The sequence below is a fragment of the Brienomyrus brachyistius genome, chromosome 2, assembly GCF_023856365.1.
Source record: "Brienomyrus brachyistius isolate T26 chromosome 2, BBRACH_0.4, whole genome shotgun sequence".
Taxonomy (NCBI): Eukaryota; Metazoa; Chordata; class Actinopteri; order Osteoglossiformes; family Mormyridae; genus Brienomyrus; species Brienomyrus brachyistius.
Genome location: NC_064534.1, coordinates 30216594 through 30288682, shown reverse-complemented (window position 1 = coordinate 30288682; position 72089 = coordinate 30216594). Strand labels below are relative to the sequence as shown.

Sequence of the window (72089 nt, the reverse complement as noted above, 5' to 3'; positions counted from 1 at the left end):
CATCTTCGGGCTAGTCGGCCAGGAGGGTGAAGTATGACGAAGTCGATCACCGTGACTATGGAAGTAAGCGTGGGCCTGAGACTGTGCCAGGCAGCGTTTAAAGGTCTTAATTACTCTGACAGGCATCATTCACACAAATCAAATCACCAGCCCTGAGGGTGGCATTAGATTGGCCTAACTCCTTACAGACTTTCAGGAAGCCTTTCCTGCAATATAATCCGGTGCTTAAGCTATTTGCTTGTATAATATGCGAAATACTGGGGGCGACATTATTTTTTCATTATATGAGAAATAATAGAAAACTTCAGTGCGGCAGTGTTATCAGAACAGTAAGCATCAATGTGTAGCATCCATCTGTACATAATAACATGAGAGGAATACAAGTCACATATAGGAAAAAATACTTTTTTCAGGTATTGATTAATAATTGGAAGCCCAGCATGGCAACACTTATATCTAAGTTGACTCTTTGAAAGCTGTATGCTTGTTAGATATTATCTGCCTCCGTTTTACATTGCTTTGGGAAAAAGTGTCTAAAAATATAATGTGAACAACCAACAGCGACTGGCAAAAACAGGTATATTTCGATAAAATAGTATTTATGCATCACACATCCGTGCAATAACATGAGGTGGGTCAGAATTCTTTTACGAATCTCTCTAAGGATCTTATTAACTCCACCTAATTGTTCAGACTGTTCAGAAGATCCAGCGTCTTCGGGCTGCTTGGCCTGTCACAGTCAAATCCCACCCGTGTCCCAGAATTCCTCAACGGCTCGGCCGTCAATACGGGAGCAGCACTGCGGCTGGTGTTGAGCCTCATGAACGCCAGCACCCGAGAGCCGGCAGCCAAGAACGTCCTCATCCTCATCACAGACGCTACTGACAAGCTCAAGACCCCAAAATACAGCACCTCATATATTCATCCATCCCAACTGCAGATCCAAACACAAAGACGTGCAATAGCAGTGATGATCATAATAGTCTGTTGGAGTTACGTACTTCTGGATATTTTACTAGAAAAGTTCAGCTTAATTAATTCAGAAAGGCTCAACATCATGCTCAGTTCAGCCATCTGAACTGACGTCTGTAAAAAGGTTTCACTGAAGCTGAGTAGCGTGACATAGTCTCACACTACAGTTCATAATCGCTGTGTTTATCGTAACAAAAAAGTAACAACAGAAATACTCGCTAAATTATACTGATATAACTGAATCAACTGGGAATAAGATACATGTGAAAGTTGTTCCATTGTTCTACTGATATTCAGGAACATGAATGAAAGGCCCCAGCTACACTCAGGACCTCTTTAAGACGCTCCTATGGAAACACAGCCCTGGGAATCAAATGCTAATACAGTAAAATGTTTGTGGCAGTAATCAGTATTATATTAGTGAGTAAACCTCATCTCCGACTTTCAGGACGCCACAACATGGGCACAAGCCCATAAAACGACCAACACTGCTCCTAAGCTGGATGCTGACTTGGGTGATTGTGGCACCGTCTAGCTTCTACAACAAAATCCCATGCAGCTGCTGGGGGGGGGGGGGTATGCTCACCAAGTTCCACCGGTGATGATGATGACGACTCGTGAATTCCACAGCAGAAGGGATGGGTACCTCGACAGTGAAATTGGAAGGCCGCGCGCCCCAAATAATGTTCAGTCATGCGTTTCCAGAGATCTTCGTGATCGGCATTGGCGGAACCACATAAAGAGACAGCCTGGATACGACAGCATCTCAGAGGGCAGAACTCAGAGCTTTCTACCTCCCAGACTACGACAGGTTGAGCCCGATCGAGGACAAAGGTTACACGTGCCACACAGCAGAGCTTGCACACAGAAGAAGGAACGGTTACAGTAAAAGATCCGTGCAGAGAGTAAACGGTACAGGCGGAGGCAAATGTCAGTTTTAATGTATGACCATTTCCAGCTGCTGATTCGTTTGTAAGTGATGTCTGGATAATCACACGTTTAACAGATCACAGAATATGGATATTGAATCAAATGGAAAACAGATATCATGATTAACCAGTGAGATGGAAATCCATTAAGAATGGAAACCAAGCTTTCTGTTGCACTTGTTGCAGAGGATGCCTGCGGAGTGAGGGGCCACAGAGAGTGAGGGGCCACAGAGAGTGAGGGTTCGAGAAGGTCTTTAGAGGAAGGCACTCAGCAGACCATCAGTGGTCCTGGCAGGCAACGGTGCTCGACAACGCGAATACAGAACTCGGCGCCACGCTTACAGGAACCGGCCCATGCCCATCGAAGAAGAGACTCAACTACAATCAGTGATGTGTGTCGTCAATAAGGAAGCGTGGGACTGGGGGCTGTCGTGGCACAAGCTTGTCGAGTTACATCATTGACTATGCAGTCGATTCCACACACAAATGAAAGGGCGTCAGCTGGGCTGCAGCAGCATGATCCCGCTCAGGCGTGTCCTATAACCGCAGCTTCACCCGGCCTCCTCACCCCCAGAAGCTCCCAGTCCCTGTTTTCCATCTGTCAGCCGTACAGACAGCGGGAATTTTCTAGAACCCTTCGCTGTGAGCAGCTCACAGTTCAATGCTAATTTATTCGGAGAGATGCACTCCGACAAGAGTCACTGCTTTTACGGTTGAATGGCAGCAAAGTCATCAAGCAAACACCTCAACAGAATTATTGCTCCTGAACAGTTTCTTACCAAAAACGTCTCGCTGACTTGTGATTTCAAGTGCCTGTAACCCTGTGCAAGATATCCCCCTTTCTAAAAACCCTGTGGAGAGGACAGTTATTATTGTAACCATTTATAGATCCTAATTAAACTTTTTCTTGCAGAATATTAGTTTGATCTAAGTAGAACATTTAAACTATTGATTATAGCTGTGTAGCGCCATTGATGCTGTCTCTCTGTGATGAATTTTAATTCAAGGTCCTGTTGTGGAAAGTGCTCTTATTCCTTTCTGTGGAATAATATTGGCCTTGCGTGGCCTTATCAGCAAAGAACTGCATCCAATCCCACTTGCACAGGGACGTCGACAGCAAAAGTGCAATAATCCAGGATGCTGTCACCTTCATATGTGGGTGTTTCAGAGAATGACCATCCTGGTGTGGTTTAATAGGCCTGTTTCGTTCCATCAGGGTTTTTTCATTGCGGGCTGGAGCATCACCTCCAGACAGTGGGTGCTGACAGCCGCACACGTGCTAGAACACCCCGGAAAATTCTCTGTACTCACAGGTCAGCTGAGAATAGCTCGCAGGCTACGGCTCGGTCCTGCTAATGTATAAACAGGTCAAACCAAAAACATGAATAGTCCCTAAAGAGCAATCACAACACAGAACAAGGGACAAGTCGCCGGTGGGGATCATGAAAGTCGAAAAATATTTCATACACCAGGATTTCAGTGAGACGCAATTTCGCAGTGATATCGCTTTACTCAGACTGGAGGAGAAGCAGGACTTCAGCAGCAAGATAAGGCAAGACATACAAACACACACACACACACACACACAATTACACTTGTATTTACACTTAGCTATAATTAAATACACATAATCTTACATAGCGACACAAACATGTCAACGTGAGGAATCACACAGATTAATTAAAGTGTCATATAATTACTGTGCGCCTGTGTCTCTCTCAGGTCTGTGTCATTCCCCTGCACGGCTGCTCTCTCTCACATCCTGTCTCTTCCCTCCCAAAACCGGACCTCATGCCGTCTTTATCAAGGTAAGAAGGCGGTCCAGGCCAGGCCCAGCGCTGCCTGTTAGCTTCAATGGGCTGTAAGCTTCAGCAAAGCCCGGGGAGGCTGACCCCAATGCGGTTGGCCAGCCGCACAGCAGCAGCCTAAGCCTGCCTTCGCTCCCGCCGCGCCTCGCAGATCTCATTCTCACCCGCCGCGGCGGCGAGGATCAGCGCACGTGAGCGGTGTCGTGACCGGATGGGGGCTGAATGGTAAAAAAAAAACACATTCTGGAAACCGACTTGAAACATGGAAATATTTTGATAAAGGTGAGGCCAGGGTCATGACTATTGATTCTGGGACTGAATTGGGGGAAAGTGCATGTCTGTATGAGGAAGGCATTAGACAATCAAGGTGACTGAGCGCCTGTCACATGTCACCATGAGGAAATGCCGCTTATCTGGGCCTGAAGCTGGGGCAGAATAGTGTGCAAAGCCAGGGAGGATGCTCAAGAAAAAAAAACGATGGGGGATAATTAAAAATGATTCAGCGATTCTCCAAACAGCCACGGCAGCAGGGCAGGAAGGAGTCGGACGCCATCGAAGTGCCACCAACCGGTGAGAAGTTCTGTGCCAGAGGAGACGATGGCGTGGACACCTGCAAAGGTCTCATGTCCTCACCTCTAGTCTTTCCTCTAGGCTGAACTAGACAGGACACAGACTGCCTGAGTTTGCTCTGCTGGTGGTGGTGGAGGGAGCGAGAGGAGGAGCACACATGCAATAGTGACATCGTGAAAGGTTGCGATGCAAGAAATATGTATAAAATGATTTTAATAAAGATTTCATCATTCTAAATAAGTAACACTGTTTAGGGTGCAGTTTCGGAAAAAAACGCATTAAGAATAACTGATCTATATATGATAAAAAGGAGTTTATCTGATACAGGACTACAGTTTTTCTTAGGCTTTTGTGATGTTGGGATATAAACATGTAACACTCCCCTTAATTGGAGACCAGCAAATGAACATGCAGTGTTATCCATCGTATGAAGGATTCTCGCAGTGAGCATCATTCCCGATTCTTCCTGCCAGCTGATTCCAGCGGCCCATTTGGCATTAAGAGGAGCAGACGTTGGATTCAGGTATGTCGTGGTCACCTCATCGCCTGATCGGGGCTCACATCTCCGCCCTGCCACAGATCGGGATCGTCAGCTGCGGCACATCCAGAGTTTGCCAGAAGGGTACCTTTGGCTTTTACTCCAACGTGGCCAAACTCAGGGAAATCGTGGGCCAGGACATGAGATCCGCCTGAGAGCGCAAGGCCCAGCCCATCCTGCATGCCGTCCCACCCCCTCCCTCTACAGTCCACCCCCCACAGACCACCTGTCAATAACAGATCAATACCAGCCAGCCAGCACCGGCAGCAATATTCATAAATAAAGATGTTCTCACACCATGAATTTATCGAAAAGGTTAAAATAATGCTCATTCTCCTAGCAGTATTTTCTCCAGCCAATAATGATTTCTTCCTCTCTTCTGTTTCTAATTTTCTTTCACGAGTGAATCGCTTGTTTCTCTGCTCATTTTACAGTTTATAATACGAGGTTTTATAGTGAGTAACAACAGAGACGAATGAGAGATGTTAGCGAGGCCCGAGAGCATGTTGGGGAGGGGCACTCGCACCACAGGAACACTCTTCCTGGGGGGGGGGGGGGAGAGAATGGCGATTGACTGACTTAGTAAGATAAACTAATTATCAGCATTGAGGGACAACAGTGTCCATTTATGGGGAAAGTCAGAGGTGGCAACCTTCCTGGGTCCTGCTCCCCCCTCCATGTCTGAACAGCGCCAGACAAACCTTGGAAATGGATTCGAAGCCCAGGGATCCCATGCAGGGACCAGAGTGTGGGGAGGTTCCCAAACATGCCATCTGGAAAGTTCAAATGTCACCGTAGCACCAGGCTGCCCTTAAAAGCCCGTGCTCCAGAGGTGGGGGGGGGTCAGCTGACCCTCCACATTGGAGTGAAGCATCACTCATGAACCCAGCCTCTACGTGTTCAGCCATCTTATGGGCTTCAGCCCTATTGTGATCCTTATATTCCACACTTGGGTGGGTGTTGAGCGTAACAGGGCTGACTGAAAGCACAGACCATTTGAAATGAAAAAGGACCTATATTCTAGTATTGTCTAAATCAGTGTTTCCCAACCCACTACTCCGGGACCCCTGGAAAGTTCACGTTGTTACTGTGAGGGAAAAAAACTGTGGAGTGTCAGGCAGGGAGCTGGGAGGGAACAAAAACATGGATGGCCTGGGGGTCCCCGAGGATCAGGTTGGGGAAGACTGGTCTAAACATGGAGAAGTCTTGTTTTTCCATGACACTCAACACAAGGTTTTCCTTTCCATCCCAATGAGGACCTTACTTACCATAAGGGGCACTCTGGGATTTAATCATTTGGCAATAACCCCTTATCACTAAAACATCTGCAGTTTTACAAGCTATGATAGCATTTTTGGTTAAGAAGAGTTTTTTTTTTTTTTGACTGTCGCTCCCTTAACGGCGGTTGGAGACCAATGAAATTGCCTGTCGGGGCGGGGTAGGATGGGGGGGGGGTGCACAGGGGCAAGTCTACAATTTATGAAAGAAACCAGAACACATGCTAAAAGAATCAGAGAGCAGACAGAGAAGGGGGTTTTCGGGTGGAGGTGTGGAGCCAGGGAGACGTGCTAATAGGTCCCTTAGGGCAGAATCGTGGTTCCAGGTGATGGAGAAATTAGGGAAAATGTGGCACATGCAGCCATATGCTGGAGAAAGCGTCCCATCTAACAGCGGAACAATCGCAATAAAGGAAGAGCGTCTGCGCTCAGCCCCCGAGCCTCTGTGGGTCACTGTCCTGCCAAAACACTGAGTCCCGTCATAAAATAACCCCAAACCACAAAACCCCAAACCCAGCCGCTTTCAGGAAGTTCTCCCAACATGTGAAATTTGTTTTGGCTATTTTGTTTCCCTGTTGTGTTCTGTTGTTTTGGTAGTTCAGCATTTGGATGATTTAGGTGGAATGGCACAATAATAATCAAAAAATGTATTTCCTAATTCAAGTGAAACTAAAGCCACTTTTCCACGAGCCTACCTATTACAATGTATCATTACCTCATACCAGAAACTATGTATTGTGATGAAATGATATAACCGACTGTTACTCAAAGCAACACCTGTAAGGAGGAGGAGAGCTTCAGGCTTGACGTGCAAAGCAGACGATGTAACGTTCACTGCAGGAGATGACAGGAAGCATGAATTACAAAGGAATCTGGGTAATCCAATCCGGGCCTGACCCTTCTGCCCTAGGGCAGGGCCAGCTAAGCTGTCTAACGTATGTCTAACGCTCAGCATATCTTTACCAGATCTCCTTCATCGACCGGCACAAAGCTGCATCCACTAATGGAAAAGGGGTGTCCGTGTTAAGCGGGGGGCAGAGAGGGAATGTGGAATCCTCAGAGGAGACGTCGATGGAGCAGAATAAGCTCCTCCGCGCTTATTTTGGACAGCGCTCTCTGCGTCTTTTACTCCAGTCAGCACCCCCACCCCGCCCACCCATTAACACCCCCCCCACACACACACACACACGCTGGCCCAGTGACAACCACGAGCACGGAGGAGCAATCTCAGCAATCGCTCTGAGGGAGGCGTACCTCAGTGAGGCAGCTATCATTTCACCGGGGGTTAACTTAAGTTCACGGGTCCGGCTGGGAAAATAAAAACGTCGGGAGAGAGGACTGCCAGCACTCGCAGAGGAAGCCTCACCCAGTTACCGTAAATTACACCCGTACGAGCGGCATGGGGGGGATGAAGGTTTGCTGCGAGCCCAATACGTATAAATCAACTTTTACTGTACAGGTGTCAGTGGGCCCCGCAGCCTTGTGGGAGATTATACGGTTGTTATGCTCCCGTGGGAGCGCTCACTCGTCGCTGGGAAGGAATCGCCCAGCCCGGCGCTGGCTTCCGTAGGCCCTTGTGGAAAAAGCAGAGTGGGCCGGCCAGCTAAAAGCAAGCGGGGCTTATAACTAATGCATAAGCAGCAAGTCTCCACGGAGACAGGCAGGCAGGCACAAGCCCCCCTTTCGCCAGTATCAGAAGAGGTGGGGCAGGAGGCACGGCAACGATGAAGGTACTAGAGCCATAACTGCCAGCTTTCAGCTTCTCCCTGGGAGGGGAAGGGCTGTTGAACCATTTTTATAAAGGTATTTAACCTGCTGTTTCTGTGTAAATGAACAGCACGCCGACGAAGAAGAGCAAGTCTGAGGATAGAATGAAAAAGAGTACAAAGTGGACCCCCAGAGCTGCAGGCATGCGTGGAGCATGCCGCAGAATTGCGTCAGACTGCGCAGACAGCACTGATTATTAACGCTCCTGTAGGAATGATGCAACCAGTTTATCGGCGGAGAAACATCGCTGTTGTTCTTATTGTTACTTAAGCGTAGCTGTTTGCCTCGCGCTCTTGTGGTTTGTCACATCAATGTAGGGCAACGACGCCGGCCGATTACTGCTCTCACGCAAACGGAAGCCACGGATGCAAAATGACATGGCCCTCCTCCCCCCAGCGCGCTCAGCTTCCATCTCGTCAAACCCTGGCGACAGTGTCGTCACTGTGCAGGCTGGTACTGTGCAGGCTGTCACTGTGAAGGCTGGCACTGTGTAGGCTGGCACTGTGAAGGCTGGCACTGTGAATGCTGTCACTGTGCAGGCTGTCACTGTGAAGGCTGGCACTGTGCAGGCTGGCACTGTGAATGCTGTCACTGTGCAGGCTGTCACTGTGAAGGCTGGCAGTCGAGTGTTGAGCGGCAGGTGAGCGGGTGAGGGAGCATTCACATTATCATCTTAAACAGAGAGATCAGAGGAAGATGGGTCACAGCGGGAAAGCAGGAAAAAACTCATTAATTCCACGCGGGAAAAAAAAACGAGTTTATAACCCCTATTAGACAACATCTCCGTCTTTTTCAAACAGCAAGGCATCATCTTCCTGTTGGAAACCCAAGATGGTAACCAACCATGCACAGAAACTTTACATGAGAAGATATGTTTTTGCTGTTTTTTATCCCTCAGAATGTGAATAGTGTTTGTGCTGAATGTGAATCATGTATTGATATTAAGAGCTGAGAAACGTGCATCAGCAAGCCTCTCACCACATGTAAATAGTGGCCGTTTGGAGGACCGAGGCAGAGGGCAGAATTTAAAGAGGCCAGAGTCTTAGACGTAGCGATACTCGATCCTCACCGCAGAATCCTACACACGGGCGGTACCACCACCCGGCGAACATGGATCAAACACACCCAGAGCTCCGGCCACTTCCGGGAAACACAATGCTACCACAGCAGTACCTTTCAGGACACTAGGTCCAATTACAGTTTTTATGTCCTCCAGTATGCTACACAGTCTTCGAACTGGGATCCCAGTGAGACCCGATCAAACGCGGCCCCCTTGCGACGAACGAGATGCAGGACGAAAGCTGAGCAGCCGGTGTGGCCACAGCGTTACTCTGGAGAGCCGCCAGACGGTCATGGGTGACGTTACCATGGGGAAAAGAGCTTGTGAGGCATGGAGCCCCCAGCAGTAACATGGGAACACTGAAGGCGCAGCAACGGATTAAAATGCGTGGGAAGCTGGGCGGATGGGGGAAACACATAAAACAGGAGGAAAACACTGCTAAATTTAACAGAGTGCCATTAACGGAAAGGGGAAGCACATGTAAAGATCTCTAGACGTCCAAGACCAGATCAGTCCGAGGGAGAAAGAGCTTTACACAATGATAAAGTTAAATCAATCATTTTAAAAATTTCCATCCATCCATCCATCCATCCATTTTCCAAACCGCGTATCCTACCGGGTCGCGGGGGGTCCGGAGACTATTAAAAAAAAAAATTCAGATAGATAATAGTTATTATTCCATAATAATGCATTATCCTTTTCTGCAGGTGCATGAATTTCATCCAGTTTGTTCAGAAAAGCTCAGCCAGTTGGGAAGTCTGACTTAACTCTGATGGAAAAAGCATAACAGCTTGACAGAAAGCAGTTCAATGTTTATAAGACCCGTACATTGTCCAAACAACATAGAAACCAGCCAAAGAGTGTGAGGCGTACGCCGAAAATGCCACATACCAGCACCAACCAAACGGTGGAAAGCCTGGAAAGAAAACGGCGGCCTCCCTGGACACAAGCCTTTATGGCGGCCAAAGGAAGCCAGAGGCTCTTTAAACATCTGCTTCCTTTCCTGTTTCTCTCTGAATGTCTCCATTTTTTTTTTTTTTTAATTAGGGCGTTTGTAATTCATCTTAGACTCCCCATTGCATCCTTTACCATCACAGGACCTGATGATCCAAACACCATCAGCGGCTAATTTTCAGCAATGCTGGAATAAAAATATTTATTATATATTTTATATATATATATATATATAAAAACAAATAACACCCGAGTTGAACGGTAGCATGAACGGTAGGCCATCACTTGATGTTTGCATAATTTCATGCTTGGCCTTGAGGTCTGTCCACATAAACTGTCCAATCTGAGTGCTTTAATACTGCTCTATAATATTAGAATATGGAAACTACTGATTTGGAGATTCATCATGAACGTTTGAAGAAGGCACTATGCCCATTATGGCACACAGCATCAGCATCACCACGGGGTTCTTCTTGAGAAACGTGACGTCCAGCACGCATCACAAGCCCGGGAGCTGCATGGGGCGTCAGCGCAAGGCATGAATACCGACAACCTGTGCTACGAGGCGCTCTGGGGACCTTGTCACACAACGGGCAATGCTGCCGGCAGATGGTTTTAATAACCGGCAAATGGAACACATCCTAATACGGTGCCCTTGACCGAGAAGGAGATTAATGCAAAACGAAGAGGCGGACATGCTGTACTTAAACCGAAAAGGACTCGTTTTTCATTACCCAACAGGTTAACAAGCTTCTGTGAAATACTGCAAGGATCAGAAAGCCATTCCTTAGCAGTGAAGGACGAAGCGTGCTCTGAACACACCGATAAATGAGTAAAACCATAAAACGCTTTTCTAGTAAACAAGACAGAAAGTCGCTCTCAGCAGCCTTAAGTCCTGATTGCTTCTGACATGCCGCTTCCCAGAGTAGAGACATACTTCTAACGGCAGAAGAAAACGCGAGGTCTCCGAGGCCACATCTCCATCTCTTCAGCCTGTGGAATAGACACTGCAGGTGTTTTATTTAAAGGCTTGTCATCTCTGGCAGCCCGTGTTGACTTCTGCTCACCCCGAATGCTACCTGCAGACTTATCTGAAGGACCCCTTCAACCGTGGCCTGACTGGCACGTTCAGAGGCTGGACCGTCACTCTTCGGCAGTGTACCTACTTGGCAAAAAAAAAGGAAATTTCTTCAGGAAATGTGTCGGCAAAGAAATTTCAGTTGGGATGAGTAAAATCTCGTGAATCAGATCGACAAGCTCCCAGTGGTGTGGTGTGATGTTATGCCCAGATTCCAGAAACCATCAGTAACACATTTAGACCTTTTGGTTTCTGATTTTAATGCTAAAATGTTTTAGACAAAGGGACACAGGAAAATTAAGGCTGAGGACCGACCTTGAAGCAAACCAGGAGAATCACAAGAGGACCAACAGTGCTTAAGGCAGCCAGCATTTTCACAGAGCAGTCAAAGCGAGCCTTTAAGTATAAATGTGCTACAATGAGAAATCTTCAAACATTTTAACTAGTTCAATATAATGAAGAATCTGATATGAAACTCATTGTATTACACACAGTACCTTTTCACCCATTTGATGCTTTAGCCCGATTTTTAATTCAATTTTGAAGCATATTTTATAGAATTTTTCTTCCTGGCTACCCTGACTGGTTTACCAGTCAATTTTGCAACAAATCTCCAAATAACAGAAATAACAAAAACAGGAAAGAAATTAGCCACACAATCAAAACAAAAAAAAAAACGACTTCCAAGTTGACTTATTTTGTGTAACCCGAAATGCTGCAAGGATTTCAGGAACCTGTTCTAATACTGCAGCCTCTTCCTGGCGCTTCTGACCACCGCGACCCAAGAGAGGGCTAAAGAAAAACTCACGGAAGATCCAGGGTCGACAACCGCAACTGTTCCGCTTCCTTTACGGCAGAGGTGAGATGTTTCCCTGCAGCCGAGCCTAAGTATTCTTAACTTGGATGCAGTGAGCACATTTCACCAAGACTGAACTGAGGAACCATTATGTCAGAACTTCATAACTCAAAACCCCATCGCAATTAAACACTCGTGCAAAAGAGCACTTCAAGGATCAAGGTAACACCATAGAGGAATTTAATAAATTTAGACACAGACTAGAAAAAACAGACAAAATGCATTTTGTATTAAAGAAACAATAACAACTAGTAACAGGTTGTTTCGTTCAACTGTAAGCGTACATTTTTTTGTTCTTTTTTTAGTCATAAAATAGTGTCTTAACAATCTATTCAATACCAAAGCAGAACCAGTAGTTCTTACTGAATGACATGTTCCAGAATTGCTACGTACAGTAGAAAACCATAGATGTCTAAACATCATTTAAATGAGTTATGTTATGTATTATGCAGAGGACGGCGGGACCCAGTTATACAGAGCCTGGCACGATACATAGGCTAAGAAATTCTGCTATGATTACACATTCTTACGATTCTGCAAAAGGAAATCTGTAAACTTATGTACAGCTGTTACATGTTAACCTCATGCCCGTTATATGTTAATTAGAACACTTTAGAGATCTGGATGCAGTGGCTTTTCTATGCTTTATCTCATTCTCTTTACTTCAGTGATCCTTCTCCAAATGAGCTCGTTTCATACTGCACCAAAAATAGTGATTTATTGGGGGGGGGGGGGGGGGGGGGGATAAACACAGACCTGGGGGAAACACAGAAGCTCTGATGGGGTCTCCTTTGCTCATCATTCTCCCCCAAATCAGTTGGTCTCAGCCGACTATATCAGAGGTTCTTAGATGGAGTTCAGTCATGAATGCTGAGCATTCAAGACACTGGTACCTTGAAGAGACGTCCTTTAAAGAACTTATTACAATACAAATGCCCCCACCCATCAGATGCTATGCAGACAAGTGACTGTTTTCAGCCTGAATGTATTTCTAAAATATAAATAGCAACACATATTTTTTTTATCAATTCTTTTCTAAAAATCACTTTGGTATTCTACCACTTCCTGCCAAAGTCGGTAAATGTCTTGCACGCATCATTTGGGGGCCACCGCATTTGATCACACCACAAGATGGCCTTCCTTTGTTCGTCGCCGACAAGCGTGTACTCGCAGTGTCATCGTTTCAGGTCACAAATGAGAGCGTTTCGCAGACAGGCAACACGACTCGGTTCACACGGGAATAAAACAATTCACCACAACGAAGAAGTGAGGAGCTCACCGCACTGAGGGCACTGCTGCCTCGATGACTGGAAAGAACGCAGAAATCCATCCTCCATGTGAAAGACACTTTTCTTTTTTTTATTATTACTATTTTTTAATCCTCTTTCTGCTGACTAGGAGTTTAAAGCAAAAAGCCATGAACAGTCTCGTAACTGTTCCGAAATGCACGCCCTCTACAAAAGTCATGTGATGTCGCATAAATAGTCGCATAGGTATCAGAAACGCACACAGACATACGCATGCACGCCCACACATACACTTACAGATGTGTACGTGTTTGTAATCTATACATACCTGTCTGTGCAGCCCAAAAATAATAAAAAAAAATACAAAAAAACTAAATTAAAATAGAAGAGATAGTTGGCAGGGATTGGGGTTAGGATTATACACACCATGTTTAGTATAAAAATCCTTCAAGAGCACCCAAAGACCCTTTGCATCGCGACAACAACATTGAAGATTCGGAGCCAGGGCAGGGTTCACGAGACCGATGGTCGTTTGGGTCTCGTTCCGGGCCACACCGCGGAGGAGCCACACGCATACCAACACCGGCAGCATCATCGGGTGGCACCTGAAGGAGTGGGACAGCAAAAAGCTGGAATCTCGGACTGTTATTAGGTTACTTTGTGCTTCGGTTGGCTGCTGGAGGGTTTCCACGACAACGGCCAGAAGCGACATTCCTCTCCAGACGCATCTTTGCGAGACGACACCGTGTAAGACTAGGTTTGATTTGGAATCCTGTCAGCATCCCGCTGTGGCTTCTGCTCGAAATGGGGCCAGTTTGCGGTTTTACTTGCTCCCCACTGCGGTCTCCGCTCGAAACGGGGTCGTCTTGCGGTTTAACGTGCTCCCCACTGCGGTCTCCGCTCGAAACGGGGCCAGTGTGCGGTTTTACTCGCTCCCCACCGCGGCTTCTGCTCGAAAAGAGGCCGGCTTGCAGTTTACGCTATCCACACTGTAGCTTGCTGAGCCCAGCCGGGTCCCTGTGCTCCTAGAGCCCCTGCAGATGAGTGCAAACAGGCCCCATAACTCTAGATCCTACTACCAAATGCGGAGAAACACCAAAACCAATACGATATACAGCAGTACCAATATGAACAACTTCATCTATAGCAGCAAAAGGCACTGTACATCAGCAGATCCACACATGGGGGTCTTTTAAGCATTCAATACACAGACTGTTCCAGAAAATAAAACGAAAGAAAAAAAAATAACAATGTGCTATTTACAGACAACTGCCAAGGAACATGTTCAGGAAAAAATTTAGAAAACGAGTCCTCTGTAAGACATCTGCAGGAAGTTCCAAGCCTAGAGGAGGTGATGGCCAATCACACGGCTAATCCCCGTCACGTGACACAGGTCCACCTGGAGTGCTGCTTTTGCTGTTTTGCGGCCGCCTCCTTCCGTTTATCTCCCCACAAAGACATGGAGACCAATCAATCCCCTCTCCTCCATTGCAGGCAGAGCAATCAATCTCTGTTCTCCGATCCACACGGGGGGCTAATCGATGCCCGCTCCCCTGTCTGCAGGGAGACCAGTCGATTCCAGAACCCCCCCCTCCCCGCCATCCTCCAAGGTGCCGTCTGGACCCTGTGAAAAGGGAAGGTAATCCGGCTCCGTCTGGCCCAGCTCGCTAAACGTGTCGCCTGCACATGATCTTGCTGTTTTCCTCCACATCTGGGGATGGACGACTCCTGAAAACCTGCAAATTGGAGGAGGAGAGTGATTAGCTACCACTTACAAAACTGACCGAAAGCCACTACGTTCAATGCATCCATCTCCACTAGTTAAACAGTTCTGCCTTCATGCTCTACTACTGGTGGGTCATTACCACCCGAGAGGCAACACCACAGAGCAGAATGTAGCTGAAATGTCCCTCAGACACTGTGACCTGCCGCACACTGATAATGCAGCTTGTATGTGTGTAGTTCCTGTGTAATAACTCAGCACTGCTACGCACAGCAGGGCTCCCAACGCACTCGATGCCTGAGTGTGTGCAGGAAATCAGCGCGTTCGGCGTGACAGTCCGCTGAGCTCCGTCTTTCCAGGTGCCCACGGAAGCATTCATTATCTCCCTACTAATTGTACAAATCTCCAGCCACCATACTGGCAAAGCAGATGTTATTAGAGCAGCGAAATGCTTCACTTACAAAAATACCCTTTCAGTTCACGCTAATCATCTCTTTCCCATTGTTGTACTAGATGTTCGCTGTCACTGTAATTGCTTTAACCTTTATTCAGTTCAAAATTCATTTCATGAAAGTTAAAGAGCAAATGTGAGATTGTTATATATAAATGGATGCGACTGGAAAGATTTTTCAAATGGTAATTTACTTTCTAGAGCTGACTGAATCTTGTAAGCTGTCATGTAAATTTGGGGCTTCGTATGTGGCAAGAAGTTAGCATGTGGTAAACAAGTAGACATCCATCTCTGCCCTCTCCTCTACTATATACTGTTTTTCGGGGCATTTTCTGTGTGCCAGAGAGCATGCATCTGCTTAAGACTCCAACCAGCAACTGAGATTTTGTGGTGTAAAACTGTTTATCTTCCATTACCCTTGGACAACAGTCCTGAGGTAACTTAATATAGACAGAGGCTTGTACAAAGCAAGTTCATATGTGAAACTGGGGGGAAATGATTGACATCTGACTTTCATTCTGTTGGGATGAGACTGAGAAGAAAGAGACATAAATGCAAATGCCCTTGTGTGTGTGTGTGTGTGCGTGTGTGTGTGTGTCTGTGTGTGTGTGTGTGTATGTGTGTGGCACAGGCCCCACTTGCAGACGTACCTTCCCAGTGGGCTGAAGCCTCACACAGATGTCTGCAGTTCCACTGAAACACTCATTTAAAAAAAAAATAATGAAAAGAAACTTCTTTATAAATAAATAGCTTAAAGCCGCTGTACAAAGCCAAAAGGGGTTCGTTTCCAGGCCGAAGGAACCAGCTCTCCTCGCCTCTGAATCAGAGCGTGAAAAATTTGGTATGGCGAGTGACGGGCCCAGGGTAATGTCATGGGGATTGGGGTGGGGGACGTCGTGGGGACCGGTGTATCCGCCAGTAGGTCAGCGCTGAAGGAAAACTTGGGTCTTATAGAAACAAATATAACAAAGTGCTTAGACGGGGCTTTTGTTGTCTTCAGTTGTAACTCCTCCCCCCCCACCCCCCCACCCCCCAGCCCCACCTCCCTGCCTGTCTAATAAATAACTTCATAGACTGTGGCTTTCTTGTCCCCGGAGCCCGTGACGATGTATTTGTCATCGACGGAGATGTCACAGCTCAGCACGGAGGACGACTCCTTGGACTGGAAGGGAGAGAGGAAAATATATCAGTCTCGTGGTGGTGGGGGGGGGGGGCGTCTGTGCTGCATTTGTCCAGACTTCAGCTTTCAAAGAGCCTAAACAGCAACACATGGTGAGAAACCCAATCTCTGTCCAGACAGAGTGAGCGTGTGACCAGCCTGCCAGAAATAAATGATTTAATAGACTATTTTCTTAGTGGTCGCTGGCAAAGCCGGCCCTTTAAATTCAGCACGTTCAAAACGACCCGTGATTCCTGGCAGAGGGGGGAAAGTGGCTTCAAACGAGAGTAAAGCAGAAACACAGATAATCCCAGCCTCCTTCACGGACCCCTCCCTTCCCATCACTCGCGTGCTGCAGTCTACCTCGGACAGAAGGACTCAGCTTAATCTTCTCTCGCCTGCATGCATAGGAGTACTTCTCAGTTCACTTAAGATGGTGGTGATTGTCCCTAAGCGCTGACATCCTGAAGAACGTGGATAAGTATGCTGTACAAGGCACTTCATAATCTTCCTTGAAAAACTTAAGGCAACTTAATCAGAATAATGACTGTCGGAGGTTCACTCGGCCAGCTAAAACGGTTTTGGTAATTATTTAGTTTAAAACTACACAGCCATCCATCACCCAGACCACTCGTCCAGTGTCATTCCATGGAGAGGCATGCAAATTTACCACACACTGAGCTGGGGGTAAAAACCTAACCCCCAGACCTACAAGTATGGGCTACAGTCCTATCCAGTGATTCAATGTGGCACCACTACCTCACCAACTTCCCAGTAAATACCTACACAACTGAATCCAATTAGTTCACTAGGCTGCCTAGTGATGAAAATGAAAAAGGAAACATTAACACACACCAGAGTAGGCAGAGAAGCACATTCTGTTAGCAGCATGCAGTTCCGTAACATGGATCTATAAATGATCATCCTCTTCACTGACACCTAGACTGCATCATGCGCCAGGTTTTTCCTACATGATTAAATGATGTGCCTCTGCTTCTTTTAAGAAAGGGTGATTCTTTTGTTGCTGAAAAGTAACAGGTTTCACTTCTGAACTGTGCCAGTTAGCTACATATAGAAAATCGGAACCGAAAAACCGGCAGGAGATGAGCATGTTCGGAATTTGTTATTTGCATTTAACAGAATTTGTAATAAATAAATCCACTATATAATTATGCATGAAAACAAAATCATGGAAGTGCAGTTATGAAAAATATTAAGAAAAAAAATTAGCTGAAGCAAGACTGCATCCTGTCCTGGGACGCACCATCCCCTTATACAGCCCTGACCCTTAGCTGGGACACACCATCCCCTTATACAGCCCTGACCCTTAGCTGGGACACACTATCCCCTTATACAGCCCTGACCCTTAGCTGGGACACACCAGCCCCTTATACAGCCCTGACCCTTAGCTGGGACACACCAGCCCCTTATACAGCCCTGACCCTTAGCTGGGACACACCAGCCCCTTATACAGCCCTGACCCTTAGCTGGGACACACCAGCCCCTTATACAGCCCTGACCCTTAGCTGGGACACACCAGCCCCTTATACAGCCCTGACCCTTAGCTGGGACACACCAGCCCCTTATACAGCCCTGACCTTTAGCTGGGACAAACCAGCCCCTTATACAGCCCTGACCCTTAGCTGGGACACACCAGCCCCTTATACAGCCCTGACCCTTAGCTGGGACACACCAGCCCCTTATACAGCCCTGACCCTTAGCTGGGACACACCAGCCCCTTATACAGCCCTGACCCTTAGCTGGGACACACCAGCCCCTTATACAGCCCTGACCCTTAGCTGGGACACACCAGCCCCTTATACAGCCCAGACCCTTAGCTGGGACACACCAGCCCCTTATACAGCCCTGACCCTTAGCTGGGACACACCAGCCCCTTATACAGCCCTGACCCTTAGCTGGGACACACCAGCCCCTTATACAGCCCTGACTCTTAGCTGGGACACACCAGCCCCTTATACAGCCCTGACTCTTAGCTGGGACACACTAGCTCCTTGTACAGCATTGACACTTAGCTGGTTCTTACCTGGAATATACTGGCTCCATACACTTAGCATTGACACTTATAGCCATGGTTCTTACCTGGAATATACTGGCTCCATACGGTGTCCTCCAGGCATTAAGGAGGTTGTCCTTCCCAGTGCTAACAAACCATTTACCTGTGAAAAGTCAGACAAAACAGGGATCTCGTTACCCCACAACTCTTCCGCAAGTTAATCGCACATCGGCAAAAAGAGCAGAGCAGGGTCTGCTGGAGAGCTTTCCACTCATGCACAGTAATTATGCCTCTGAGGGAAAAGAACATCATTGTGTTAATATGGAGGAAGAGCAGGATGCAGGCTGGTAGGGATGGAGAAGGCCCACTAGCAGCAAGCAGCACAAAATAAGTGCCCATATCCACATTTATTAGGTTTTTGGAGCGTGAGGATTAAACAGCAGGTTCTTTGGGCATCTGGAGTAGTGACCAGTACCAAGGTCACGCAGCACCCCACACATTAGCGATGTGATAACTTTTATGAGGGATTGGACCCGACATCTGGGTACCTGTCACACAAATCCCATGTGACTTCCCAGGGGTGACCGAATGCAGTCATCTGCATGCCCAACATTCCGGAGCACAAGCCAGCTTCAGATGGGAGCAGATTGGTGTCGAGCAGTCCAGCAAGATTCCCAGAACAGATGCATTACGAGAGTGATGGAGTCTTAGAGGGGGACCATGGTTTGTCACGGCAACAGAGTCTGCCTTTTGTAGGGAGTCGTCCCTATCCAGCGCCCGCCCAAGAGCCACTTGGAGCAGCGGCGAGACCGAAGGGCATCTCCTCTGAGCACAAGGTGCTGATCTCCCTCTAGAATTTGCGATGAACATTAGGGAGCCCATGAAGCGCTTTCTCTTACAGTCAAACAGTGTTTTTGGAGCGGCCCTGCGGTACGTACTGGAGTGTTTCACACCAACTTGCGCGGATTACCGGGAATTACTGTTATCTCTATGGGGAGAAGAGAAGAGGCTAAGCTGCGATTTGCGGAAGCCGCAGCGGCGCTTAGTTCCGACATCGTCCCTACAAACTCTACTCCGACTCCAGCCTTTGATCAGGGGAAATCGGAGCCCCTTGATGGCGGTAAACATCCAGCCTGTGCGACTCATTTACCGATGATAACGAGTTAATCCAATCAACTGCGCGTCAACAGGGCCCTGCCAGCCCCTCAATTACCATTCTTGTCCCCGCACTACCATCGCCATGACAACCACTGGTGTTGTCCCCACCCACCCAATCACCCCCGGGCCAACGGCAGGGTGGCTGGGCCTCACTTAAAGCCTGGTAATGAAGGCATGATACTGAAAACAGCTGGACTGCCTGCCATTCTGCGCAAGCCGCTCAGGACCCATCAAACGTGTCACCGAGTCAAGTCCGCAAAAGTGCCATGGCAACGGAAATGTGCAAGCAATGCCCGAAGCGATGGAAAAAGGCACACTTGTCAGAAAATTTATCGGGTTGTGAAAATAAGCAAATAATTAGACTAGAGTTGCTCTTAAACGACGCATAAGCTAAAATGGCAAGTAACTGTTTTCACTGCCAATCCGTAGTCCAATCACACAAAGACAATGTAACAATAGAGCCGGTGCATTAAACTACCAACCAGAATCCAACTACAGCACGTGGATGAGTCCATTAAGTGAGTTTAGGTAGGTTTTGTTTTTCCGCCAGTTCAGAATCACAGCGTACGGGCTTGTTTTCTTTGAGATATACCTGATTGGGGAGGCTACGATAAGCATTAACCCCACAAAAACAAACTGCAGCCCGCATTCAGGACAGAGAACAGCACCAACTGCACCTCTCATTAAAGCAAGAGCACTTACTGTAAACTGACCATAAGTCAATAATCAACCGTGTTACTCTAGCTGTTTAGGTAAACAAAAACCTTTATGAGGAAGAGTCATGGGATCTTACCACAGTGGGCGAACTTGAGGGACAGCACGCAGCTCTCGTGCAGGTGCAGCTGGTATTTGTCCGGCTTGGTGACGTGCAGGACCTCCACGTTGCTGTTCTCCATGCCCACGGCCAGCCACTCGCCGGTGGGACAGTAGCCCAGGGAGAAGATCTAGAGATGATGCCAGAGTGTGGAGAAAGATGTTAGCAGGACCATGGCAAAATGTGACCAACACAGCATCCAACGTAACCTACTGCGAGGCCATGACTGCATTTCTACAGAAAAAAACCCCCAAGGTGAAAACCCATTGATGAACTAACCAAATACTTAATGTAGAAATCTAGGTTGATCTCTCTACCAAACTCTGACGCAAGGTGCGGGGGGCAGGGCGTGTGAGGGGATGGGGCCCTACCTGGGAGGTGAAGTCGTGCTGCTGGAGCTGCCGGCCCTCCCTCAGGTCCCAGGAGCGCACCGTGTTGTCCAGGCCGCCCGTCCACAGCTTGGTGCCGTCGTTGGAAATGTCGATGCAGCTGGCTCCGTCCGTGTGGCCCTGGAACTGCCTGATTTCACACAAAGAAAATCTTAATGCCGCTTCTCAAGGAAAACCCCTTTGCAATGTACTATAAGATATTAAGGGGATTTTTTTTCCCGGATTTGTAAACAGCAACAGAAAAAAGCAGCAAACTAAAGCTTTTACAGAGAGTAGTAATTTCTCTATTAGTTAACCGCAAATGCAAAAAATTTATTTAGATTTATATTTTAAATTAAACTGCATGTTTACAATATCTGGCCACTGAGGAAGAACCTTGGAAGTTCACAGTTTTGTAAGAAACTGTGCAGAAGTCACCTTGACCTCATGGTGTAAAAATATAGGACATGTCAAAAAGTATTGTGGGCAGGGCCGGAACTTCAGGGGCCCTAGGCAGGCACACAGCCAGAAATAAATGTTGGGGAGGGAGGGCTGGGTGGGTCCCCTCCATATGTTTCAGCAACCAGTTGGGGGGGGGGGGGGGTTGGGTTTTCCTCATAGGTTTTGCCAGCCCTGAGCGTAGGGGGCAGGGGAGGTGTCCGACAGATGCCACAGGAGCCGCTGTGCTCTCACCTGACCAGGGTCTGGTTGTGCAGGTCCCACACGGCGATGTTGCCGTCGCTGCAGCAGGAGAAGCAGACTTTGGAGTCGGGGCTGATGGCCAAGGCGTAGCAGGCGGGCGCCGAGGACGTGAGCTCCGCCTTGATGCGCGGGGTGGGGGCGGCCAGGTCCCAGATGGACAGGGTGCTGGCCTCGCCGCCCACGATCAGGGTGCGGCCGTCGGGAAGGAGTCGGCAGGACCGGATGTAGTTATCCCTGTTCTGTGGAGATGGAAGCCTTTGTCAGTCACTTTCAAGGGGGGGCAGGAGTCCATAGCATTACAGTTATACCTCCTACCCTTAACCCTCTGGAGTCGATGGCATCGTCAGCGATGCTGCATATCTTTCTCGTGTATTTCAGTTCATAACTCGCTGAAATCGTATTGTAGAAACATGAAAAAAAACGCTGACTAAATCCACAATCTGTCTTCATTTCAAAACGTCAATTGTCAGAAGTATTAAAGTTTTTTAAATTAGGTTAAATCGGCTAAAAAGTAAACCATGTCACCTTTCTTTGTTTTACCTGCATCGGGTCATTATTCACATTCGTATCTGCATTCGCATGATAATTAGATGAACAACGCAACGGTGAAACGCGATCCAGATACATCCCCATCAGCACCATAAAAGGGGGGGGGGATGTGGCCAGGTGTGAATGGCCCATTCATACACATGAAAGTTGCTACATATTCAATGCAAGGAGCCCAGAAATAGTGACGAGTCATGTTTTTATTATTCATTTATCAAACTGAATGTCACCATTTACTCGTCTTTATGTAGCCAAGACTTTGGTGATCAGATATCTGGGATCAAAACAAACTGCCAACAATGTTTAATATGTACTTTTATAATGTTTCTGCAAGTGTCCCAAACTGCATTTTGCAATGTCTATACTTTGATGTCAAATTACAAACTTCACATAAATCTGACATGTTTACAAAGTACATAAAAATACAGATCAGCCTAATGCCAAAACAAATATATAAGAAATAATTTGCCATGAATTAAGTTTATGATACCGAATTAAATGTGTGACCATGCCCCAGTCAGTGAGAGTATGTTCCCTACCCCTAGACCCCAGAGAGTTAATGAGCGAATTCAATTAAACCGAATGATGGATTAAATGAACGTCGGCTAAGTATCCAAAAGGAAATGTTTATGCGCACAGACTAATATATAAAAGCCACCATTTATACAGACGCAGGATAATTTATAAAGAAAATGTATACACACACTACACAGTATATAACGAGCATGTAAATAATATTTAATTACACATTTGCACAGTAAGAATTTCAGCCTTAATTATCACTGCAGAGCAAAGACCAAAGGCAAGAAGGTACCAGACGGTTAACCTGCTAATAGACTAGAACAGAGAATACAAAGAGAAGCTGATTAAATATTAAAGTGAACAAGTGGGGCTTGTTTGAACTCAGCCGTGGAATTCATTCGCAAAAGCAAACCTTTTGTCGCCCTGCCGGCTGGGTGCACACAGAGGACGTCGGAAAACGAGTCACAGGTTATTTGTGGGCACCCAAAAACGCACAGTGTCAGCCCTGCACTCAGTCCCCACGGCGATCCTGCGCTGAGCCAAGCCGGCTCTCCTGTCCTGACCTCCGTATGCCTGCTACTTATTATTTTTAACACAAAATCACATGAGGACCTTTAACAAGAAGCACACACCTGGCCCCTAAATCATTCTGTCTGTCTGCCATTCATTCTGAATCACCCACTGAATGCCTGTTAATCGCGGAATGACCCCTCCACCCCCCCCGTTTCCAGCCCCCCCCCGTCATGCAAAGGCGTCCCGCGCTTAAGGCTCTGCCAGGTCAGTGCCAATCAGGGTGCCTTTGTCCCCGCTGCTCCTTTCCCTTGACTCTGCAAGGAACCAGCCCCGGCTCCTGAATGATTATGATCCCTCCACCCCATCATTCACTCCCAGCAGCGAAGAGATGGGGCTGGATATTCAAGAGAGAGTCAAGGTGAGGAAGGGAAAAAACGGCAACGAGAGAAATTAAAAAGTAATAAAGAAAAAACTAGATCCAGCGTGAGTCAATCCAAGGTTTCCCCAAACCGAAAGCAGCCATGAAAAGGTCACCTGACGTCACAGGCGTCACTGATAGGCCATGAGGTCCGCTTTGAAGGGACAGGTGCCTTGCTTTCATCCCTGACTTCCTGCTCCCCTGTCACCCCAAATCACAGCATGGGGGGGTAAACAGGATTCAGCTTTTTTTGAATGCACATCCCAGCCAGCGGGTAGCGCAATGGCCGAGGAACCAGAATCACATGCGAGGCTGCAGGTTCAAATGAGTTACAACGGCTGCTGTATCCCTCACAGAAGGGTGGTCTAAGTCTGAATGGCTTTTCTAAATACTGACAGATATGGACTGAAGGTTGAACGTGCCGTAAGAAGCCCCAGGACGTGCTCTGCGGTGAGGAATCAGAAGGAATCATCCTCCACTCACCAGGCAGTCGAGCTGGGACACGGGGCTCTTGTTGCCAGGGTGACTGATGTCCCAGACCTTGACGCAGCCCTTGCCACCCGTGTAGACGTGCCGGGTGGGGTTGCTGATGGTGACGGCGCACACCACCTCGCCGTGGCTCAGCGTGTTGATCTGCCGGGCGTGCCGTGGGATGCCTGGGCCAATCAGGGCGTCGGGGGGGAAGGGCACGGGCTGCATCTGCCCGTCGGCGCTGACGTGGAAGGAGTAGGCCCTGGGGGGGAGGACGGACAGACTGGTAAGTGTGTTAGTAAGTGTGTATGTATGTGCGTGCGCGTGTGTGTGTGTGAGCAAGTGAAATACCCCTGTTACGGTCGGCCTCCCTCACCCGCAACCTCTGACCTCTGGTAATCCGCTTCATTATTTGAGCCAGTGTAGCACTGTCTGCTAATTCATTAAGAGCATCATTTAAATAATCTGAAGTAACTAATATGAGCCCAGCTCAACACTCGAGCAGATGCCTTAGTGCAGGGATCCCCGCTCAACCATCGGATAAATGCTCCATCCCAGGTCGACCTGAGCGGTCAGGCAATTGGCTGTGCTAATCACCTCCCTGCTGGCAGCAGCTCAGCCTGGGAGCTCGGCTAGCAGCTTAAAGGGAACCTGAGGACCAGCCAGAACCCAAACCATAAACACATGTAGACACACATTTCTATTCATATCTTTGTGGGGACCATCGAATCATTACTATGAGAAAAACCCTAATCCAAACAACGACAATATTAACACCCACCCAGCCCTAACCTTAACCATAAGTAACCAAACAAAATACAAGACTTTTGGAAGTTTTAGTTTTTTTATTGCAGTCACAGACATTTATAGAATTGAGTTTCCCCTTGTGGGGATCGAAAAAATGATCCGTACAATGTCAAAGCATCAGGGTTTTATCACATTGTGGAGACACACAGACACACACAGCACACTTTAATGTAACATATGATCCATAATGGCACAAAAACCTGCAAAATATATTCAAGTATCACTCATTTTATAGACACTTATTCAGCAGAGGGCCAGTCACATTCAAAACTGATCATTTTATTTACTTTTTTAAAAGCTACCTTAAAATTTAATGGAAATAAGTACATATACTTGCAGACCCTCGGCGTACAGCACACATACACATGGACGCACAGACATACATATGGGCACATGCAAATCCACACACGGATATACTCGCACACACATGGACACACGCAAAAACAAACACACACACACACACACACACACACACACACACACACACACACAGCTAGGTACTCCATGCTCGCCAGCCATATTTTCCCAGGATCCCATTCCGGAAACAAGGAGCAGGAGGGGTTACGTACGGTTTTCCGCCTGGGATGCCGGAGAGATTGGGAGGAATGCCGGGAACACGCATGTGATGATGCGGGTCAAAGCCAACCTGTCCAGGACCAAGACCATCAAGAGAGTCGACGTCAGTTTACGGCCTTTTCATTCCGGATAATTCCTCTGCGCTAACCTGAGACAGATGACCAGCGGGGTGCCTTGTGTAGAATTAAAGACCATGTGACCTGTGGTGTGCGCACTAGTGAGTATAGTAGCAAAAAGAACCGTAACGTTTAAAGCATTTGTCGGCCGTGTGGGACTAGTGCCGGTTTTAATCGGACTTTTAGATCAGAGTGTCTGCTGCAGAGCTGCGGCCAGACAACCCTCTGTGACACTGCCAATCCCACAATATATACACCCTTTTTAAAAATCCATTCCAAAAATGATATATTTTATGTATTTGCGTTTGAGATTAGAAACCCAGCTGGCGGGCCAGCTCTGTAAGCACAGGGAGTTTTACGTGCGCCGGGAGAAACATTATCCCAAAGCCTTTCGCCTCCCCTCTGGTGATGGTTTTTGGCCCACAAATGAACCGTGAATTCCGTGGCTGAGCTACAGTGGAGATCTTCTCTTCTGCAAGCCACCCCCCCCCCAGATTTGTCAGTTGGTTTCTTCTGGGATCCGGCTTGGGAAAAGGGGGCATACCATATTTTGAGCCGACCATAGGAAAGGGGTTTAGGTAGTGCTTGTGACTGCAGGGCATGCTTGGTATGATATAGTGCTTGAGGCTGGAATGTTTAAAAAAAATAAATAAAAAAATCTAAGACACGGTGGAGCGTACCATCATCTGCAGTGGGGGGAGGTCTCTGTAACGTACCACTTGTGAGCGGCCATAGGCTGCCGCTGCAGCTGCCGCTGCCGCCGCTGCGCTCATCTGAGGAGAGATGCTGTGGAGGCCGGCGTAGGCGGCCCCCGGGCTGGTCAGGTCCCCATTCATGCCGGCATGGGGCACTATGCCAAAGGGAGCGGGGTAGGGGCAGGGCACAGCCATCGGGGTACGGAGGCCAGGCACTGGGTGAAGGAAAAAGCAGGCCGATGATTAGTGACCTCTGATCTCTGCACAGCAAAGCAGCAGCTGCATTCAGTTTAACAAGTAGGCAGTCTAACTGCATATACATACGTCACAGGGCCCAGGCCCTCAGTGCGTACTTAAGGGGCCCACATACGTCACAGGGCCCAGGCCCTCAGTGCGTACTTAAGGGGCCCACATACGTCACAGGGCCCAGGCCCTCAGTGCGTACTTAAGGGGCCCACATACGTCACAGGGCCCAGGCCCTCAGTGCGTACTTAAGGGGCCCACATACGTCACAGGGCCCAGGCCCTCAGTGCGTACTTAAGGGGCCCACATACGTCACAGGGCCCAGGTCGGGATCTCCCTGCTTCCAGAAGCAGAAGTTACCAGGGGCAACAGTTTCCAAAGTGAGTGCAGAACCACCCCCCCCCCCCCCGGAAATGCAGTTCAGAGGAGGAGCATGATGGCAAGGAGCTTGTGTATGTACGTGCGTATGTGGGGTGTGCATGTGTAAATGTTCATGTGTGCGCATATGTGTGCACAAGGGAGGCTTACCCAGAGGATCTACCCCCGGGGGTTTCCCTGGTAACCCCCTCAGGCCGCTGGCGGAGTTGCTCCCTGGGGTAGTGGCATCAGACCGTGGGGTAGGAGTGCTGGACTTGGACACAGGGGTAGTGGACTTCTCGTTCTGGGGGGGGGAGGGGGGGGATGGACATTAACCATCAGACGAGCAAAACAAGCCACACACCTGAATGTACAACAGGAAGCACAAGTATCGGGGAGATGGCACTAGATATGCAGGTCATGCTCAGAATCACCCAATCAGGATCTCTGTATCATTCGAAGGACCCACCAGGCTGAGCTCTTTGGATTTAGAAGAGGGTGTGCTACTGGAGGAGGCAATGGAGGCGGGACTGATGGGCGCGTCCTTCTTCATCAGCCGACTCTTGTCCAATCCATTTTCCCTGGGGGAGTGGGCAGGACTCCCTCGCGGGGATGCAGGGTCCTGTTCACAGGGGGGTGGACAGGAATCACTTTGCATGACATCATTTGCCGGTGCTCATAGATACGGCCCTCCCCCCCAGTCTGCATGCAGTTGGATGGATGACACTGCATGTTGATATGGTAGCATGAATATGCATGGGCGCCTGTTATCTGGCCACTCTGCCAGGGCAGGTGTTTGCCGCCACATGACACGGAGCCGCAGAGCATCCAACAGGAGGCGCCCTTCGCACCCCGCGCTCCGCCGCCAAGAAGGCATCCTACACCATGCCACTTCCTCTTAGCACCCTGCCTCCCTCATTCACTCACAATTTCTCTCTCTCTGTCTCACATCCACACACTCTCACACTCCGCTTCTCCATTCAGTACAGCCTTCCCCATTTCCCTCCCATATCCCGCCACCAGAGGGGATAATCCCATTCTACCTCATTGGACACGTCCACCACCAGGTTGTCATCGCTCTTCTCCCCGTCGCTGTCCTAAGAATTGCAAAGGGATGGGGTTGGGTGGGGGGGGGGGGGGGGGGGGGGGGAAGGGTTCAATGGATGACTCACCCTTATTTCATGGTGACGCATTCAGTATGTTCACATGGAAGGCGGCGGGTGCAGACTGCGCGGCTTGGCATCTCCATTTCCCTTCTACACCTCGCCCCCAGCCCCACCTCCAGCACAGGCAGCCAGCCAACCCCCCCCCCCCTCCCCAATCTTACATAGCGGGTTGCCAGGTCCTTGTCCTCAGTCTTCTGCTTCTTACTCTCGGATGAGTAGTCAGTGGAGTTGCGGTGCTTCTCCGAAGCTCGGAAGCTGGCCGACGGCGACACAGAGGAGCTCTGCGGGAAGGGGGCCGAGGTCAGTGTCTCCCCAGAAGGCTAGCGCCTACTCGCACATTCCAGCCAGCCGGACAAAGGGACCTTTAAGGCCCTTTCCTAAGAATGCATCGATTTAGGACGACAGCAGCAGAGGAGCTTGGCTGGTCACCCAGGAGGTGCTCTGCTCACCCAGTGCTTGGCTCTACAAATGAGGAAGGCAAAGCCAGCCTCGAGAGAAGCCCACTGCCCCAACCCCCGGCTGAGACAGGATCTTACAGCACTGGCCACGGGGGAGATTAATGTGAGCGATCGTGGAGTACAGAAACCCACCTCTAGTATGAGCATGGCTACCGTGACCACAAACAATATCGTTGAGGAGATTTCAGGGAGAGAGGGACTTATATAGCTGGGGGCCCTGGGTGAACCGGCCCGGCCCAGTGGAGCAGTACCTCAAAGGCCCAGCTTCGGCATACCGTTTGAACGTCTGCTCAGATGGACAGGCCGGACCAGAAAGAAACCCTACTGCTTCAATTTTTGTCCCGCTCTATTCCGGGACAGTGCGTGGACAAGCCGTTCTAAGGCCCAGACCGACAAACTCTTCCCATGTTTCCTCGGTGTGTAATTAAACACCTCAGAGGGCCCAGCCGCTAACTCGATGTGGAAGAATTAGCTGATCACATTAAATGCGACACAGAAGAGCCTCTCAGATGTAATGAGGACAAAGCCACTTGATATGAGCACTGTGTCCTCCTGCGGTCCTCAACAACCTCTAATGCATCCAGCCAGCCAGGAAATCCTACACGGCCCCAGCCAGGGAGTGATGCCCCCCCTCGGCAGGTATTCAGACAGCCCACCGATGCTCCTCCGCCATCGATAACCCGTCACCGATTGGGCAGCCTGGTAGCTGTGACGGCGGGTGGTGCAGCCGGGGCCCCTCTAATGGCCCGGGGGCTCCAGCCTAATAACGGCCCGGGCACCACTCCCCCATCCCCTCGTTACTCCCGTCTTTCTCCTCCGTCTCCGTGCTCCCCCGCGGCTCTGATAGCGGAGGTAATTACTGAGGAGGCTGACAGTGTGTAATTGGGCTGGGAGCCAACAGACGGAGGCTCCAGCTGGGTTCTGGAGCAGTCTGTCGTACGATGTGTGGGGGGGGGGGGGGGAGGGCCAGATTAACTCCAGAAGACATCCCAGGCACACAGAGGAGATCCTGCCCAGCCTGGGAGGAGAGCTCCCCATGTAGAAGGAGGTCCATCCTATGCAGTGAAATCCTCCACTGTAGACCGAACCATTGCACATGAACCCCCCCAAGAAACATAGAGAGAGATGCAGGTATTTTGTCATCCACCAATGCCTGTGCTCCACCTCCCAGCAAGTTAAACAAATAAACATTTTGACTGAAGACTGTAAACTCGCTAAAGGCTCACAGAGACTGACACGACCTGATTCACCCTCTACGAAGGCCAAAATGCACACCTTCAACCGATGAACTCTTACAAAAAACCAAATGTGTCCACGCCTACCGAGTGTCCGGGTGCTGTCATCATGACCAAGTCATTTAGACCGGCTCGAATGTGAGAGGAGACAGGCATGTCCATCAGAAGGACACGGCAGAGCAGGATGCTGCACCCACTGCCAATGCGCAGCACTCCCACCCCCCACCCCCCACCGCAATGAGGCAGATGTGCTGCCAAAAAAAACAGCACAATTCAAACCCTTCACAATGTACGTCCTCCATTAACCTTTCTCAAAGCAATAAACCCGCAAATTAAACCCTCGTGTAAGTCTTTCATTAACGGCAATCTTAATTAATTTAATTGCGTAATGACAGACTCAGGTGCTTCTCGACGACCGAGTCCCTGGAACGCTGCCAGCAGTAGAGCCGGAAGATTCTCCCTGGCGCCTGACCTGTCATTCGGCGTATGACTCTATTTCCCACGTCTCAGGGCTTGTCTTACAGCTCACGTCTATATTGTCCTTGTCTTATATTCTGTCCTAACCTTTACATCTATATTCTCACTGTTCTGTAGCATGCCAGCCACATGCGTGACCATGATCTTATTATACGTTTAAAGTACTATTATCTATGCTGTATTTGCTGGTTGCAAATTAATAGCAATTAGCTGCCTCAGAGTGTGTATGGGTGGGGTCAGACCGTGGTCCAGATATGAAGGGGACAAAAGAGTCTTGGCTTCCAGTCCCCCTGCTGGATGCACCACAGTAACTCTGGCAGGCTACCATGATGCTGACTGAACAAACCCCTATAATCAGATTATGACCACAACCACAAGCCAAGGAACAAGCAGTTGTATCATTTGAGAATTGCCACAGGAAAAAAAGGCAACTCTCTGCTCTCTGGATGAGTTACATTTCATCCATCTTAACACATTGTGAAATGTGGTTAAACGAGAGCTGTGGCTATGTCTGCACCGGATCCCAGCATCGCTGGAGATAAACTGCCGTCGTGTCCGCACCGGATCCCAGCATCGCTGGAGATAAACTGCCGTCGTGTCTGCACCGGATCCCAGCATCGCTCTGAATAAACCACAGTTGTGTCTGCACCGGATCCCAGAATTGCTCTGAATAAACCACAGTTGTGTCTGCACCGGATCCCAGCATTGCTCGAGATAAACTGCCGTCGTGTCTGCACCGGATCCCAGCCTTGCTCTGAATAAACCATAGTTGTGTCTGCACCGGATCCCAGCATTGCTCTGAATAAACCACAGTTGTGTCTGCACCGGATCCCAGCATCGCTGGAGATAAACTGCCGTCGTGTCCGCACCGGATCCCAGCATCGCTGGAGATAAACTGCCGTCGTGTCTGCACCGGATCCCAGCATCGCTCTGAATAAACCACAGTTGTGTCTGCACCGGATCCCAGAATTGCTCTGAATAAACCACAGTTGTGTCTGCACCGGATCCCAGCATTGCTCGAGATAAACTGCCGTCGTGTCTGCACCGGATCCCAGCCTTGCTCTGAATAAACCACAGTTGTGTCTGCACCGGATCCCAGCCTTGCTCTGAATAAACCACAGTTGTGTCTGCACCGGATCCCAGCCTTGCTCTGAATAAACCACAGTTGTGTCTGCACCGGATCCCAGCATTGCTCTGAATAAACCACAGTTGTGTCTGCACCGGATCCCAGCATTGCTCGAGATAAACTGCCGTCGTGTCTGCACCGGATCCCAGCATTGCTCGAGATAAACTGCCGTCGTGTCTGCACCGGATCCCAGCCTTGCTCTGAATAAACCACAGTTGTTTCTGCACCGGATCCCAGCATTGCTCGAGATAAACTGCCGTCATGTCCGCACCGGATCCCAGCCTTGCTCTGGATAAACCACAGTTGTGTCTGCACCAGATCCCAGCCTTGCTCTGAATAAACCACAGTTGTGTCTGCACCGGATCCCAGCCTTGCTCTGAATAAACCACAGTTGTGTCTGCACCGGATCCCAGCATTGCTCTGAATAAACCACAGTTGTGTCTGCACCGGATCCCAGCATTGCTCGAGATAAACTGCCGTCGTGTCTGCACCGGATCCCAGCATTGCTCTGAATAAACCACAGTTGTGTCTGCACCGGATCCCAGCCTTGCTCTGAATAAACCACAGTTGTGTCTGCACCGGATCCCAGCATTGCTCTGAATAAACCACAGTTGTGTCCGCACCGGATCCCAGCATCGCTCGAGATAAACTGCCGTCGTGTCTGCACCGGATCCCAGCATCGCTCGAGATAAACTGCCGTCGTGTCTGCACCGGATCCCAGTCTTGCTCTGAATAAACCACAGTTGTGTCTGCACCGGATCCCAGCATCGCTCGAGATAAACTGCCGTCGTGTCTGCACCGGATCCCAGCATCGCTGGAGATAAACTGCCGTCGTGTCCGCACCGGATCCCAGCATCGCTGGAGATAAACTGCCGTCGTGTCTGCACCGGATCCCAGCATCGCTCTGAATAAACCACAGTTGTGTCTGCACCGGATCCCAGAATTGCTCTGAATAAACCACAGTTGTGTCTGCACCGGATCCCAGCATTGCTCGAGATAAACTGCCGTCGTGTCTGCACCGGATCCCAGCCTTGCTCTGAATAAACCACAGTTGTGTCTGCACCGGATCCCAGCCTTGCTCTGAATAAACCACAGTTGTGTCTGCACCGGATCCCAGCCTTGCTCTGAATAAACCACAGTTGTGTCTGCACCGGATCCCAGAATTGCTCTGAATAAACCACAGTTGTGTCTGCACCGGATCCCAGCATTGCTCGAGATAAACTGCCGTCGTGTCTGCACCGGATCCCAGCCTTGCTCTGAATAAACCACAGTTGTTTCTGCACCGGATCCCAGGCATTGCTCGAGATAAACTGCCGTCATGTCCGCACCGGATCCCAGCCTTGCTCTGGATAAACCACAGTTGTGTCTGCACCGGATCCCAGCCTTGCTCTGAATAAACCACAGTTGTGTCTGCACCGGATCCCAGCCTTGCTCTGAATAAACCACAGTTGTGTCTGCACCGGATCCCAGCATTGCTCTGAATAAACCACAGTTGTGTCTGCACCGGATCCCAGCATTGCTCGAGATAAACTGCCGTCGTGTCTGCACCGGATCCCAGCATTGCTCTGAATAAACCACAGTTGTGTCTGCACCGGATCCCAGCCTTGCTCTGAATAAACCACAGTTGTGTCTGCACCGGATCCCAGCATTGCTCTGAATAAACCACAGTTGTGTCCGCACCGGATCCCAGCATCGCTCGAGATAAACTGCCGTCGTGTCTGCACCGGATCCCAGCATCGCTCGAGATAAACTGCCGGTCGTGTCTGCACCGGATCCAGTCTTGCTCTGAATAAACCACAGTTGTGTCTGCACCGGATCCCAGCATCGCTCGAGATAAACTGCGTCGTGTCTGCACCGGATCCCAGCATCGCTCGAGATAAACTGCCGTCGTGTCTGCACCGGATCCCAGTCTTGCTCTGAATAAACCACAGTTGTGTCTGCACCGGATCCCAGCATCGCTCGAGATAAACTGTCGTGGTGTCCGCACCGGATCCCAGCATCGCTCGAGATAAACTGCCGTCGTGGTCTGCACCGGATCCCAGCCTTGCTCTGAATAAACCACAGTTGTGTCTGCACCGGATCCCAGCATCGCTCGAGATAAACTGTCGTCGTGTCCGCACCAGATTTCGGTACTGCTTGCTATCCCAACTGTTGTATCAGCTCCAGTTAAACTGCTGCCATGCATACGTCTGACGGTACCATGAGGGGAGAAGTGATCCCAGTAGAGATCTGTGCAGTTGGAGTGAATGCCAGCGTTCCAGGATGCAGTCTGGTCCTGGCGGGGACAAGGCAGTTCCCGAGGGGCTCCGAGAGAGACAGGGACATGGTGCAGGACACACACTCACATTCTTGCAATAATGTGGCTTCCCCAGCTCTTATCTGCCAGCAGCCACCCTGAGCGGGTTGCAGAGGGCCATGGGAGCAGCTCTCTGGCTCTGTCTGTGACCCGGCCACTTCTCACACACAGCCATTGGAAGCAATTACTGGCTGGACCCCCCCCACCCCAGGAGAGGCCCCAATCTGATTTACTGTTAATAGCCTCCGACATGCTGCATCAGAGTGGGACCAAGCGCATTAGGACCTCACCACAGGCCACCCTCCCCCTCTGTCCCACTCCTCCTCATCCCTCCATCTCCACAGAAAAGCTGAGGTATCCTCCACATACTCTGAGGACTCGCGATAGCGGCCAAATCCGTCCTGACGCATCATTTGCAGCCAAATGGGGGGGGGGGGGGTTCCTCACATTTCAAGGATGAGGTGCTCCTTTCCCAAAAAAAAGGAAAATATTACCGGCATGACTAGAGATGCCGTACAAAGAACTGAAATTAAAAAACCGCCTTCAGTCAGACTGCATATTCGCACATTCATATTCAGTGTGTTGAAAGTAAGGTCGCAACCCCATCCACATTACAAAGAATCGCTGTCATTTAGTGATCTGACTGCTCAGTATGCGCTATAAGTGTTTCACCAGTGTGTTTGCTAAGCTTTTCATTTGAATTCCCCCCCCATGTATGGACAATTACCTCATATTATTCCTGCTTTTATGTTCAACACAGACAGATTCACATCATAATCTGGCACTTTCTGACCATCACATGACAATGGGAGGCAGGAAAGGTGGAGGGCAGCGAGGAGCCAACCGAGTCAGGAAAGATGACAGAAACCAACAGCACGCCGGGAAGGCTGGGGGGCAGCCGAGAGCGAGCCGGGGAAGGCCGGGGGGCAGCAGACAGGGAGCCGGGAAGGCCGGGGGGGCAGCCGAGAGAGAGCCGGGAAGGCCGGGGGCAGCCGACAGGGGACCCGGGAAGGCCGGGGGGGCAGCCGAGGAGAGAGCCGGGAAGGCCGGGGGGCAGCCGACAGGGACCCGGGAAGGCCGGGGGGCAGCCGACAGGGACCCGGGAAGGCGGGGGCAGCCGACAGTGAGTACAAAGTGCTTCTTTCCCGGTTCTTTTTCGGCCACAGTTTACTTCCAGCCCCTGCATTTCGTTACCAGAGCCGACAGGGTTGACCACAGGTCACAAAGCAGCGCTGTAAATCCATCAGAGACTGCGGCAAATTCCTTTATGGGGGGGGGAAGACGGGCCAGCAGGCGGGGCGGGCCTCAGGCCCACAGCGCCATCCTGCTGCCGCAGGGCTGCTGCATTATCAGGACTCTTTTGTTTGTCCCCATTTGTATCTAATGCTTTTGTCAACAGGCCCACAAAAGGCTGAGCAAACAGGCAAGACCAAACACGGGCTCTGATGGTGCCGGCACTAAATCCCACAATTATCCTCCAGCTGCTCGAACACACACATGCGGCATACGCGGAGCACACGCACACATACACACACGCACATACACATACATACATGCACGCTCACAGAGACCTGTACTCATATCTTTGTGGAGACTCTCCATTCATTTCTATGGGAAAAACCCTAATCCCAACAATGACAACCTTGATCTCTACCCAGCCATAACCAAAATACAAGACATTTAGCATTTTTAGTTTTTTAATTGATCTGGTCCACACAATGTAATGTATATCTGACAAGTCAGCACCTGGAGGTAAGCTAAAACCACCGAAGGCCCCACCCCATGCTGTTCGGCAGGATGTGCATGAGGGGGGGCAAAGCCTTCAAAATGGGCCTGTCCTACACACATGTTGTCAACATGGAATGATCTGGGTCACATGCCCTGTGTGAAAAACTGCGTAACGACCCTAAATCGGGCCAGCATGGAGCCAAGGAAGAGCTGGCTAACCCATGCCCGCTATTTATACTCATCATTAAAGACACTGTCACCATTCACCCCAGACCCCCTTCACCTTGCGCACGGCGCCACCTTCTGTGATGCAGGGCAGGGCACTAAAGTCACCTCCTCACCACCCGCCGCAGCTGTGCCTCCTCCCCCCCCCACCTCGGCCGTCACGGATTGCAGGGATTAAAGGAACACGGAGCCGGGGGCGGAGCAGGGGCATCAGGAGAAGCGGATCTCACAACTCAAAGGTAAACAGATCCCCAGTGATGAGGCGGCGTTTCCGCGGAAACCCCTTCCCGCATTTCCTGGGCATATGAATTACAGGCGGATCGAGCAAATGCCGGTGTGTTTACCATCTGGTGACATTTCAGACTGGGGAGTGTCAGCTGCTAGGACAGACCAGGACCCGCATACTACTGTGAGACACACACACACACACACACACACACACAGTAACAGTTCTGGCCCTCTCTTCTTACCACAATGTAATAAAAATGACTAGACCACCTCACAATCCATCCTGAAATGGTTGCCTCACTTCTCACCCTTAGGCATCCATCCATCCATCCATCCATCACCAGGACCTACAGGGTATGTATCAGTTTATCATACTTCCTCTCCTGCCATATCCCAGACTGCCTTGCTCCACAGGGGTCAGGATGTCATCAACCTCAAGGCTTTACAGTTTCCACCTCCACCTCCCATTACCCAGGTCTGATTCCATTCCTGCTGTTTCTGAGGGCTGGGGCGGGGGGGGGGGGGGGGGGGGGGGCACACTAGCGGCCCATCACTGAACTACAAAAAACATGTTCACAAGGGGAGGGTGGGGGCAGATAGGTGCATGGATAATCATCGTTACACCTCCACCCCCTGCCGTCTCATTATTAATCTCTCCAAAGGTTTGACCTGCTGATGCTCACAGCTACACTCACAAAAACATCTGTCTGAGGTCGTCTTCTGGGAATCCGAGTGCAACGACGGTAGGGGTGAGCTGAGGCGGGGTAGCACACGGGGGTTAGCGAGACCCTCCCCGACGACGTAAACAGACGGCCGATACACATCCACAGCAGAAGGACGAAAGGGACACGGGATCTTAGGCAGGAAAGGCAGCTTCCCAGAGACCCTATGGCAAAGATGGCCGCCGCCTTTATGGGCCGGAGGAGGGAGCAGAGGGGACGAACACGTCCAAATAAGGAACAAAAGCCATTATTTATACATTTATCCTGCACTCCGCTTCTTTTTTTCTTTCCATCGGACCAATAAAACCTGCACTAATGCCCAGATTTAGCAGAAAATTTTCTATTCATTTCCCCGGCTGTAGGAGAGAGTAAGCTAATAACATCCCGGCGAGAGTGCTGTCAAGCTAAATCCCTCGCCCTCTGAAAGTCGGCCGGGATAAATCTCACTTCACTTTTCCATTCCGGCAGCCACTTAGGGCGAGGCCTGGGGGAGCAGGGGCTTATCCCGCTCACGCAATGTCACAGACACGGGCCGGGGCGGGCCAATCAGGGCCCGGGAAATAAGAGGAATAAACTAAAGGGATTAATCCGCAGATGTTCATGCATTTCACATACACCGTGCCCTGTGGTCCGTTGCTAGGGCAACGGGAAGGACCACCAGGCGAGGGCTTTGGCGGTTTTTATGAAGTGCGGCTCTGGGAGCTCGGTCCGAGAAGGGAGCAAGGGAACGGCGCTCTGCGATGCCGAGCCCCCTCCCACCGCCGGCCTGCTTTGCTTTTTACCCTGTGTTTAACCCCCCCGCCCGCCCCCTGGGCCAACCGCAGACGGCATGGTGTGGGAGCCGCTAATTTGCCATTGTGCTGGAGTCGGTTCACACGGAACCCCGACGGAAACTACTCCCCAAAATTCACATTGCTGGGGTTTGGCTGTGAGACCCAGGTGTTTTTTTTTTTAGGGGGGGGGGGGGGGGATTCAAGAGCAACTGCTGGAGGTGGACAAATTTGGGGGGGGGAGGACCAGGGAAAGTAGCGGATGTGGAGAACAACTCCCAGAAATCCTGCCGAAAAAAAATGGTTGCGGTGGGACTGGAATTCAGATGAATGAATAAATAAATAAATGAGTGGGATGGGCTGAATTGCCCCCCCCCCCCCCTCCATAGTGAGACAGCCAAGCTAGCGGGCCAGGCTCCCCAGAAGGGGGTGGGTGGATGCAGCCAAGCATGTTCATTCAGGTCCCAGCGGGGCCACCACTGTCAGGGGCCACCATTGTCAGGGGCCACCATTCGGGCAACCTCACAGTCATCATCATGCCCCCCCCCGGGAATCCCGACCACCACTGCGATTGGAGCGCCACCTCTTTTTGGCGGAACAAAGCCTCTTGCAGCTCCATCACCCCCATTGAGAGTGGGGGGGGGGCACATCCAGTTTGCGTGACTCTGTATTAAAACACGTCTGTATCAGCGTGCCAAGCAGATTGCGGCCACCCCATGCGTGCAGAAACGCGCCGGCATATGTGCCCCCCCCCCCCGCATCATTGGCTGTCGCCAAGCACTTCGAATCTGCTTGTGCATTTTTTCCCCGTGTTGCTTTAATGAAAAGACATTCATCATGTGTTCCTTATGGTCGCATATCTAATCTATTACCCATCTAGACATCCAAAACGCCCCTGAAGCATCAGTAACACATCAGTACAGGAAATTGCATCTTTGGGCAATGGGACATGGCTGGGGGATGGGGGGGGGACAGTGGGGTTACAACATGAAGAGCACGACAGAGTTACGAGAGGCGCAGATCAGGCCCCTCCCAGCACTGGAAGCTCAACCAATCAGGGCAGCTTCTATATTGTGAGAATCATGTGTATGTAGGGGTGAGAGGGCAATCCATTGGCCCCCCAGAATTAAGGGGGAATATTAGAGAACACAGAGGACCTGGGGGGGTTTGAATGGGGGTGTCCGGAGGGGTTTAACTCTGACATCCCCTTATAGCATTTCTATATCCAACCCCTCCCCCAAGACCAAACACCTGCCTAAAAGTGATCTGTCTATGTTAAGGGGGTCAGAAGCAGCCAGTCCAGTCCGATCAGCTTCTAGGACACCTCATGGGGGGGGGGGGGGGTGTGTAAGGCAGTGTGGTTGCATGGCTACCAGCATTCTACCACTCCTGCACGTTATTGGACAGTTTATCGTTTCTGATTTTTGCTTTTGCCATTCAAAAAGGGCCGAGTGTCTGTCTGGGGAGTCGACCGCCTCTTCAGCCACCGCATTAAAAAACTCATTTGATCTCATTCCCACTGCTGACAATTAGACTTTTTTTTCCGCTTTCGTATTTTTTTTTGCACGCTACTGCACAGAACGCAAACGAGTCAGGAAGGAGAGCTGCCCGGCAGCCCCGCTACAATGGGGAAGCTGATGCCACACGAACCGAATTAGAACCGACAGCCGCCGGCTCCATCGCCGAAGGTTATCCAGGCTGCGTTTAATAGGCTGACAAAAATCCCCGTCAAGGATTACAGCACAAGCCGGACGGCTGCGGAGGGAGCAGCAATGAGGCACTCATCTAATAAACCACATGGAAAAACACGAATGTACTCCAAAAATACAAATGACAACAAACACGTGTGCTAAACACAGCAGTGGCTATTATTTAAAATATACAGCTGGTAAATGTATCGTTAAATGCATAATTTGAGGTTTAGCACCAAAAAAAAAAAAAAAAAAGATGTAGACAAGAGTATAAAAACCGGCATACGCTGTAAGGTAGGTAACAGCTGGCAGATCTCATTGGCCAATGAAAGTCAGGGTGCCGTGTGATGGGAGGTGCTCCTCACACAGCGGGATGGAGGAAGAGGACAGCACTGCCCAGTCGCGATGAATTCGCCGCTAAGCAGACGTGCCGCACGCTAAGGTCACCTCTGTAAAGGCGCTACACACAGCTAGCCGTGGACCGAGAAGCGACGAGCAGGGGCCATGCGCCACCCAGCTCCACCCACAGCCAACAGCAGCCAATTAGATTGGTGCTTGTTGTCTCGGATCCACAGCAGGGCTGGGGGCAGTGCGGCGGCAAGGCGGACCTCGGCAGAAAGTTCTGTCTGGTCTTGGGTTTCTGAGAGTTGGGGGGTGGGGATTTGTGCAGAAACCTCAGCCCACAGCACTCTGGCCTGGAGCCAGACACCATGCGCACCACGCTACTGACCGCTGCTTTATAGAGCGGTGGCTGATGAGAGCATGTGACGGACTGGGGGGCACAGTGAGAAGCCAGCGTGCTTAATTTAGAAAACAATCAGATTGCAGTGCCTGCTAATTTGGGGGGAGCGCGGCGGGGGTTGCAGCGACTACGGGAAAATAAAAGAATGCTAATCTGCTCATAATGCGCTAATGAGCAAAGGAGAGAGCAGACCAAATGTTTGCTGCGCATAGACACCGCTTAGGGGAGCAATTAAGCGAAGCCACCCGCCACAGCTCGCCCCCCCCACCCGGGCAGAGAGGTGGGGGGGAACGGGGGACAGAGGCATGCGCACCAGCCCATTAGTCGTCATGACGACAGAAGGAGGGGAAGATGGGGTCGCAGCACGGGCAGGGGCTGGGGGATGGGCGATGGGTTGGCGAGCAGGGACAGGTGTATAAGGCAGGTAAATCAGGCCACACACACCCCACCCCCACCTCACACCCCTAACCCCCCAGGGGCAGAAACACATTTGCCCCGAGAACAAAACACTCTGCGCTATTAATCACCCGGCTGTGTTCCTCACACCATGTGACTTATGTACAAATCAGACCCCTCGGCTGCCATTTTATATTTATTGCTTTTTATTTTTTTTTTTATGTGAGGGAACCCTAATCACCTTCCTTCCCCAGACAGCTCCTGGAGGCGGTGGCCATACTGGGGGGGCCCACAGGTGAAGGTTATCAGGCACCAAGAACGTGAAGCCGGCCCTGGGGGCCAGCTGGAGGTGATGCAGCTCGGTATAACTATCACAAACCACAGGGGAGGGGGGCACACAACCCTCACACGATGACGATTATAACAAGCACGCGTTCCCTTCGCACCGCAGAGTCTGTCACGACAAAAGCATCTAGAAGCAAAAAGAGAGGAATACAGCCACAAAAAAACATGCAGTAAAGGTCACGGTCTTCAGCACCACCAGGCTGCGGCTTCCGCTTCCCCGAGGGGCTACAGGCAAAGGCAGCCGGACAGCTCACCACGGGATTAATTACTGGGCCGCCCACTGGTCACACCCACCCTCCACGCCCTGGGTACTGCCGTTACGGCGCTGCCCCCAGGAGGATTGAGGGAGTGGCCGGTGGGCGGAGACACATGCATAAATCGCAGGCGGAGTCGGCCAGAGCAGCAGCCCGGTAATGGTTTGTTTTTCCGCCGCTCGACCTGGGATTAATCCTCCTCGGTGCGGCTCCTGTGTGCCGGCACTGTAAACAAAGACTCCCACGCCGCCGGATGCGGCTAATTTATCAGGCCTACGAGGCCCGTGGCAGCTCACCCTCCTCTCACTGCAGCCGTTATGTTGGCCGTTTGTTTTTAAACCTCTGAAGCTATTGTTTTCAGCCGCTGTATGACTAATAAGGGGGGGGGGGGGGGGGGCATGTGGCTGGCAGCCAATCACGCATCACGAGACATCGTTAGCGGTGACGTTATATCCGTGCGTCTCTGCCACAGGTCCAATTGTTACTAAAAAGGAATCTGTCTCTAATGGCAGGTAACAGCCATTCACTGATGCAGATTATGATCCAGCTCGATTTCCCGGAGCACTGCAAACAGATGTGACCTCTGACCCATGCAATGGTCAGAGCCGCACATTAGCCCCTCCCATACCCCTGCTGGCCCTCAACACCAATCGCAGATAAACAACCAGGCAGAATGGCCGCCAATGAGGACCAATCAGGTGACAAATCCAGAGGTTCAGTCGACCGTGCACATGGGTGTACATAAACCACGACCTGTTTTCACAAGCTGGGCGGCTATGCGGAAACGAACAGACTCTGTGGGGGGTGGGGGGTGTGTCCCGACGGGCAGGCCACAGCATGTTACTGCCTAGGAACAGGCCGGACAAGACTGCCGTGTTCTCTGAGGCGAACATCTACGGATTCCACACTCAACAAATCACAGCAGTGCACAGCTAACACACCTGACCTCAAAGCGGAGTCTAATTACCCAGAATGCAAATCTCTACAGCAACACAAGATTAGGACAAATGAAGCAGCTGAAAGATAGCGTCCATTTAGGCCATCTAAAACACCAAAAACCACACCAGTACTGTTGCCTAAATGACTACCTCATATTAAGTGTACACACTGGCCGCACTGCCTCTACGGACATGTTAAAAACCTCTGCTCCTCACCACCAGACGACCTCGGAGCCAGGCCTGTGGTCCGCTGTCCGCAGAGGGCCGGAGGCATGTGCTCTCATCCTGGCACGCAGGAGGAGCCAGCCCAGCCAGAGGAGACCTATTAGCAGTCCGGTGTTTTTACATCTGTTAATGCAAGCCTTTCCGGCACGCTTCTGAAAAGGTCATGCCAAATTAAGTGGGGCCGAGCGATCCAGCTGCACCCGCTGGAATCTAATGAGCTGCCAAAGCGTGGAGATGGAGGGCAGCCAGGGCCAGCCTCCGGCAGCCGGCGGCTGGAGGCACCAGCAGGGCTCGTTTAGAATGTGGATGGAGGGGAGGGGCGGGCTCTCTGCCACTACGCACACACACCGGGTTTCTCCGGGGTTCATCCCCCAGCCGCAGGGCGGAGGGCCTCCGGGTTCATCCCCTAACCGCAGGGCGGAGGGCCCTCCGGGTTCATCCCCTACCGCAGGACGGAGGGCCTCCGGGTTCATCCCCTACCGCAGGGCGGAGGGCCTCCGGGTTCATCCCCTGCCGCAGGGCGGAGGGCCTCCGGGTTCATCCCCTGCCGCAGGGCGGAGGGCCTCCGGGTTCATCCCCCTACCGCAGGGCGGAGGGGCCTCCGGGTTCATCCCCCTACCGCAGGGGCGTAGGGCCTCCGGGTTCATCCCCAGCCGCAGGGCGGAGGGTCTCCGGGTTCATCCCCTACCGCAGGGCGGAGGGCCTCCGGGTTCATCCCCTACCGCAGGGTCGGAGGGCCTCCGGGTTCATCCCCTACCGCAGGGCGGAGGGCCTCCGGGTTCATCTCCTACCGCAGGGCGGAGGGCCTCCGGGTTCATCCCTACCAAGGTCCTTTACAAAGGCCTTAATGCCAACAGCATCCCTCAGAGCTCATTCCCTACCCCAATATGCACTGTGCCACTCCCCACTCAAATGAAAACTGCAGTTTTAGGCAGCTGTTCATCTTCATCGAGTACATGACTGCGGAGGATTTCTGAAGCGGCGCCGTGGCCAGAGCCTACAGGAAGATGACTGAACAATTCATCGGGAACATGGACTAAAAACATCTCAAAAACATTTGAAAAAACAAAAAATCCATCCTATCCACCTCCCAACCACTTATCCAGTTACAAGGTTATGGGGGGAAAATGAGCTGAATATATTAAAGAATATACATTCGGTTTCATGTCTATGGGACTTAAGGAAAGTCACTGCCTGATAAAATGAAATGTTTTTATTCCATTCAGAAAAATCAGGAGGATGTGTAAGTTTGATTAAATATTAATCAAAAAAACACACACTTACCTTCACGGAGTCTCTGTCTGTTGGTTGGCAGGGAACGCAGACGAAAATTGAAGATTTTGAAGAGACAAAAAGGGAGAAAAGGAATAAAATTACAGAAATGTCAGAAACAAACAAGAAGCTCTCAGTCACGTACACACACACACCACATTGCGTATGGGGGTGATGTTAGCCCACGTGCTCATTCGGAGCCATCCCGGTATCTCAGCGCCAGGGGCTGGCAGAAAGCAACAGGGGGCCATCCCTCTCGAGCAGTTTGCACTGTTGACAAAGGGTCTAGTGTTTCTCCATTAGAATAAACAACCGAAAACATGAACTGTTTGCAAAGCGGGCCGCTAAACACTGACATTCATCCTTACAAAGACTATCCTCGGCAATTAAATGCTGCGCTAATTAGGGGATTTGCATATGCACCAAGTTTTGTTGACTAGAGAGCAGTTTGTTGTTGTGGGGGTTTTTTTTTTTTTTCTTTCCCAGAGTCGATTGTACCATCTGCACTCCACCATTAATTTGCGTCTTCCTCGTTACGTGATCGATCTCACGCCGGCTGGCTCCCTCTCCTTTGGTTTTTATTTCCGCGGTAATTAACCGCTGAGGCGAGACGGAAGGCTCTACAAAGGCCCCGCTATGCTCCGCACCGCACCAGAATGGCAAATTAGCGTCGCGCGCGCACAACCACACGCACACACACACACGCACATACAGCCGCTTTGATTCTCAATCTGCTTGCTGAGCGACTGGCGAAAGAGCTGAGCTTCTGCCACAAAAACAATGCCGCACACGCACAAAGCGAGGACGCGGGTCCGGGCTGACGCGGGAAAGAGAATCATCTCCAGACGGAGTCATTGTTTCTGTGGCGTGTGGCAGCTACGTATTTCTCATGAACATCTTACGCATTTTTTTTGTTACGATAAACCGAGTTCAAACCAGGCTTCCTCTTGCAGGCAGCCCTGATGGAAGTAGAGGGAGGCGTTCTCTCAGCATCAGGATCTTTGCCCAAGCGCAATGGGTATGACGAGGCCATCGGAAGAAGTTGATGTGAGAGCTATCAAAGACGGGGGGCAGTGGTCGGGCAATGAGAAGTGGCGGACAGCGCGTTAATCTCCAGCTCCGGTCTGTCGAGAACGGCCACTCAAACTCTGACACGAGACCATGGGGAAGAGGTTCACGATACTTGGTGACCTCTGACGCCACATGTACGCTCCCTTCACCCAAAGCTTTTCCCAAAAACAGCTAAAGGGGTCTCACGTAGTGTCAACAAACATCTTGGGTTCTTATCAAAGCCAGGATGAGGAACAGAAAGGAAATGGCAAGAAAGAGGAAGAGCATGAAGACGCAGAACGGAATAGGGAGGAAAGAGAAGGAACATGAAGAAACGGGAAGAAAGAGGGAAGACAGGCGGAACAGGGAGGAACAGAAAGAAAGGGGGAAGGAACAGGAAAAAAACAGGAAGGAATGGGAAGGAAAGAGAAGCAATATACAATAATAGGGAGGCAGGGGAAAGGATAGAGAAGGAACAGGAATGGAATGGAGGAATGGAGAAGGAAGAGGTAGGGGATGGGGGAAGTAGCGGGCTGAAAGGAGTACAAGTAAGAGCCATCACCTCTTTGGTGTTCATTGTCATGGTGTTTCTTCTCATCTTTGATTGGCAGCTGCGGGTGGCCGCTGAGGGCACTGGACAGGGCAAGCAGGCTGGCACTGCCTCCCACGGGCGGGAGGGTGGGCGGCTGTAGGCCAGCGGGGTGGGGGGTGAGGGGCACGGGCAGGGCGTGTCCATGAGAGAGGTGCTGAGCCTGGAGCTGCTGCTGCTGTGAGGGAGAGGGGAGATGTTCAACCAGCACACACACCCACACACACACCACCAGCTCACTCACACAGACACACACACACACACACACACGTTTGCAATTATTGCATTGTGGGGACTCTATTCATTTCTATGGGGAAAAAAACGTAATCCCAGTAATGACGACTTTATCCCCTACCCAGCCCTAATCTTAACCATAAGCAAACAAATAGATTTTTATAAGAAAGTTTCTCCTTGAAGGGACTGAAAAGATGGTCCCCACGACAAAACAACAGGGTTTCATCACACTGTGCGGGACCCTAAAAACAAACGGCAATTTACACGAGGCAAAGAATGTTTTTCTAGAGACATTTTCACACGTGGACTCTAGACATTGGGCGTGTCTCAAAATGCGTACTTGACAATACTTGTGTTCTCACTTACATCATCGTCCATTTCCAAATACCAGTCCCAATACTAACAGAAGGTCATGAGGACGGCAAAAATTCTCTAACGTCATTCTTGCTACACCCCAAATATCAATTATGGATCAGTTGCATCCTCACCAAATGAAACCAACCCCATGATTCAATGTGCCCCAAGTTCCTTCTTGGAAGGTTGGAAAGTTCACAAGACCAGTCTTGCTAAGACCACATATACGGTCTTTGCATTCTTGGCATTTAGATTCACCCGATGTCTGAAGAATCAGATCTAGACATTTTTCGGAGTTTCCTGTCTCACACATGTGGCACACAGCCAGAGCGTGTCCGTGTTAGACGCGTTCACACCTACTAGAAATACTCCGGCTGGTTCAGGTGACGGGGGGCGGGTAGATAATGCATGAGGGAGGACATGGCGGCGAAAAGTATGCTGCGGAAATCGAGGTATAATGTTTACAGCACATTTGAAGATGGTGGACGTGGCTTACTGAGAGAGGTTCCCGGATCTCGTCATGTTTCCAAATACCCGTCTTCATTGGGGTCTTCCTCATGTGAAAATGACCCTTCTCCCCCGCCCTCGCCCCCCCCCAGCTGTTTTTATCCTATTGTTTTCATGCCGATGGCATGATAGAAACATCATCGACACGCCCACTCGCTCACAGGAAATTCTCCGGACAATTTCCTGCTCACACATGGGGGTCAACCGAACATTACCCGGACTTTGTACTGGTGACTCGCGGGGTAAAGCCCTTTTTACGTCCGGTGTGACTGATCCAGGCGTTTGCATTCACACATACGGCACGTCTGAGTAACGTTTAGAAAGAAGTTCATGGTGGCAGTGCATGTCTGAAAGGGGCTTAGGAGAATAAGCAGCTAAACACGGGGGGGCATAAATGTGTGAGTGACTGAGGGTGAGGGTGAGAGAGAGAGAAAGGGAGAGAGTACTTTAAAGGGGGGGGGAGATGAATTAATAACCCAGAAACGAAGCTGGTTGCAGCAACCGTTTTAAAGCCCTCCAAGTGTCCTCAGTGGTACTTGAGCAAATTACTAAAGAAAATGTTATGCGGCTCGTCCCGCTGCTCCTGAAGGCCGGCTCAATAATGCAGAAATAATTGGGCACTCTGTGCACGTTTAGTGCTGCCTGAGCGGAGAGCCGGCCCCCGCTCGCCACTCGGCTCGCCGCGTCTGCCTCTTGGTGCTGGCTTGCCGCTGTGGCAGATTTACAGGGGAACGGTGACAGGAGCTGATGGGGGGAGAGGGCACAGGAAGCAGAGGGTCTGACCTCAGAGCAGTAACGACCCCACAGCGGGAAAACTATTTGGGTGGGGGGCTGACGTGGTGGGAGGGACGTTCCTTTCCATGCCTGACATGACATATGTGTTTTGGATAGACTGGGCCGCACCTGTTTACACAGTAGTTACTACATCTGCATAGGCGTGGGGGGGGGGGTGGACTGAAAGAACGCTTGCGTGTTTGTGTGAGGATTGCGCTTGCCTGCATGGAGGATGGGTAGGGGGATCTGGGACTGGGCCTTGCTCTGACAGGTCAGGTGACTGTGGTGGGGTGGGTGGGGGGGGGGGGTGGCTCTGCCATCACAGCCAGCGCTCGTCCCCAGGGTCTGCCACTTATCGTCAGGCCAAAGCCTCCAGCCCCTGGTCCCTCTGTCCCCCCTGATTAAATCACCACCGCATGCTGTGGGTGCCAGATGCGGTCCCCAGAGAGAGCCACCCCCCTCCCAGCCAGAGCGCCCCCCGGGAGCATTAGGCCAGTGACGTGGAGAGCGTGTCCTTCATGGTGCACTGCCCCGCCCCAGTGATGTCCCTCTCCTCCATCCGCTCAGTCCAGACTAAAGGCGGTGAGGGGGGGGGTGGGGGTACACCGGAGCATGATAAATGACATTCCGTGACGTGAGACTCACAGAGAGCCGTCATTTAACAGCGCGAAATGGCGAGGACTTTAAGAGGGATGCTAGTGGTGGGGTCACAGAGGCTGGCTGCAAGCTAGTAGACGCCGCTGTACGGGAGGACGGGGCATCAGGATATGAGGCTCCAATAACGCAGTGCTGACCGAGCATCCTGCTCCATCCAGTGGACATCAGGGCAGGCTCGGCGGCCAGCATGCCGCCCATTCTGTGTCCCGAGCCCTGTTACGGGGCACTGCGCGGGAATCCGGCAGAAGGCCGCCTCGTTGTAAATATGTGCCGCCGCGGCATGGCAATCCAGCAGCACAACCCATCTCCGTCTGAAAAACATGTTACTAAAACAGTAGCAGCCCCCCCCCCCCCGCCCACTCCCACAAGGCGTCACCCGAGAAGCCATTCGCATTAAACTCATCCCGGAAACCAGACGGTCGAAGTATCCGGGCGATAAAGTTCCCACGCCATCATCACATACCGGCGATTAACAGCCATGGTTATCAATCAATCTCCAATTCCCACTTTCCTTTGGTGCGCGTTATCGGGGGGGGGGGGGTTGGGGGTGGGCTCACCTCAGACACTTCTTGTACTCGGGTAACCGGAGACGCTGAATCCTCCATTATCTGCTGCATGCAAGAGTCGCCGCAGCCGGCAAACACAATACGCTCCTGCGACCATCAGGCTAATGGCTATGTGAGGCGTAGCTGAAACGGCAGCCGACAGTGACCCCCTCCGGACGGGTTACCCCCAGTGGGTGCCTAACTTCCTGGGGGCACTGGCCCAGCCCACCGACCGACAACCAGTATCAGCCCTTCATTGGCGGGGGGGGGGGGGGGGTAGCAATCATTTAACCTATCTATGCTTTATAGCAAGCGAGAGATCCAACGACACACATGCAGGATCTGGTAAAGTGACCATCCATCCAACCATCCAGCACGGGGCAGAGGGCCAGAGACCGCTGGAGATGAGTCACCCAATCAGCGATCACCCCTGCCTACCACAGGCCACCAGCTGAGACCACAATAAGTGCATTACCCCCACCCTCGGCAAGGCGGGGCAAACGTTGCGGCTGCGGTTCTTTTCCAGAAGCTTCTAAAATGCGAGGCCAGCTGGATGGCCTCACTGCTGGCACACGTCCCACCCACCCCAGCACCAAAGCATGCCCTCTTTTTGCTGGTATTAGTAATGTTTCTGTAGATCAGTGCGATAAGTTAGGAGTTAAAGCCATTAAAAGCTAATGCCCCCCCTCTCCCCCAGCTCAGAGATTTAAAGTCATTGAATTTTAATATTTCAGCCTGAGCGCTGAGAGCGGGGAGGGCGGGCGGACCTCTCCCAAGCCCCCCTTTTGCACGCAAGCGCTATAATCGCTTTCACCCCCCCCCCCCCCCCATCTCTAACTTTCCTGGGGCGATCATTTCAAAAGCTCTCCACATGGTTAGCTGGCACAGTGATAAGGGTGGTCTTTCTCCGCATTACCCTCACCGGCGATGATTAACGAAAACACCACACAGGTCAGTGTTCTTCCGAATGACCGATGCGTATGACAAAAAACGTACAAGTGTTGGGAGTCCTAGCTGGGGCCTTCGGTCGCCCTCCCACCCCCCCATCAAAAAGCGAGTGCAGCTTCTCGACGTCCCATTAAAATAAGAATCACTTCTCGCTGGCTTATGTCTCAAGGGCAGTGTTAAGCTCTGCCTAGCCTGCCCCAACTGCTAGGGTAACCCTGCCCCCAACCCATGTCACTCATCCCCATAAGCCCCCGCACCTAGGGGGGGTGCTCAAACAACAGGAGAGCGCATGGGTACAGGAAGCACACATGCGCCTCCCTTTGGTGTACCAATCACAACACCATCCACAACACTTCCTGTTGTCCTTTTTAGTCAGTCAATCTCAGGTTGATTTGAGCCGTCCTCGTATTGATCATAGGAGTGCATAGTGTGCATTGGGAACAGTATCGCACACATGCACCCGACCAGGCCACCCACCCACACGCACGCACGCAACAGACCCCCGGCACCTCCACCCCAGCCCGCCCCCCCCCCCCCGTCCCTGCTCCCTGCCGGTCCTCTCATATAGTGCGTTTCAACAAAGCAAAAAAACCAGAATAATTACCACTTCAAAGTGGGTTTGATATGATAAATAAAGTAATAAAATGCAGCCGTTTCGCACAGCAGTCTCTATGTAAAATGCTCTTTGTAAAATAAAGCAAACAAAGGGATCCAGGTCTGTGTCTTTGGGGGGGGGGGGGGGGGGGGTCTCCGGCCAAAGTTGAGGGTGAGCACCACCCGTTGTTCAGGTGATCTCAAGATGGAGCACCCTCCTGCCTCGGGGGAGCAACTAGACTGCTGCTGTTTCGTGGGGAACCTGGAGAGCTCATTCCTGTGGCGTCCCCACCCCTGTCAGGAGGCCATGACATCACCCTCATTTCCTTTCCATGCCCCCCCCCCCCCCCCCAAGGCGTCCCCCTCAGCCCCACAGGTCCTGCCACACTGCCAGAATGAGCAACTTTAATAGATTACAATCATATTTTAAACATGAATGACTTGCTTAACGCTGAAGCCCTTAACTGGGCACAGCTGACCCAAACACAGAGCTGTACTCGCTGGCTCGTCCCCCCCGTGTAGTCCCAGGCAAGGGAATGGGTCAGGGGTCTGTCATCACTCCCCTCCCCAAACTGTCCTGTCCCTCCCCCCCCCAGGCAACGGCAGACTGATTCCCCACGGCTTGACGTACCCCGATGATGGCGTTGAGCTCGGCCATGGTCACCTGCTTGGCGCGCTCCACGGCCTGTACCACCTGCTGCTGATGCTGCTCGTGGGCAGGAGGAGAGGCATGGAAAGGAGAAACAGACACGTTGATGATCGACATCCAGCAAGTGAGCCAGCCCTCCAACACCCCCCAACCCGGGGATGCGATCCCCCGGCGGTGGCCCGCGCCCTGCGCTAATCTAATTTCATTATGTGGAATCTCGCTGTAATCCCAAACAAATCTGCGTGAGGTTTTAGCTGAAATGCCACTCCTCCAGAAGCGCGAGAGACAAACAGGCCTTTCATCTCAGCCGGCCGGCGGATTACCACTGCTTTCCTCATACATATGTTGTTTCTGCGCATTTATTAAGTGCAGAAAGTATTACCCTCCCCCCCTTATATTTGTGGATTTAGACCACGGGTATTAGGGGGAGATTATCTTCTGTGGCACGTTGTGTGTCTATATGTGTCTATATCCTGAATCAAAAGTGGGGGGCAGGGAGGGGTGCAGTCCGTTTTGCCCTCCTGCCACTGTTCCATCGGTCCCTAACGCCCCATCACCTCCCCCAAGGAAACCTTTGTCCCAACATTACGCCCCCCACATCCAGGCATTATGCTTAAGCAGTATCAAGCTACAGGCGACAGAACGAAAGCTCCTGATTTAATGCTGGCCCTTTCTGCTTCTCCATTTATTATTCTGCTCATAAATCACACAGCCTGTGTCATGTAACACATCCCAACTGAGTGCTTCTGCAACCACCCCCCCCCCACCAAAAAAACATACAGCTCCTACTGCATTTATAACATGGGCCACTTTGCCTGCTTTCTAAGACATCTTGTCTGAAACGTCTCATAAAATCCTTCCTAAAACTTCAACATAACATAAGCTGTGTAATATTTATATACACTGACATTCTCTGCTATTTATCATTACTCCAGGTTTTGAAAGTCAGCTGTTGCACTACTGTCCAGTTGAGTCCATCATCACCCTCAAATGGGACAGTGCCAGCGGCTGCAGGAGGCGTGAGGGACAGTGCCAGCGGCTGCGGGACAGTGCCAGCGGCTGCGGGACAGTGCCAGCGGCTGCGGGAGGCTTGCGGGACAGTGCCAGCAGCTGCGGGAGGCGTGAGGGACAGTGCCAGCGGCTGCGGGACAGTGCCAGCGGCTGCGGGACAGTGCCAGCGGCTGCGGGACAGTGCCAGCGGCTGCGGGACAGTGCCAGCGGCTGCGGGACAGTGCCAGCGGCTGCGGGAGGCGTGCGGGACAGTGCCAGCGGCTGCGGGAGGCTTGCGGGACAGTGCCAGCGGCTGCGGGACAGTGTCAGCGGCTGCGGGAGGCGTGCGGGACAGTGCCAGCGGCTGCGGGACAGTGACAGCGGCTGCGGGAGGTGTGAGGGACAGTGCCAGCGGCTGCGGGACAGTGCCAGCGGCTTGCGGGACAGTGCCAGCGGCTGCGGGACAGTGCCAGCGGCTGCGGGGAGGCTTGCGGGACAGTGCCAGCGGCTGCGGGAGGCTTGCGGGACAGTGCCAGCGGCTGCGGGAGGCTTGCGGGACCAGTGCCAGCGGGTACGGGACAGTGCCCAGAGGCTGCGGGAGGCGGTGCGGGACAATGCCAGCGGCTGCAGGAGGCTTGCGGGACAGTGCAAGCGGCTGCAGGAGGCTTGCAGGACAGTGCCAGCGGCTGCAGGAGGCTTGCAGGACAGTGCCAGCGGCTGCAGGAGGCTTGCGGGACAGTGCCAGCGGCTGCGGGACAGTGCCAGAGGCTGCGGGAGGTGTGCGGGACAGTGCCAGCGGCTGCGGGACAGTGCCAGAGGCTGCGGGACAGTGCCAGAGGCTGCGGGAGGCGTGCGGGACAGTGCCAGCGGCTGCGGGACAGTGCCAGCGGCTGCGGGACAGTGCCAGCGGCTGCGGGAGGCTTGCGGGACAGTGCCAGCGGCTGCGGGACAGTGCCAGCGGCTGCGGGACAGTGCCAGCGGCTGCGGGAGGCATGCGGGGACAGTGCCAGAGGCTGCGGGACAGTGACAGCGGCTGCGGGAGGCGTGAGAGAGGTGCCAGCGGCTGCGGGACAGTGGACAGCGGCTGCGGGAGGCATGCGGGACAGTGCCAGCGGCTGCGGGACAGTGACAGCGGCTGTGGGAGGCGTGAGGGACAGTGCCAGCGGCTGCGGGAGGCCTGCGGGACAGTGCCAGCGGGTGCGGGTGCATGCACTCTTTCTAGGGGGGGCACTCACCTCCTGTGAGAGAAATGGTATCACCTGAGCACAGATGGCATTCAGTCTCTTGACGATTTCTGCCTAAAAGAAAAAATACAATTCAGAAAATCATGTCCTTCACATTAATGAGAACATTTTTAAAATATTACCTACAAACACATTCATCATATCAATGCACAAAGGCAAATTGTGCTTGTTCTCACTCCAGTAACGACCACGTCATCATGTGGACCCAGGCTTAAACCCCAGTATACATCTGTAACCAGGAGGTCCTCCCCTATCCCACAATGCAACCTTGTAGATAGAAATTCCTCAGTTTCCTTGGGAACTGTGTGCTCATTCATAACACTTGACTTGCAAGGCTGAGCATTCAACATTCGTTGTTACAGAGGGGCTGTCAGATGACATATTTCCGGCACACACTGCGCCAAAGTTCTAGACCACCAAAGAATTTACACTTAAATCTATTTATCTGGGCAGTAGGTGCAGAATTTCTCAGAAAAAACACATTTTAACATTAGGATATGCAAAAATAAACCGAAATGTAATAAAAAATAACCACTGTTTCTTCTGTTTTCCAAAAAGTAAACTGACTTCTTGCTGGCTGGCCAGAACACAGCTTTGGTACAAAAACCAGATTTCTTAAAGTTCAACTCCAACTCAATTAATTAGTAAATTCATGAGGTATTGATTAGCCAAACAAGGTGTGCTAGAGTTCAGCAAATACATGGGTATATTGGATGTTTACTGAAAATTCCGAGGTGACAGTGGAAGTTTCCAAAAGGCTAAGATGACACATTCTCTTGTTACTTTAAGGACGCTGCACAGCATTAGCAGCTGACAGCCGGCCTGCTCCTGACCTCCCTTCACGCCAGGCACACCGAGGACTGAGCTCATCACACAATAGGAAAGCATCCTCTGTACTGAGACTAACAAACCACCGAGACAGAACAGCGCAGCAAGAAATCGTTTCAAATGGGTCACGATTCATCAGATTTACACGTTGCCAAACTGACCCACAAGACTTATCTCACTAGACACTCGATGTCATCATGATCATTATCCAGGGGTGACTCTGGGATATTTTAATGTGGTAGGCATTTGAGGGGCTATAATTCATACAGAGGGGATGAACCCTATCATTAGCCAATGATACGTTTTGAATCAATGAGTGACAGGAAGAGGGGCACTCTGGGGCCAATCGGCTTTCAGCTGGGGCCGGGGCCTCTGAGGCCCCGCCCCTGTGTACACCCATAACAGTCGTCTTCACACATGAAACTGTGGATTAGTCTCACAGGAGTTCTGTTTAACGCTAAATTTACACGGTCCGGGATTCAGCCACACATATAACCATGCAGCTGACCACGCTTCACTGATTCTCAGATATGAATTTACATTTGACCTTTGGCAGGCATATCCACGGCAACTGACGGGGCAAAATAAGGAGTCACGATACAGCATTTCACATGATCTCAGGTACCCCAGAGCGGGACTAATCTACTGAAAATGGCCAGCATCCCCAGGTGACCGCACCCCCGCCGGAAGAGCAGGAATACATCACCTCCCCATACGTCACAGACAACTGGCGCATATCAAAAGAAGCAAAGACAATATCAAAGTCTGCCAAAAGTGGAAAGAAAAGCATTAAATATTAATACTAATGGCCAATCTCCCACCTTAAAAGGAGATGCAGTTTAAACCGAACAGCTGGGGGCCACGTCTGGTTTTTATGCCCGGCTTTCTGGTTGCCCCCCACCCCCCCGCCCGGTACAGCACAGGCCGTGGCGGGATGCAGGTTATTGCTGTTGTCACTATTGATATTTGTCATTGTAATGTAATTAGGTGCCCTAAAATGATGCATTACAGCCCAAGGCAGGTCTTTTATTAAAATCCTCTCCCCTGCTCAGCAGAGCAGAGCATGCCCCCCTCCCTCCGCCCAGCATGCTCTGATGAGAGGCAGACAGACAGCTCAGGGCTGAGAAGCAAATTCATCAGAGACGTCGTTCTCGGCTTTCGGAACATTGGGAAGTTATGGGGGGGGGGAGAGAAAGGGTTGGTGGGAGGAGGGAGATACACACAGCAGCCCCCCCATACCCCCCACATTTGAAATTCTGATGGCATCCGTCAGATGGACATGCAGAATGAGCCTGAGGATCACATGGTGGGTAGGAGGACATTCAAGTCAAGCTCCCGGTCCTGGCTGGCCGATGCAAGCTGGGTCATGAAGACAAGACCCCCACCTTTTGTTTTTTTTATTTTTATTTACATTTTATGTATATTACTGGGTAATTTTGTGGGTTAATTAACATTTCCTGGGAAGCCAGAGTGGATTTATAAGAGTGTTAACAAATCGATAGACGTTTGCAGCTGCAACACTGAGCCAATGACAAGGCCCGTTAGTCAACCCGCCCCCCCCCCACCGAAACACAGCCACCCACTAGCATCCAGGAGGTTCCTGGGCTGATGGATGGGTAATGCACAGGGACACACAGGGTGGGGCACGACTGCCCCCTGGGACACGCCCTTCACTGTCAGGCCCCGACAGGCTATGGGACATGGAGACCAAGCAAGGATGAAAGGACTTTCTTGGGAATCTCTCTCTGGGAATAGCAAGCGGGGAAGAGGTCAGCGCAAGATGAGCCATTATCCCTAAAGCATAGGAGCGTTTTCAGTAAACAGACTGCATGAGGGGAGGAGCAGGGAAGCAGCATGGAGCAGGCACCTATACCAGGAAATCTGATTGGACAGTACCAGACATCCAGTCAGCTAGAAGCCCTGTAATTGGTCGGCGTCCATCCACTACCCAAAATGCATATCCAGCGCAGGATCACCGTGACTCTGGAACCCACGGCAGGATGGAGTTACATTGTGAATGGAATGTTAGGCCACCACAGGGTATACACAAGCAGAGACTGGGATTCAGAGGTCAGCATTTACAAAAATAATTCAGGATGCCTTGAGAGACGGACTCCCACACACACACACACACACACACATACACACACCCTGTTCTCTTATTTACTGAAGACCTCCATTTGCATTTAAGAAAGAACACGCTGTCCCGCTGTGTTACCCAGGGGCGCGTTAAGCTCCTCTGCCTCCGGGGGAGCATGTCTTCCAGCGCTGTAATTACGGGTACCGGGGGACAGAGACACACGGACCCTACCGACAGGTGCGGTGAGGGGGAGGACTAGCAAGGCGGCTGGAGTGTATCCCCAACCTGCTAATGAGCATGCTCTAATCAGGCCTTGTTTTCGTCTGCTGTGCCTCGCGGCCATTTCGTGGCAAGGCGATGGGGCCAACTGAAACAGGGGTCTCTCGAACGAACATGAAGCCCATAATCTGCATGTACAGAGGGTGTTGGGTCTCATCCCGCAAACAGGGATGACCTCCACCAATCTCCCCCCAATGCAGAAACGGATACGGATTCCCAGTGTTTCATAACAGAGGCTATTAAAAAATAAAAAAGGAAGGACTTCACTTAGGGGATGGTCTGGGCCATTTGTATTTTGTTTTTATGCACATTAAAACCGTGTGTTTCTCATTCATTTTAAATGGACCATCCTCATGTGTTTTCAGTTTAAGCTGCGCGGGGGGGCATTTTAATAAAGCCATCGGCCTCCTTGCAACGCCATCTTCGTCTCGGTGTGTCGCCCACACACACCACCTGCCTCCTCTCTCATACCCAGGACCATATTTATTTCCTGCTACCTGCATTTTGGGGAGGGGGGGAAGCAAAAAATAAAATACAAAACAGACACTCCCACACTGGTCACCAGGCAGCAATAATTATAAAAAGCAAGTGCACACCCAGTGAGCTGCAAACAATAGCAGCATTATACCTCCTCCCTGCCACACGGGGTCACTCCTGGCTCATTTCCCAAAGACAGTTGTACATTCCTTCTTTCCCAGGAAAAAACAAACTTCCAAGCTCCGATCTGCATTCTTCATCCCAGATAAACACCCTCACGTACGTGACCCGTTTGAAGACGGTTACCCCCCCCGCCGAGCTCAATTCCAGAGTCAATGACTCACTACAGAGTCATGCCATCACCAGGCGCGGAGAACAGGTCCTTCCACAACCAACAGGAGATTTTCCTCCCTTTAAGATGATGACTACAACGCTTCAGAAAAATAAATGCGAAAAGCATGAATAGGACTTCTAACAAGCCAGCTCTTTAATGGCTAATTAACGCCGACAGGGCTTTGCAGCAGTAATGAAGTGAGTACGTGCTTGCCCCAAGTCACACAAGTTAAACACCCAAGTTACATTACCAGATGACATTACCGTCACCTTAAGGGCACGTGGAGCTGGCAGTGGCCGAGAACCCGTCATGTGAGGCGCGGGAACCGGTTTTATCAACCAATCAACTGCCCAGATGCAGGCGATCGAAGGTCAACCTGATGTGACCAGATGGCATGAAAAGAGGCGTGAAGTCACACAGGCCTGCGAGGAGACGCAGAAAGGCGCTCGGCAACCAGCCAGGACGTTTAACTCAACAAGCTCAATCACATCCAGGCAGTCACAGTAAATCTCTCTCTTTCTCTCCCTCTCTCTCTCTATAAGCCAGAGAGTGACAGATTGAGTGAGAGAGGGCAAGAAAGAGAGAGAGGAAGAGAGAGAGAGGGAGGACACACGCCCTCACATCTCAAAGGGTGAATTACCGGCAAATAAAATGTCACAAATTACAGAAAGCCGCCCAGCATGCTAACAGCTTCCTGACGTAAGGGGCTGCAGCGTGGTGCCCCCCCCCCACCCACCCACCCCCATGAGCACTTATCAGCCAGAGGCTACGTGCAGAGGAGCAGTGCTCCGTGTGAAATGCGGCTCGAAATGAAAACAAGTCGACTGTAAAACACAACAGGAAATTCACTGCGGCTACACCACTGCTACCTGATGGGTCCGCCGCGTCCCCCCTCCCACGCCCGAAATAGCCAAAACCACCACAATCGAGTGCGATCTATAAACAGCGGTGCTCAATTAGTCATTTCCAGCTTTCCCAGGCTATCCTCCTTCGACAGCATTGGTGGGGGGGCGAGGGAGTCTCCGTTCTTTCGGCCCAAAACCCAACCTCTGATCCAGCGTGCTGGGAACACAGCAGCATAACTTGGTTAACCAAGGCGGACGGCTCACGCACAAAGCCCCCCCGATAGACTCCTATTGTTTCATATTTAAAAATCCATACTGGTTTGTGTTGTGTTTTACTTTGCCTGCAGGTCTCATAGAATTACGACATGATATATGTATATATGAACACATGCTGCTCTTCCTTTGGCCCCTTTCTGCCCCCCCCCGAGACTGCCGCGATGCTCACCTGGAACGCCGCAAAACAGTGCTGGTTCAGTAACACAGGCTGTGACGTGCCTAATATCACCAGCATCGGGGGGGGGGATTCACCTTCACCCCCCCCCCAATTGCAAAACAACCACACAGCATTCATCGGGATCTGAACCCCCGGCACACCGGCAACCTCCACGCTGAGGCTTCATTATAACACAGTCCCCTGGCCCCTGCCAACCCCCATCCCAGGCTGGTCTGTGGATGCCACACATCGCAAATCAATCCGCGGCACGGAGCGGAATTCCCCACCGGCCGTTTATTAGGGCCAGCCGATTAGCGTCCCCTTACCGCCTATTAATCAGCTAGTTAAAAGTCGCTCACCCCCAGAGCACGCGCTGTGAAAATAGAGGGGCGTGATCAATCGCACGCAAGCACGCACACACACACGCACACACACGTCGGCTCCTACGTGTCCCTTATTATCCCCCCACTTAATTACACGCCCCCTCCTCATCTGCACATTACAGCGACTCGCTCCCTCCCCTGGTGGCGCCTTGACCAACCCCGCCCTTTCCCATCGCACACCCAGGCTGGGCAGGATTAATAGTGGTGCAGGCTGTGGGCCCCCATGACCCTGACCTCACCATCACTCCCCCTCCCCCCAATCATCATCATCTCATCATCACCACCTCCCAGAGACGACGCCCCCCTCGCTACTATTCTGTGATGGACATCTGTCAGGTCCCCCTCCCTCAGCGGTGTGCAATGCGGTCCACGACTGAAACGGTTGGTTCGGGGTGGAGATCGATTCTCCTACTGCCCTTAGAAAACGCTAAACAAGCAGTATTGGCAATCCGCTTGGCACCAGGGGGCATGGGATATAATGGAGGCCCACGCCACCGCCGCCGCTCTCCCTCGGGGGCTTCGCTCCCATCGCCGCCGTCTGTCACAGCATACCACCACCCCTTCCCACCCCCATCCCAGCCCTTTCATTTACATTCAGTTAATATTTCACAACAACCCCCACCAACCAGAACGGGAAGCCACGGCGAGGAAGAGCAAGACGATTAAATTTACGTCTTGCAGCCGCAGCGGACAGTGGGTGGACGGAGCTTAAAGAGACGGCCGTATTTCACCGGGGGCGGGGGGAAGGAAGAAGGGTGCAGCAAGAAGGTGAGCTGCAGGGGGGCTAGTCGGCACCCCCCTCCCATAAACGGGCACTTTTACAGGCCCTCTTCATTACCGCCGACACTGAGACCTCCACCTGTACCCCCACACCCTATAAATCAAGAACCACCTCCCCCGACTCCGGCAAGACAAGCCGACACGGGAATGGGGGACAGCTGGGGATCCCCTTCTGCCTTAAATTGGGGGCAACATGCCTCTCAGGCTGATACACCAAAATAAACACATAAAAAAATAGACAGATATACAGAGTTTGGACCACCAGCCAGACAAACTGAAGAACATGGCTCAAATATCAGCATGACCAATTACCAGTATGCCCTCCTCCCCCAGTATACACCCCCAGCTCCCTGAGCACACCCCCCCCCCCCCCAAAGGATAGAAGCAGATGAAAGAATGCAGTAAGGAGGAAGTGGCTGGTGGTGGGCGGGAGCAGCAGCAGCAGTAGCAGCTGAGCCACAGGACTGGGCGGGGCAGGAACTGGGCGGGGCAGGACTGGGCGGGGCAGGACGAGGTGGGCCAGGGCTCTCTCACTGGATTAAAGGCCACTTCCTGTTACCAGGCTGCCAGGGAGCAGCGAGCACGACCATCTGCCTATGAAAACAAACATACACAGATCTGCCCCTGAGCCGATTGGGGTCTGTGGGGTCACACGCACCCAGGAGTGCATGCGTGCGCGTGGGAGCATGTTTGATCATAAGGGTTTGTCTGTCAAGGGTGTAAAACCCCATTTGTACAACGTGATGAGTCCTTTGTTTGTCTTTGGAAAAATAATAATGGGAATTAATTTGGGGAGGGAAACACAGCTCTTTAGCACCGTCCTCACATGATACCAGGAAGCAGGGAGGGACAGCTGGGAGGGGGGGGAACAGTTCTATCTTCAGTCCTCACGGCGTGCAAGCCCGTTCCTCCTGACCACTCAGAGCATACATCTGTGCATCATGCGGCAGTGTGCGCGTTCGGGCCCTAAGAAGCACGACCCTGCAGCTTGCCCCTCCCAGATCAGCCCTGCCGTGCCCCCCCACAGAGCTGCCTCACCTGTGCCAGCACCTCGGCGACATCCAGACCGCAGAGACGAAGCACGGTTGCTGCGGACAGCAGCCTGTCACAGTGATGGAGGGTGGCCCACACATGCAGGAAGACCGACGTCTGCTAAAGTCCGACGCCGTGCAGACCACAGGGCAGACGTCTGCGATCCCCCCTCCCCGGGCACAGTAACCCTAACCCTCACCCCACCTGAGCACACTCGACCAAAATGGAATACTGCTCAAACAGACATAGCTGCCTGAATGCCATCCACTAGCATGCAGTGATATCCATCTGAGCACAGCAGGGCCTAAAACAGCTACATGTGTTTGGGGGGGGGGGGGGTGTCAATAGTAAGAATTTGGGATCCTACCTGTTTGTGCATTTCGATGTTGAGCCCATAGGACATCTCATAGTACTACAAAGACAGAAGATATTAGTTAATTTACATAAATTACCTTACAAAACAAATTTAAAGATAGAGAACACGTATCCTGACAGCAATTATTCAATAAGGAAATAAAATAATATTCTAATAAAATGTTGATGTGCACAAAAAATGCACTCTCAGCCAGCAGGCGTATGGAGTGTGGGGCCAGTCTCCCTGGCTGCTCTCGCTTCACACGGAACACGGAATCTGAGATCCTTTGTCCATCAAACCCAGATGGAAAGCCGGGTCTTGTACTGGGCCCGCCCACGCCCATTTCTCACAATTTATACTCTAATGTGATTTGCTCCAGTCAGGCAGACAGGAAGGACAGAGACGGGAAATAAACCGAAGAAACAAAGCAACGCCTGTAGGTTGGAGACAGCACCACGTCTCTCCGAACTTGGGGCCCAGCCCCCCAGGAGGGGGGAAGCTGCGGAGATATGACAGCCCCCCCCCCCACCCAAGCCGAGAGGCCGTCCATCTCCAGGAGAAAACTCACCATGACGTAGTGTCTCTGCATCTCCGTCTTCTCGCTGGCCAGTTTTTCACACTCCAGCTTCAGGCTGCACAGCGAAGACGCAGAACATTATTATTTTAAATCCCGCACTCTAAAATAGAGTATGTGTTTCATTCCCAGGAACAAAGTGCAGGAGGTAGAAAGGGGCTGCCTTTCTACAGGTACAGGGGAGAGGTGCCCCATACCCAATAAAAAGACCCTCACAGCAGCATCTCGGCACATCCGGCACAAATTTCTAAAACTGTGTATGACAGTAATAACAAATACCCACTGTATGATTAATGCTACTGCTTACAAGTAAAAGGCTACATTTAAAATAAGCCCCACATTTAAGCCGTTTAAGTTTTTTTTTTTATTATTTCCACAATAATTCAATTCACAAAAAGCGGATTCAAAAACGTAAGTAAAACTTACAGAAAAGGGGATTTGTTATTGTTTTAATCATTGTCAATTGCTTAAAGACAAACTCAAAATTGATGCATGTTACATACCGAGCGAGTAATATAAATATTTTCCCGCATACTAATGAAAAGTAGCAGAAGTACAAACTAAAAAGGGATATAAGACTAAACATAGCGTACCTAATAAAAGGACGCACGGCGCCATCGCCTTCTAGCCAGCACACGTTTTAATTGCTTTACGAAAAACTTTACACGCGTAAACATTACTCCGCAATCAGAAAAGCACCGTTTGTTTCACCATACAAAAAAGAGAAAGGGGTTTATCAATGGGTTATCTCGTGTAAACTACAGCGAGTGCGGCGAAATGCCATTTATCTGGAAGTTTACCTGTGGTACTGAGCCTGCAGAAACTGGAACTCCTCTTTAATACGGTCGCAGGACTCCGATATGGTAAATTTGAAAGGCTGGGCAGGTTGGTGAGGAGCCTGTAATGAAAGTGGAACAGATTAAAATGGGTAATAAGTAAAAAATATTAAGGAAAAGCATAAAGGAGACGGCAGTTTGCATCGAAGGAGTCTTACAGCGCGCCGCGCACCGCTGAATGTAGACCTAACCATCTCGGCTCTCAGACAGCAGACACGAAAACGTTTTAGTCCGCAAACCACAAACCAAAGGGAGTCATCGCATCAGTAACTCCTTAACATAATCGCGTCTGAGAGACCAACCTTCACGGCCACAATAGGGCAGGCTGTGACCCGCCTTGTCATTCGGATACTCACACTTAATTATGCATCCTATCATCACTGGGGGGTGGAAACACACACACACACACACACACACACAACGAGGCAGCTACGAAAAAGCAGACACATATAGGGAGAGAGGGAGGTTGCGCTAATGGCTTTTCGCCGTGAGTGTGACAGGACCGACACCGACGCGCGCGGGGCTGTCCCCTCTTAGCTCCTGTCCCCGGCCGCCTGCACGCGAAGGGACACCCCGCTTTGTTTTCGCCGCACTTACCGGATGCCGTGCCTGCGGGTACATCTTGCTCAGATCTCGAATCATCAAAATATCTTTTTTATTTCCACAACAATACGCGAAAAAGAAAGAGATGAGGGGGGAGCAGGGCGATCACATGCGCCGAGTGCGCATAAATTTCACGGCTTTAGCTCGCTGACACCGGGCTCTCTCGCTTTAGCTAGCTGGCTAAGTGCGATCTGCCCTACACTTTCCCAGGCAGTACACTGTATCCTACGGCGGTGTCTCTTCGCGAAGGACGGCGCGACATTCTTCCGCTGAAATGTCTCACGGACGGCGCATTACATTTCTGTAAGAAGCCAAAGTTTTCCAGCAGCGATTCACACAGTCGACAGTGTCCTAGCGAGCGCCCCTATTAGCTACCGTGCTGTAGTGTTGCTACGCTGCAATTGATTTGGGTAGTAAAAAAAAATCTTGAGGGATTCCAACCCCCTTAAAAATTCTTTGTCGGTCTTAAAAAGTAATCCTTATGTCCTGCTGAATGTTCTTCCGTTTCTTTGTCACTATTTATAATATATCTGCATTAATTTTTATTATTCCGCGTGCTTCATTATTTGCTTTATAATAAGCCAGTCTTCTTGTCAGTCGAACTCTATTTTAGAAAGGTATAGCTATATTGTTGGTGTCCATTTTGCATATTCTGAGACAGCAAAGCTCGATCCCATGGAATTGAGAGGTAGCGTCCGCTGAGCACTCCCGTTCCAGCTCTAAGAACAAGGCTGTTGTATGACTTCTTTGACCAAATTTAGAAGCAGCCAGTCATTAAAATGATATTATATATTCATAACAAATAGCGAATGCCACGTTGGTTTCTGGGTAATGTAGTCACGGCAGACAGAGCATAGTCTGGTTTTCAAAGAAACACCATCCCTTTAATAACTACAATTTCCTTGTGTCCTTGCGCAGTTCAGAGGCTAGGCAATAGACTTCAAGGAGGAGCAAGGATTAAAGAAAACCAATCATTTTACAGTACAATACAGAACATGCCCATTTTTATGCCAGTCACTTTCTCTTTAGCCAATCGAATGTGTGAGGAGGAGTTTGTCACTCGTGACCCACGTGGGGACATTACGTCCTGTCAAAAACTATCCAATGGCAGGCCGACATTGCGCTCCGCCTCCCTCAGAACGCCCCTTTTCATGACGCTCTCTGCAGTGAGCTGGAGAACAAGGGTAACATTTGTTCAGCTGTCAGTCAAAGTAACGTGGGTCACTTCACTTGCTGGAAGTGGAAACGACAAGTGAATCTCTCCCATTTTGTTTCGACTGTCCTTTGCCGACTACTAACACCGTTCGGAATTCTTGTTAATTAGTGTTGAATGTCCTCTTAAAGGGACAACAACCTTTTATCTGTATCAAAAACACCAGTCGAGAACCTCCACATCTTTACACAGCTATAACGTCTATGCGCTCTCTTATACATTGTTTCGTCTTTTTTCCGTTTTTGTCAGATAGAAATAGCTAAAACAAGAATTTATAATAAATACATGAAGCGTTCCGACACTGTAATGCAGACTTAACCTTTGGTAGGAACGTAATGTAAGCACGATATAAATGTCTTCATAATCATTCTATGCTGATCGGCTTGTGTGGTTTTAGGTTCGGAAGACGTAATTTATTCGGATATTTGAATCATATTAAGTGATAATTAAAACCGCAATTTAACTACAAAACTACTTGCTTACATGCGGTTATTTTCGCCTCTGTGTATACGTTAATTGTTGAGAGGTATATTTAAATTATTTATTTCGAAAGCTAATGCGCAAATTATTTCAATCACTCATGCTCGTAAATATCAGCGTGGCCCCGCCTCCGCGAACGGCGCTATTAATTTTACTGCTCTCGCCACCCACGAACAGCTAGCCAATTAAAGGTTTAGCTCCGACGTGCACTATTTTCTTTCTCTTCTGCCGTGCTTGTCATCTTCGCACATTTCCATCCCTCTTTCCACGCTAACAACAACAATGACAGTGTTTACCCCCCTCTTGGAGAATACTGAAAATAAACAATCAGCCGAAATGATGTCCTGACCGTTCCCCCACCCACCCACCGCAAATCGTCGCTGGCGCTATTCTTGCACTGTAGAATAATGTATTAGTTTAACTCCCTCCCGTTTTCAGCACCTTCTTCGCGTCTGAATGATTTCCAGCTTCTGGCCACAGGGTGTGTGTGTGTGTATGTGTGTGTGTGTGTGTGTGCGTGCGTGTGTGTGTGTGTGTGTGTGTGTGTGTGTGTGTGTGTCGGTGGGGGAGGGTAACGACTGCAGTTACGGCCCCACATTCCACCTACCAGAGATGGAAGTAATTGAAAAAATAATGACACTTCCTTATTGGAAATGTATCCGAGTAAACTTCGCCAGTCTCCCATGAAAATTTTGTATCAATTTAAATGTATATTTGTGGCTGCCTCTATTTGGATAGTGGTAACTGCTCCTTTGAAAAAAAAAATACATTTTGCCTTGTAGCAAGACAGGCTTACCAGCATAATTGGGCAAAGCATTTGTTGCGGTACCTGTAACATTTAGGCTCCCATCAGATTTTTCGGTAGAATGATTCTTTTTTTCCCCTTTTTGGTGAAATTGGCTTTTTGACATATTTTACATAATTCCTGTTTATTCTGTCATGGAATACAATATACTGTGTGCTATTTTAAGACATGGAATAGACAAACATTGTGATATGAATACAGCCCACAAATAATGTCATGGCAAAACACACCAGTTTATCCGAATACAGCCCAAACAGGACCTGCAATGAGGCAGGTGGTTAAAACAGGGGAAAAAATTCTACTGCTTATAGTAGAATGACAAAGATCTGCCATCATTATGTACAAAGTCCTATATTATTATTATTATTATTATTATTATTATTATTATTGTTATTATTACTATTATTATTATTATTATTATTATTATTATTATGACATTCTGTAATAGCTTAGATACCATGCATTTCTAACCACGGTTTTTAATGGCTGACGTATGTGTCAGCAATGTGAAGCAGACTTGTCTAACCGCTATGCCTGCGTGGTGCGTCGTGGTGACCAGTTGATTATGACACCATGTCGAGATGACTGGGGCACCCCAGGTTCTGGTAGAGGCCCATGAAGATGGACAGAGCCAACTCCCCCCCCCCCCCCCCCCCCCCCCATCGGTTTCTGCCGTCCTGAAAGGAGAGGTGAGTACTGGCCTACAGTACACACAAAGGGTGCAGTGATCCTAAAGGGGTCTTCTGCCAAACATACAGTGAAGAGTGGATGTGTGCGTGTGTATATGTGTGACGCTGAACACAGTGTACCCCGTGTTACACACAGTTATTATTAAAATATACCAAACATGTTATTCTGGTTAATATTAATATTAGCTCAATGAAAAACATTGTCACATTAATTAGATCTGTACTTTGCAAAATGATCTAACAATATTAGACACATGTATTTACATCTATACTATTCTATGTGAAAATAATTTAAAATAATGTGTAAAAGCACATTAATATATTACTCCAATCTTCTTCTACATCTTATTGTGGTTGGTAGTTTTATTATTATTGTTGTAGATGACATCGTAAGCCAAGGCAGCTTACAATACCTGTGTTACTGTAAGTCATATGAATTTTAGAGGCATGTAATTTAGACTCATAGTTCGTGATCCGAACCACTTGTGTCAGCTGTCACAAGATCCCAGCATCTGTAAACTAAAGAGACTCTCCGATCCCAGACATAATTTCGCAGCGGTCCCGTAAGACGAGACCCCGGTGGTGCTTCCGTGAAAAATATCCTGCAAGAAAAAAATAAGGTGGGGGGGAGGAGAGATTCTCACGTGTCTCTGTTTTGTTTTTATGGCGTGTGACAGGAGGTCAGCGTCTAATTGTGTTCTAGTCTTGCTCCCCATCAGTTGAGGCCCCCCGACATGGCTGGACAGTAGATCAGGTTAACTGGGTGTCTGTATTAGACACCCCGAGCTGAGCCTGTGTGGTCCTGCTCCGGTCCTGCCTTAGAAGGTGTAAACCATTAAACGGACTTTAAACAATCAGCATTCCCTCCTTGGGGCGTTGAAGGCGGGCCACTAAGTATCAATTACCGAGTGCTGTGGAAGGATTGGGTTGGGGGGGGGGGGCAGGTAAATAAACCTCTTTGCTGAGGAGCAGCTAAAAATACATCCTGTCATAAGGGGCCTCCAACCAAATGGGGGGCTTGATTATACCGCTCCTGTGAAACGGGATCTGGGACCAACAGCCGGGAACTTCCCCCAGTCCCGGTCATGTCAGCGTGGGGCCTGTTCAAATAAACCATTTGGATCGCGGCCAAACATCAGAGGGGGGGAAAAAAGCATTGATAAGGTGGCTTACCGGACCAGCCCCGGACCGATCCACCAAGCCCCCCCTCCCCGCAGGTAATGTTTGATTTACCTTTGGGAGGAAAGCTCTTTGGGATTCCCTCCTGTACACTTACAAACAAAGTGTGCCTCTCCTCATTGACAGGCTTCCTTTCTCAGCCCATTGTTTATTTACAGCTGTCGGCTCCTTGGTCATTGTACTACACGGGCAACTGTCTCCTTTCTGTGACCGTTTTGTACCGCGACGCTTTCAAGGTTTGCCCCCGGATCCCATTACTCAGAAATACGATAAGCTAATTGGAGGTGGTCAGGGCCCTATCCATTTAGCTATAGGCTCAGAGAGGATTAAGTTTCCATGTTATGTGGAGGGGGGGAAAGGGGAAAACAACACATATCGATGGTGTTTCTCTCCTCTCTTAAGGGAAAAGGAGAGAGCGAGGGATGAGAGAGAAGGAGTATGAAATGGAGTCTCATTCCAGTTGAAAAAGAGGGTAATTTTTCTTCTATTGATGACTGAAATCAGATCGTAACATTCTTACACTTTACACCTTTCATTGTCATGTCTTATGGCCATTGTTATGCTGCTAATAACCGGAGACCTACATCACCTTGTTAAAAAATAATAACCTTACGGAAAAATCACTGTACGATAATAACAAACAGGTTGTTATTTTTTTTTGGAGGGGGGTGGTTGAGATGGGTTTGGAAGCCGAGAGGAAGAGTGGGTGCTTAGCCCATCTGTACAGCATTAACCCAGCAACCTTGGCCTTTGCTTTCCTATCCCACCCCAGCTGAAAGCAGAGCGAGCGGCTGGGGCTGCGAGCAGCAGGGGCTGCGGCCGGCGGCAAGCGTCTGCGGTTTTGCTGGGGGGGGCGGGCAGCAAGCCAGAGCCCTGACACACTGCAGAAGAGGCTTTTCGTGAAAAGGCCTCTGGACTCTCCACTGCTTCCTCTCTCTCTCTCTCCTCGCTCCCTTTTTCCTGTATGCCATTTCCTCTGTGTCTCACGCTTCCTCTCTCTCTTTGTGTCTGGGCCAACCTCCACCAATCACACGCTGCTCCCAGTATGGGTCATCTCCAGGCCTGCCCCCCCCCCCCTTCCTGACTAACGACTGCAGAATAGATTGTGTCTGTCAGGAGGGATCTCCTCTACCCATGATCACAGGTCTAGTTACGCTCTGTAAACACCATTTCCGGTTCAGTAGTTGTCACAAACACTATCTTTGGGTCAGGGGAATGTTTGGTTTCCTCTCCACGTCTAGACAAAGCCACACAGCACAGCTGAGAGACCTCATCCAATCTGGCCGACAAGCAGCCCCCTCTACTGCCGTCTGGCAGAACTGCAGGTGTCCCTCTGCAAGAATGGTTAATTAAAGCCGCGGTCTATATAAATTAATTGGTGCTTAATTAACATTTAAGCCTCAGCTGAAGGCTAAGTATCAGAAAGGCCCTAGAGCCAAGAGTGGTTGCTGCGGTGACCTCAGATTGGCTACGTAACCTGGGAGAGGGGCGACGATGGTGCGCTTCCCTGCCCCTTGCAATGCACTGCACCTGAGCCACTCCGATCGATAGCCCGGCATCGAAAGGGCGAAAGAGCAGGATGGCTCAGAGCTTGAGTAAATAATTTCACAAAGCAGATAAGCAACGTGCGGCGACTCGGCCAACTCGCCATTGCCGTCGTTTGCGTTTGTGCCGTGTCATGGCGTGCGTCTGACAGCCTTCACAGATGCCAGCGGTGAATCTGCTTTGCTCTACCCTACCTGCCAGTGCTCAGGCATGTTCACGGGGGAGGGCGATTCAGATCTGCGGCCTGTCGTCCATTTAAGGATGGTGTTCAATGAAAATGTGGTTTAGTCCTGCATCTATTTAGTATTGGAATATATACTATATTGACAAAAGTATTGGGACATCCCTCCAAATCACTGAATTCAGGTGTTCCAATCACTTCCATAGCCACAAGTCAAGCACCTAGGCATGAAGCTGCTTCTACAAACGTTTACCACAGAATAGGTCGCTCTCAGGATCTCAGTGAATAGTACCGAGATAGTATCAAGATGATAGATAACCGAGTGTAGTATCGAGATGCCACCTGTGCAGTAAGTCCATTCTTGAAATTTCCTCACTACTAAATATTCCACGGTAATCTGTTAGTGGTATTATAACAAAGGGGAAGCAATTGGGAACAACAGCAACTCAGCCATGAAGTGGTAGGTCACGTAAAATCACAGAGCAGGGAGCTGAGGCGCACAGTGTGCAGAGAGTCAGTAGCTACAGACCTCCAAACTTCGTGTGGCCTTCAGATTAGCTCAAGAAAAGTGCATAGAGAACTTCATGGAATTGGTTTCCATGGCCAAGCAGCTGCATCCAAGCCTTACATCACCAAGTGCAATGCAAAGTGTCGAATGCAGTGGTGTGAAGCATGCCACCACTGGACTCTAGAGCAGTGGAGACATGTTTTCTGAAGTGATGAATCACGCTTCTCTGTCTGGCAATCCGATGTACAAGTTTGGCGGTTGTCAGGAGAACAGTACTTGCCTGACTGTATTATGCCAAGTGTAAAATTTGGTGGAGGGGGGATTATGGTGTACAGATTTTTTTCAGGGGTTAGGCTTGGCCCCTTAGTTCCAGTGAAAGGAACTCTTAATGCTGCAGCATTCAAAGCCATTTTAGACAATTCTCTGCTCCCAACTTTGTGGGAACAGTTTGGGGATGGACTCTTCCTGTTTCAACATGACTGCGCACCAGTGCACAAAGCAAGGTCCATAAGGACATGGATGAACAAGTCTGGTGTGGAGGAACTTGACTGGCCTGCAGAGAGCTCTGACCTCATCCCGATAGAACATCTTTGGAATGAACTAGAGCGGAGACTGAGAGCCAGACCTTCTCGTCCAACATCAGTGCCTGACCTCACAAATGCTCTCCTGGAAAAATGGTCAAAAATTCCCATAAACACACTCCTAAACCTTGTGGACAGCCTTCCCAGAAGAGTTGAAGCTGTTATAGCTGCAAAGGGTGGCCCAACTCCATATTAAAGCCTATGTATTAAGAATGGGATGTCATTAAAGTTCCTGTGTGTGTAAAGGTGAGTGTCCCAATATTTTTGGCAGTGTAGTGACCTGCCATGAACTTGAATTACTGGGGTGTCCTGTGTTATGGATGGATGGACGGATGGATGGATGGATGGATGGATGGATGGATGGATGGATGGATGGATGGATGGATGGATGGATGGATGGATGGATGGATGGATGGATGGATGGATGGATGGAAAAATGTAAACAGCAAAATGTGTGACGCAAGCTATAACTATTTTGATTTCATTTAAAATGTTCTGGGGTGGGGGGTAGGTTCTGCTGATTGGCTGCAATGTCTGTGATATGATGACCCACATTAGGTCCCATTACCCAGTGGCAGAAATGGATAAAATGGAATGTGAGCGAGGCCACGGGAATTCCATTCCAGAGCAGGCTACCGAAACACGGAGAGGTGGAGCCCAGGGATAGCCCCTGTCATATCAGCAGGTACTCATGGGACAGTGTATTTGTGGCCTGCGGTCGGTCTGCTGAGATGGGTGACTCCCAGTGCCATACCCTACTATAATCGACAGCACACACGCATGCACGCGTGCATGCACACGCGCATGCACCGACCTGCGCATGCATCCCATGGCCAGTGAGATGCCGCCGCGCCGCAGCCCCTTTTTGTTCCGTAATGGTATTAATTTCCAACATGAAAAATGCTCTAAATAAAATGCGACAGAGTGCCCCAGCCTTCGCGTCCATTAACATATCCGCGGCATCGCATTCCCGGCTCTGCCATTCCCATAATGTCCCCCGGCCTGGTACAAAACAGATTTATTTACTTCCGCGACTTTATTATTTTTGTCCCGCTTTCACACCATTCCTTTGTTCCAGACCTTATGAAACCTAAATGTCAAGTGAGGGGAGCTTTATACGGCGGCCTGTCAGTCAGCGCCGGCCCGCTCTCTGCATCTGTCGCAGGCTTATTGGCTTTTTCACAAGGCCCGTCTCTCCGCCGACTCATGGAATACATAAAGATCCTTCCTGCAGGATTCTCATTTGTGGGCCAGGGGATTTGGAGGGGGGCCTTTTATTTATTTATTTATTTTATTTTATTTCTTTTTTTATTTTTTTACGAGAAACTTCATTTTCTGACTGATATAGTGGAGCTGTCACATAATACCATGAATCAGCTGACTGGGAAGTGGAGATGGGACGGCCTATGGGGAGGGGGTGTGGCAAAGGGTGGGGTTAATCAACAGGGGGTGTGGCCTCTGCATGCTAACCCCTCCCAGCTCAGGCTTCTTCTCCCAGCCCATACTCGTGTCGCTTAATACTACCCACAGCTGTAGCATGCCCCCCTAACCCCTCCCAGCTCAGGCTTCTTCTCCCAGCCCATACTCGTGTCGCTTAATACTACCCACAGCTGTAGCATGCCCCCCCCACCACTCTCCGCACCAGCCCCCCCCCAGCAGAGCCATACTAGCGTGATAGCTCCTACATTAATCACACACATGCATATGGTGTTCACACGTGGTGCTCAGCTGCACATGTGCACAGACATCAGTGTTCCCCCTCCCCCCCTTCGCCCACAAACAGACACGTAGCTGAGACAGGGCAATCAAGCAGACCTGCACACACATACACATGCTCACACACTGAAATGCTCATTAAACACACACAGTTTGACAAATGTAATTTACACCCACAGTCCAGCTGCCAGACACATACACACACGTCCCACGGGTCATACATTCCCAAAACGTTTGATCCAAATCGACTAAGAGTGAAAAAATTCCCTTGTTTTCAGGGAAAGTTAATAAATTGATTTGCCTCTCTTCAATTCTGAGGAGCTGGGATTAGATTTGTTAATCACTCATTTTTTAACGTTCAAATGCATTTATACATGTCGGTGCTTGCAACGGTATTCATGGAATGCAGATCACAGCTCATATAAATAATTAGTCAAGAGCAGCCTCTGATATAGCATACAAAGTGCAAACATAATGACCTTAAGCAACTTGTAGAGGAGGCTTTTTATGGTGGCCAAGTGTTCAACTCCAACTCTCAGCTTCCTCTGTATTTCATTTAATATTTAAGAGATGTAAGTCCAGAGACTGGGGACCCCACCATGAGCGATGTTGACAAGAGGGGCACAAACAAGGGGTGGAGTGAGCTGTAGAAGTAGTATACCTTTAGCTGGCCCAAAGAACAGAGCAGCTACAGCATGAGGGGCTAAATGGATCTAGGGGGTGTGGGATGGATCAAGACAAACAGAGAAATGCGGCCCATGGGATTGTAAATCATGCAAGAGCCAAAGAACCAAACAGAGAAAATGACATTTCAGTCTGATTGGAGATAAGTGGAAACAAGAGATGAAAAGAAGGTGTGGAGCAGAACAGTGCACTGCAGCCAATATCCAAGGAAAAATGGAGAAAGATGGTGCATCAGGTCCGGCGTCTAGGAAAGGGGGTGAAAAGGGCGGTGTGGTAGGCCTGGCCACCAATGGAAGGTGGAGAGGAGGATGGAGCATCAGGCCCAGTGTCTATGGAAGGTGGGGAGGAGGATGGAGCATCAGGTCCGGTGTCTATGGAAGGTGGGGAGGAAGATGGAGCATCAGGCCCGGTGTCTATGGAAGGTGGGGAGGAGGATGGAGCATCAGGCCCGGTGTCTATGGAAGGTGGGGAGGAGGATGGAGCATCAGGCCCGGTGTCTATGGAAGGTGGGGAGGAGGATGGAGCATCAGG

The 72089-nt window shown here is 50.4% G+C and overlaps 1 protein-coding gene and 1 long non-coding RNA gene across 4 annotated transcripts; both read right to left on the bottom strand.

Moving 5' to 3' along the window:
- Positions 1 to 11966: 11966 nt before the first annotated feature.
- Positions 11967 to 16258, bottom strand: LOC125716451 (uncharacterized). The gene is made up of 2 exons (XR_007384335.1): positions 15881 to 16258; positions 11967 to 14792 (listed from the first exon to the last, which is right to left on the bottom strand). It is a non-coding gene; the product is annotated as an uncharacterized LOC125716451 (long non-coding RNA).
- LOC125716341 (transducin-like enhancer protein 4) lies at positions 16259 to 62743 on the bottom strand. Of its 3 annotated transcripts, none has more exons than XM_048988527.1 (20): positions 61972 to 62742; positions 61339 to 61436; positions 60533 to 60596; positions 59977 to 60021; positions 52130 to 52192; positions 49887 to 49961; positions 44616 to 44820; positions 43016 to 43032; positions 28037 to 28156; positions 27753 to 27806; positions 27179 to 27331; positions 26881 to 27013; positions 26131 to 26324; positions 25292 to 25368; positions 23928 to 24177; positions 21437 to 21684; positions 20747 to 20894; positions 20355 to 20505; positions 18490 to 18566; positions 16259 to 16392 (listed from the first exon to the last, which is right to left on the bottom strand). In XM_048988527.1, exons 1-20 carry the CDS (start codon positions 62014 to 62016, stop codon positions 16285 to 16287), a joined length of 2325 nt encoding a protein of 774 aa, XP_048844484.1. In that variant the 5' UTR covers positions 62017 to 62742; the 3' UTR covers positions 16259 to 16284. The 3 variants fall into 3 exon arrangements, with proteins under 3 accessions (XP_048844484.1, XP_048844493.1, XP_048844502.1); XM_048988536.1 differs by having other exon boundaries at positions 16266 to 16392; positions 44616 to 44817; positions 61972 to 62743; XM_048988545.1 differs by lacking the exon at positions 61972 to 62742 and adding an exon at positions 61533 to 61957 and having other exon boundaries at positions 16266 to 16392.
- Between the last annotated feature and the right edge of the window lie 9346 nt (positions 62744 to 72089).

Excerpts from the sequence above, each read along its gene's own strand:
- LOC125716341 (XM_048988527.1), bottom strand. The coding sequence starts at position 62,016 with ATGATTCGAGATCTGAGCAAGATGTACCCGCAGGCACGGCATCCG. Across the intron at positions 52,193-59,976 it reads ACATCGAAATGCACAAACAG|GCAGAAATCGTCAAGAGACT; the intron begins GTAGGATCCCAA and ends TTTTTCTTTTAG. Across the intron at positions 49,962-52,129 it reads TACCATTTCTCTCACAGGAG|CATCAGCAGCAGGTGGTACA; the intron begins GTGAGTGCCCCC and ends GCCCACGAGCAG.